Below are 72,089 nucleotides of genomic sequence, written 5' to 3'. Positions count from 1 at the left end.
TCTGATCGGGCCTAAGCCCAAGCCCAAGCCCAAGCCCAAGCCTCGGTCCTCAGTCTTATGATATATACTAGACTCACTCTTATATATATACCCTACCCCCTCAAGAGGGAATGAGAGCATGTGGGGCAAGTCCTCTACTCTCCTCCCTTCTCTTCCCACTTGCACCCTTAGACTTTCTAATTTGGGCCTAGTTCCTTACTAGAAATTGACGGTTTTAAGGATTCCGAGGGCATAAAGTGACCAAACGGAGGGCTGTAAAGCACGGCACGTCCCTCTGACCGAGACGCTCGTTTTGAGCTATCATACGTTCTATTCTATATCTGGGTCAGAAAAAAAGGACCAAAAAATCAAAAAATTAAAAAAAATTAAGAAAAGACTTGGGTTGCAAAACACCCAAAAAGACTAGGTGAGCAGCCTTCACGGGCACTCACTGACACTTCTAGGGGATCCAAGTCATATGAACCTATGCTCTGGACGAGTGTTAGAGCACGAGCATATTGGTAGTGTTTCCATTTACGCGGGCACCCATTATTCCTCCACCCTAGGTTCTGGACCTTCGGTCGGGACTCAAGGTAGCGCGACCCAAGATCCTCATATCGCGTCTAGTGATTCTTCCTCTGACTACGAAGTCATGGAGGGGTATCCTACACCAAACCCTGATAGTTCAAGTCAAGACATGCATGCCATGGGCCCACGGCCCGGGTCCAGCGTGTTTAGCCGCTTAAAAGAGACCCTTAGTAGAGCTACTCGCTTCGAACATGCGATTAATGAAATAAATGAAGGGAGTGGGGCAGTAAATTCGTCATTCCTGCCTAAAATGGACCCTATGCTTCTTGAGAGTGTGCATGTGAATGTTCCATCCACTGCACCTCCTGATCCTTTAGGACTATCTCCCTCTGAGATTTTACTACCCGATGGTAGGAGTCTTGCCGAAGTACAAGAGATCGAACGCTATATGCAAGCAACAAGGGACAGGGAAATTGAGAACCTACGAAGGCTAGAACAAAGTCGAGCCCTGAAAGCAAAGGCTCCTATGACAACAATCATGCCAGCCGAGCAACCGAGTGCTCCCAAGGTAGCAGTCACGGAGGGGCAAGCGATGGGGAGCAATAATGCTTCCACTTCGAGGGAAACCTCCAGCACGCCAGGCCTAGATGGGATATTCCTAAACGAAAATTGGGAGTATGACCTACAAGCAGAAGCTTTAACTGATCGGTACACAGGACACACCTATCGTGTGGGTTGGTTAGATGTTCTACAATCCACATCGGGTGCTACTAGCATAGATGAGCAACAACAGAAAGTCTGTGATGTCCTCCATAGGATTATCAAGTTAGAAAGACAGAACACAGGGATCAACAGGCCTTCAACAGGCCTAATGAGATTCTTGGATACGGGAAAGGCCAACCAACCAACCCTATCACAAATGGAGACTCCCTCAGTGAGCCCCGTTGATCCTCCATATGTTGTTTCTCCAGAGGCCTCAGTACAATCTGAGCCCACAAGTGGCAGCTTTACCTTCCCAGATCTAGCTCATCTTTCTCTTAATGACACTACGGCTACCATGCATATCCCGGTGGTGAGCATGACAAGAAGTACACCATGGAGTTCATTTGTTAACACTGCGCTGATGCCTAGTAGCACAGTGCCCCCAACTATACCTACATGTATGTATCAATCATGTGCACCTGTCGTACCTCAGCCTCATGTAGCTCCTACACCTCCGATTATTCCAAGAGCTTACAATCCACAATGGAATTATCCAAGCTCTTATACAAGTGGAGCCATGCCATTTAATAATAACATGCCATATCAGGCACCCCCTACGCCTAGGGCCACGCCTGTAAACTTTGGACCACCGTCTGGTACACCACCATACGAAATATGGGACCCAAGAGCCGCGCGTATGCCAAGGCCAAGGCCAACTCCCATCTCACATGTGGTTCCAGGAGCACATACACCCATTATACTTGCTCAAATAGGAGATTTGGCAGCATTTGCTCAAACTATCGGTCGCTCTATTGCGGAAAACATGCATAGTGCACCTGATAGAGAGCCTAGGAGCAAGGCAGTTCAAGTAGCTAAGCTCACACAGAAATTCAGTGGAGACGGAGATGCTAGAAAGCATATGGAAGTCTTTGAACATGTGTGCGATTCCTTGGAAGAGCACAATGAGCTACATAAGTGTAAGGCTTTGAGTTTGACCCTAAGCGGAAAGGCTGGAGATTGGTATAGAACCTTAAGAGTAGAAGAGAAAACGATCTACTCTACTCTTAGGAGACTGTTCTTAAAAGAATACATACGAGAGGGAGTACTTTGGGGTGTAGCCTCTCAGCTCCAGAAAGCCCAACGAGAAGAAGGTGAATCCGTGAGAGACTTCATTAGTCGCCTAAAGAATTTGAATTCTCGATGCAATCCAAACGAGCGATTCAACAACAACCAATTGCTCGATAGATTCATTAGGGGACTACGACATGAAAGTATCTATAATGGCCTAGTCATTAGAGGTATCACTACTTGGGAAGCAGTCACCATGAATGCAATCCAATTGGAGGATAATTTAATGATTGCAGGAGAAAGAGTGTCTGCCGAGCCGAAGTCTAGTAGCTCGCAAGCATCAGGGCATGACCCAATGAAGATAAAGCCAATCGTGAAAGAGCAAACGATATCTGAGATGACTTTGGCAGATCTCACCAAGGCCATCCAAGAAATCCTTGGGGGTAATCGTGCTCCACAAAACACTCATATGTATCCAAGAAGGGAGCAACAATGGTGCTCAATTTTCTTGGGCCCACATACTACGAGTGAATGCCCTACTTTCAGAGTAAAGTTTAACGGGACTTGTAACGCGTGTGGTAGGTATGGCCATCAAGCGAAGGATTGCCTAATGCTTAAACACATCATGGAAAATAGACCGCCTATAGCTTGGGCAGACTCACCTCGAGTTCCTGCATTGATGCCTACCCCACCCATGGAGCAACAGTTGCCATTACAGCACATGGTCCCTAGAACCCAAAATGTGGTCCAAACAACGCCATTGCCACCTCCAGTGCTAGGACCGCAACCCCCTCATCCAAGAGTTACACCCATGAACCAAATAGGTTGCGAGTCATCTAGTACTTATGTAGATTGTGAAGAGGACATAGACTCTAGTATCACCTATGGAGTCGACATGCTTGAGGAGTGTCCCATGTACTATATGGAAGACCATTGGGGACAAATCAAACCGGCATATCAAGCTACTGCGCTAGCAGCAAGAGGCCAAAACATTAATAGTTTTGCCAGGAGACCACCTCTTCAGTGCTACGAATGTGGTGGACCACATCGAGTAGCTGAGTGCCCCATTAGAATGAAAAAGAATGCTGCACTAATGCAAACAAGTCAAGGGAGTGCATTGGCAATGCCAATACTCACTTGTAATCGTTGTGGCATAGATCATTTGATCGCACAGTGTCCTAACAATCCAAACGCACCGAAAATCACACCATTGAACATAATAGAGATTGTTGATGGGACACCACCAACTATAAACATAGCACCAGTGAATGCACTCACACAGTCGATGCTCCAAAAGAAAAATTACATCCTCGAAGAGAGAGATGCTGCATCCATTGGCCGAGCGAGAAAGAAGAAAACACGAAGAAAGAAATCCCTTAATGCTTCTAGCTCAAAACCTAGTTCAAAGACTAACATAGGGACAGGAGAGGATCCCGTGTATATGAATGACCCTGAGGATGACTCAGATTCGATAGAGACCACAGAGACCAAAACTGTTACTACAAAGGAAAAATCCAGTGAGGAGGATCACGAGGGGGAATTACGACGAACACCAAAAGAGTATTCAAAGTTAAACCACCCAATTGCGAACTCCCAAGATAAGCCACGAGAGACAAAAAATGAGGATTGCAAGAGAAAGATTGGAACCTATCCAAACCCAACATTGGAAATTGAACGAGTCCAACAACTGAGGGGTTTGGTGGAAGAAACTCAACGAACATTAGAACCTGAACCCAAACATATCCAGATGTCGGACACAGTGTTTCCCACACAAGTTCAACCTCACAAGAACTACAGGCCGTTAGCTATACCTAGTATCATTCGGGAAGAGAGTGAGGGTAGGACATCTGAAAGTGGACACACACCTCTCCTACTAGAGAGAATGTTTGGTGAGGGAATGCCCGACCCCCTTGAGGAAGTGGAGATTCCATCTTCACCATTCTCTTGTCAGGGTCCTACGTTCCACAAGATGCCATTAAATGTTGCCAAATTGATGGATTTCATGTCTTCAGAAGTTAGAACCACCATCATGTCCAAACTATATAAAGACCCCAAGCTAGTCTCAGCTCTTCGAGCCTTCCTCAATGGAGAATTACAGGCCGGATTACCACAGTTTGCACATATGAACAAACCTGACTCGGTAATGAATGATGAGGAACATTTAGCACCACCATCTGACCTAGCGGGACATGAATCTGTAATTGAAGTACCCGTTAACAAGTTGGGGCAATACTTTGAAGGTGATGAATCTAATGCTACTCTACCAATCACTACTAAAGGATTAACTGTACAGGGGGTCCTTGACGGTGGTGCGGGAGTCAGCATGGTGACAAAGAGTTGTTGGGAGTCTATGGGGCGACCTCACCTTGAAGCCACAAGCGTAGTGGTAAAAATGGCTAATGGATCTATTGTTACGCCTATTGGAATGCTAAAGGATCTCAGAATCAAGGTCTTGGGACACAAGGTAAGGCAGACTTTCATTGTTATGGATTTTTCCAAGAATCCTATGTCATTTGAGATGATCTTAGGGCGTCCATTCATGAGGGAAGCAAAAATGGTGCATGACTGGTCCAAAAACCACGTCTACTTACAGTTCCAAGACTCTGTCATTCGAGTTGATCTTTTAAGTGGTCGAACGCATCCTCTAGGAAATAAATTCATCATTGATAATCGATCAGACACAACAATTCACTCAGTTCCGTTACAGTATTGTTACACGTGTAACGAAGACACGGATATTGGGGAGAACTCTCCTTATATGGATATCCTACCCGGAATGGCTGAGTCAGACAATGTCGATTGGGTGCACCTAGCGGCAACTATAGATACATGGGGAGCTAGAGGAACAACTTGGGTAACACCAAATGGGGAAGAGATACCACACATTGCACCAGTAAACATGTTAGGTGTAGCGCATGTAACATCCGATGATAAGAAAGAGGCACACCTACCTGAGAGTGAAACCGATGATTCCTCAAAGGCTTCAGGCCAATACACATCAGAAACGGAATCTCAAGGAGAAATGGATTCAGAACCTGAGGAAACATCGAGTGAGCCAAGTATAGAAACTGAACACTCAAGGCCTAGTACGACCATCTATGGTAATTTATATGAGAGTGAAGAAGATACAAGCGAAGACCTATCAAGCGAGTCGAGTTCAAACATTTACCAAAATCAAAACCTTAACAAGAAACAAAGGTCATATAAGAGACGACGATATTGAGCAAATGTGAGAGCTAGGATAAACAAGGAAAGATCTACTGCAGAATGGCTTAGCTATCTAGGGGCATGTGATGCTCATCAAAAGCTAGTAGACAATTGGGGTGAACATCTCCAGAGTGTCATGTGGTGCAGCCCGCGACCCATTGACCTCGCTCAATTGGAGGTTACAAAGCCGAAATTGAGTCGAACTATAAGAAGACGTCAAAACCGAGAGTTAGCACAACAACAAAAGGAGGTAGAACTAAAAGAAAGGTCTCCGTCAGGACAAGAGCCTGCTGACTTACATACGGCTCCTGAACATTTTAAATCTTATACCACGGGGGAGCGAAAGGTTGTGTATGCCAAAGCCCAACGAATACCTACCAATGGAAGCAGTGGAGTCTATGATGGTCTAGCGGTAGTTAAAGAGATAGAATTAGCAGAACCAGGTGAGGACTCTAAACCAGTCTTTATTCCTCAAGACCTTACCGAAACTGAAGAGGCTGTACTTAAGGAGCTCCTCAAGGAATACAAGGATATCTTTGCTTGGACATATCATGACATGAAGGGCGTTCCACCTTCTGTGGTGCAACATACAATTCCCATGATCAACACTGCTAAACCGTCCAGCAACGACCCTATCCAATGAATCCTAAGTACGCCAAAATTGTACAAGAGGAGATTGAAAAACTTATCCAATGTGGATTCATATACCCTATTGAGCACTCAGAATGGGTTTCTCCAATAGTCATTGTGCCAAAAAAGAATGGGAAACTAAGAATGTGCGTGGACCTCAAGAAAGTTAATGCAGCTACTAGGAGAGATCATTATCCTTGCCATATTCAGAACATGTGCTTGAAAGAGTTGCGGGCAAGGAAGCTTATAGCTTTTTAGATGGGTACTCTGGTTACAATCAAATCACAATTGCATTAGAGGACCAAGCTAAAACTGCTTTTATCACAGAGTTTGGAGTGTTTGCATTTCGTGTTATGGCTTTTGGCTTAACGAATGCCCCTGCTACATTCCAACGATTAATAAACACTGCGTTTAAAGAATTTCTAAGGGAGTTTTGTGAAGCTTTCCTAGACGACCTTTGTGTTTATTCTTCTTGGGAGAAGCATTTGTTATATCTACGAAAAATATTTGAAAGGTGCAGATTTTATCGCATCTCATTGAACCCTTTCAAATGCCAATTTTGGGTTAAGCATGGAGTCATTCTAGGGCATATAGTGTCCAAGAACGGGATATCCACAGATGAGAGTAAGATTAAAGCCATTGCCGATTTGCCACCACCTACCAACTATAAAGGAGTTCAAAGATTTATGGGCCATGTTGGTTATTATCGAAGGTTTATTTTAAACTTTGCCGAGATAGCGCGTCCATTGTACAAGCTTCTTATCGAGTTTCACTGGACGGAAGAATGTCATCAATCTTATGAGTTATTAAAGAAAGCCCTAACAAGTGCTCCAATCCTGCAAACACCTGATTGGAATGTACCTTTTCATGTGCATATTGATGCATCAAATTTTGCTATTGGGTGTGTTCTAACTCAACTAGGAGAACATAAATTGGACTACCCTATTAGCTTTGCAAGTCGCCAATTAAATGATGCCGAGATGAACTACACTACTACAGAGCGCGAAGGTCTAGCTATGATTTACGCAGTAAAGAAATTTTGCTATTACCTTCTTGCTACTAAGTTTGTGTTTTATGTTGATCATCAAGCATTGCTATATTTGGTAAACAAGCCGTGTTCCACAGGTCGAATTACACGATGGTTGTTAATTCTTCTTGAGTTTGACTTCACCGTTGTTGTGAGGCCTGGGAGGAAACATGTCATGGCGGATCATTTATCTCGTATCCCTAATGGCGAAGCTCCTACGGGGTTGATGATGAATTGCCTGATACTCCTTTGTTCATTGTTGAGACAATGCCTGAATGGAGTGAAAAGATTGTTAACTTCTTAGTTAATGGTTTTCCACCCAAAGAGCTACGAAAAGATATAGCTTGAAAATTAATCAAGGAATGCGAACCCTATTGCTTACTGGCTGGAACTCTCTATAAGAGAGGAAAAGATGATGTTCTTAGACGCTGTGCCCGCGAGGATGAGTATTTATATATTCTACAAGAGGCACACATGGGTGTAGCTGGTGGTCACTTTTCAGGAAAGTTGACTGCCCGAAAGATCTTACAGTCAGGCTATTGGTGGCCCACTCTGTTTAAGGATGCATCACTTTTTGCAAAGGGATGTGATGAATGCCAACGCTTCCAGAAGCCACAAAGAAGTGATAGGATGCCTCTACATCCCATCAAGGTAACCCAACCATTTGAAAAGTGGGGCTTAGACTTTGTAGGACCGATTAGTCCGGCTGCACGTAACACGCAATCACGATATATCATTGTGGCTACCGAATATGTAACCAAATGGGCTGAAGCAAAAGCAACACGAAAGGCAGATGCAAAAACAACAGCTAAGTTCCTCTTTGAGAACATTATCACACGTTTTGGATGCCCCTTTGAACTTGTGAGTGACAATGGAACTCATTTTATAAATGAAGTAATAAAAGAACTCACATCAAACTTCATGATATCTCACCACAAGTCTACACCCTATTATCCCCAAGCAAATGGCCAAGCTGAGAGTACCAACAAAACTCTCATCTCCATTTTGACAAAGACAGTCGAGGCTCATCGCACTGATTGGGACCTAAAGCTTACATCAGCTTTATGGGCTTATCGTACTGCGTATAAAGTTGCTATTAATTGCACACCGTTTAAGATGGTGTATGGCCAAGAAGCAGTTATACCATGGGAGTTTGTCATTCCTAGTCTTCGAGTAGCTTCTCAAGAAGGTTGGGATGGTAACCCCTTAGTGGAGCGATTATATATCCTGGAAAAGTTAGATGAAGAGAGGCAATTAGCTGTGCGAAATGCTCTAGTGGAGAAGGATAGGAGAAAGAAGTGGTTTGATAGCCATTTAAAGGATAAAGACATCAAGGTTGGTGATAAAGTTCTTACGTACGGGGTACGTAATGAAAAGAAGAAATTGAAATACGCTGGTAAGGGACCATATCGAGTGTGTGAAATTACCCCGCAAGGTACCATTCGTGTGGAGACTCTAGATGGAGTTGAAACCATTGGATTCCTTAATGGGATTAAATTCAAAAGATAATATGATCCTCTAAGCCAGGAAGAGTTGCAAGCCATCCATCAAAAGAAGGCTGCCAAGGAACAAGCAGAGCTTAAAAAAATCCAAGCAAGAGTTGAGGCTCGAGAACGAGCACAACGTCTTAGACGCCAACGAGAGGCTAATCTGGGAATCACCGAATCATTTTTTGAGGACACAGATGACGAATCATTAGAATCTGAGCCACCCCTACGATACCCAATTGAGCTAAATAGCCCCTATGGGCAAGTACTATACAATGCCTTATTAGATACGGGAGCTAAACACAATTTGTTATCCTATGGAGTTTGGTGTCAATTAGGGAAACCGACCCTATCCCTGAGTACGATGCAAGTCAAGGGCATTAATAAAAAGAAAACTGCTATTCTTGGAGTCCTTCAGACCCATGTTGTCTATGACAATGGAAGCATAGTGCAGAGGTTTCTAGTCATGCCCGCGGGAGCTATGGAAGGCAACGTAAACCTGGGACGCACGTGGATGTTGGCAACAAAATGCACTATTGATTGGGATACTGGTAGTGTCACGACGCGACCACCGACTCTTACCCCTATCATTCAAGCAAAGTCACCTACGTTGCAAACTCTAGCAAAGTTGAAGGATAGCCAACATTCACAAGCCAAGGTGGTTAACTCGTCTTTGCTAGCTACCCATGAACCTAGCACTTCAACACTTGTAGTTGCAGCAAGCAGTAATATTGCAAGTACTCAACCTGCACGACCTAAGAGTACATATCAATGGGTCCCCAAGGCCTTACTTCCAACTACCTCAACCCTCCCGTCCATTCCAAGAAAAAATTCCCCTGGAAAACCAAGAGCGCGCTCTAGGAGAGTCAAGACCAAATCACGATGGATTCCAAAACGATTATTAGAAGCCCAAGGCTACTATGATGGAAATGAGCAAATTTGGGTACCTAAACGTAAAATGTGTCCTTCCCTATCGACAACAAACCCATATGAGTCAAACAGTGTAACGCTAAAGCCAATAACAGACCGTGGGAAGGGAAAGATCACAGAATGCTACACACCTAGTCCAGAGCTAGTTTGGGCTCCAAGGCAAAACCAATTTATTTCACCTAGCTCAGGAAGGGGGAGTTCCATGAAGCTTCTAGCTCCTCATGTAATACATCCATAGAGGTAAAAGCTTCTACACAGCCTCCATCTATAGTAGTGGACCTCCATGAAGCTACAAAAGAATCCACACCTCCCAGTGTTCAAGAATCACCTGATGAACCACTTCAAGTTCGATCCTGGGAGAGTACCTTACCACCCTTGCAACTTGACAAGGCACCTAGGGTAATAGAAAACTACTAGCAAAAATCCTCACCTATTACCAACTGGAACAATTGGTTTCAAAGGGTGACGAGCTCATTTCAAACGGTATGATCTACCCAAGGAAGGGGGGAGTGTTTGCTGACAATCATCACTCACTCACTTTCCTCTCAACCTTTCCCCCTGACTTCTTAATCTCCAATCTTAGGGAATGTATATATAAAGCCTTATACTCACAAAAACAAGATAAAAAAGTAAAAGAGCAAGAGCCATAACACAAATCATAAAAACAAATTATGCACAAGAACACGACCCTTGTAATATTTGCACTCTAACCATCATCTATTTGCGTGTACAGATATGGCTAGTACGCTAGAGTCATCCACTCCTGCCTTGGGTGAGAGGTACCCTCGTTACTTTTCACAAATATTTCACATGGTCTTTCCAGTGCTTGCATGTGAATGGGATTTGATAGGTACGCTAGCATGTGAGAGGAATTTTGAGGAGTTAGAATGGCCGATACGTCTCTTGACCACGTCTGATCCATACTTAGTAGAGAGCGTTTCTCCCATTGCACAAGCCTACCCTTTTGACCAAGATGACTATGGGCGTCTAGTGACCTTCTTAGTAAACATGGGCACCTATGATGAAGAAGAAAATTTACACGACTACACGGATGGCACATATGGTCTCATGGATGATGACTTTGTTTATCTCGACGACGAGGATAGGGGTTTAGCCTTAGGGTTTCCCCCCAACCTCTACAATATCCTATTCCCTCGACTCTCTAGGGGGAGTGCAAATAATTAGGTTAGGATTCCTTATGTTTTTTGTTGTGTTCAATAAGTGTTGGTACCTTTTCCCACTAATGTGCCTCCTAGAGGTATTCGTTTTGTTTCCTCGTGTGTACAGGAGCGTGTTGCTATTGATAGGATTTGGACCTTCATGGAATCTTTATCTCGACTCACTCTTCAAATCAAGCGCGACCATCGACACAAATAGGTGTTTCTTGTCCATTAGGATTGCCCCTTATCTTTTTTGCATCTATGATTGTCTGCTTTAATTGTGATTGGTAGGATAATATCCAACACATTTGCTTAGTAACAAACATTTAATTCAATGTAATTTTTTGTCATAATCACTTGTTTAGGTTTAAAAATCAAGCAGTCCGACTAAGATAGTTTGACCAAGTTAGGTGTTAGAGATCTTCTCTTAATACCATGGGGAATGCCTTCCTAATAATGAATGGTTACTTAGGTTCTTAATCCGATTTAGGCAGCATTGTGTGAAATGTACTAGATCTTTCTAGTGGGCTTCACCCTATTGACCTTTAGCTTAAGTATTATAAAGGGAGTTTACTAGTGTGATGAGCCTGGGGAGGTGTATCAGTGTTATATGACCCCCCAAAGTTACAAAATTAAAATGCTGAAAATGAACAAACAAAAAATCAAAGTGCCAGACTGTAAAATCTTAAGCTGGAAGAGAAATCTTAGCTTGATTTGGTACTTCACTCACATGTATTACCTATGGTACTAGAGCCCTAGAGGTTCCCAGTGTGGGCGCTTTTCCTTGAAAAGCAAAAAACCCAAGGCATACAAAATAAGCACACACATCAAATTGAATCACTGTGAAAAGACTTTGGGGGGTCAAAGAAAAAGTAATCAGTCAGGCGATGATTTCATGAGAAATTCCTTTTATGGTAGCTTAACTACAAGGTCTTCTAGATATAGCCTCTAGTCATCCCTCGAACATGAATCCTTGGCTCTCGCGGTTAAACAACTTAATTGACCACAGAAAATTAAGAAGCTTACCCATGGTATTAATATTCGATCTCTAGTGCCTTTCAACCGTCAAATTAGCGACCCCAGACTTGTTTAATTTTTTACCTTTACATCTGTTTATGCATTTGATTACATTGCAATTGAATGTTCATTGCTGACAAATTGTTTGAAATTCTTTTACCAATCAATTTGTCTACCTAAAACTGCATATGCTTTTTAATCACTTATGAGAATGCAATTACTGTGCCAATGTTGTTTGATTTTGCAGTGACTGAAGAAGGCTAAGGACATTCATCTCAAATGCTCTTCCACCTCGACGAACGAGCTTCAACTCAATAGCTTCCGAGGATGGAATCTACATTAGGAAGGGGGGCATGTTAACCCTCACGGTTCACGGACACCCCATCACCTACGACGGACGTGTATTATGTATTTGGTAGAGTCAGGTACCGGGCTTGTCGGACCAATAGGAAAAGGGTAAGAGTGATCGCCGATGAGAGGCGCACTCTAACTGGGACATTCAAGGGATTAGTTGGCTAAGCATGGGCGCCCAAGTGTGAATGGGGTGAGCTCATATAAAAGCCAACTAAACCTAAAATTCACTCATTCTCTCATTTGTGCAATAGAAGAGTGCTCTTGCTCCATCTCCATCTCCATCTTCTTCTTCTTCACCTCCTTGTGTGTGTGTGTGTGTGTGTGTGTGTGTGTGTGTGTGTGTGTGTGTGAGAGAGAGAGAGAGAGAGAGAGAGAGAGAGAGAGAGAGAGAGAGAGAGAGAGAGAGCGATCGAGCATTGCAACGGCACGACGGCGGTGAAGCGGTTGAGCGCGACGTAGCGGCGTCTCCTTCTTCTTCGCAGCGAGGAATCCTCCACGGCAGGAGCATAGAGCAGTGAGTGACACACCATTGCCCTCTTTTGAGCTTACTAGTTAAGCTAGTTGTGTGCTTGGAGCCGTCTATGGCTCGCACACAGTGTTAGGCAAGGCCCTTGCTTCGACAGTGCGGCAAGGAGCGCACAGGCGGCGTGGTCGTACTCTCTCTCTCTTTTCTCTCTCTCTCTCTCTCTCTCTCTCTCTCTCTCTCTCTCCCCCGCTGCCAAGGCCGCTCTCTCTCTCTCTCTCTCTCTCTCTCTCTCTCTCTCTCTCTCTCTCTCTCACCATGCAGCCGAAGCGCAAAGTCCGGCTCTCTCTCTCTCTCTCTCTCTCTCTCTCTCTCTCTCTCTCTCTCTCTCTCTCTTGGAACGCAGGCGTCCAAGCCTTTAATATAACATTTCATTTCATTTTTCTCTCTCTGGGAACACAGGTGGCCAGGCCGTACTCTGCCGGCTCTCTCTCTCTCTGTCTCTCTCTCTCTCTCTCTCTCTCTCCACCTCTGCGTGTAGTCGTCTCATTGATCGCACGACTGTAGTGCACACCATCGAGATTGGTCGGACGAAGGAGGTAGCGCCACATGGCAACCGGAAACGCTTCCCCTTTTATCTATAGTTTAGATATATATTAGTACCACCCAAGGAGCCTCTCTCTGCCCCTCTCCCCCCTTTTATAGCGTGCAAAAGGGTTTTTTTTTTTTTTTTTTGGGACTTTAGGCTTCAAGTTACAGATTCCGACTCTTATTAAAGGGTTCTCTCTTTCCAGATATGATGTTAGTATATCGTTATAGAATATATATATAGAGACACACATCCCCTACCTCTACCTCAAATTTTGTACTTATTAAATAGAGTTGGCACATTCACTCTTACACTAAAACTTCCTCATTTCCTTTTCAATCAAGTTTTCTCCTTGACACTAAAATCATTTTTCCAAAAACTTGGCAAACCAACGTATGAGAAATAATAGTGACGAATAGATGAAAGTTGGGTGTGTTCAGGCCAAATTACACCCAACTTGCAACTGTCGTAGGTTTCCTCGCTTTCAAATATAAAAATTTTAGGTAAATATCAAGAAAGACTACCTCGAGCACTGCTTGACACCCTTCCCATTAAATTCATGTCAAAGTGCAAGTGCTCGATCTCAACTAGCTCAAGGATAAGCTCGTGGTCATTACCCTTGAAAATGAAACCTTTTCTATTGCCATATGCATATAACTAAGTGGGTATAATATCTCTTGGCCTCCATTCCCAACTATGCCAAAGAAGCCATGGTAGCCAACATTTATGGGGGGGGGGGGGGGGGGGGGGGGGGGGGGGGGGTTTGTTTCTCATGGTCTCCTATGGCTAGATACATGTATGGCGTGTTTAAAACCACTAGGTACCTGTCACAGACTCAACTTTGCAAAGGGAGAAATACGATTGTACTTTTTTCAATGTTGCACCATGACAGACTCTCTCTCTCTCTCTCTCTCTCTCTCTCTCTCTCTCTCTCTCTCTCTCTCTCTCTCGTGTTTTCTTAACCCTAGGCAAAAGGTTTTCTTGGCTCTCGACAATAGAAAATTAGAAATCACATTGCATATTGGCAACAGATATTTGTGCTACTTGAAACTAGAAAATTGTGCGCATTGTGAGTAAGATATGAGACGCGAGGATACTCCTACAAACTCTTGTGTCATCTTATGGATGCTACTGCTTCCACCATGCCTCCATTATCCAATCATGTAACATTCTAATGCTCTCTCTCTCTCTCTCTCTCTCTCTCTCTCTCTCTCTCTCACACACACACACACACACACACACACACACACACACACACACCGATCAGAAATAACCTCAAAAGCTCTCTCTCTCTCTCTCTCTCTCTCTCTCTCTCTCTCTCTCTCTCCCACCACCCCCTCCTCCCTATATGTACAAAAGTAGCTCCCACCTCTCCAATTATGCCCAATCATGGAGAATTTTTCATTTGACTTGAACAGCCTCTTGTTTGATATGGAGGATAACTAGCAAGGGGTAGATTTCTCATGATCGCCACTCCCACGTAATTGCACATAGCCATCTCTCTCGATTGCATTGTAGCCTCTCTCGATTGCATCTCAACTTTCGTCCCCTACTATAGTGACAACCTAAGTCGCTCATATATTGTCACCCTTAGAGCGTTTTCATCTGTCCATTCACAAAGTCATGCCAATTGAAGCTATTTGATGACCCTCCACCATGCACCACCTTTGCTAATGCCATTGGTTCCATCGGCACTAACAACAATATTGCAACACCTTCAACTAATAAGGACCTTATCGAGAGTACACCCTTCACCAAGAAGGGCTTTGAGTCATCTCGTGGTGAGTGGCAAGCTAGAAGAATTTGAAGAATGCAAACACAAAAGGCTACTCATAAGATGCCCACCACAATTGATTCAACCGTCAATCATGGCAATTGCAGTTTGGAAAAGCTCGTGTTTTGGTGAACATGTTAATTTTGTCTGCATGAGTTCTTGGCCAATGTACAAGGTAGATAGGAGGTCTTGGTCCTTGGATGATTGCCGACTCAATGTAGTCAAATGGTGTAAAAATGACAGAATAACATAAGGTCCCTTGCAATGCATGGACGAATGGCAGGATATTTTCCCAATTGTTAGGAAAATATGGCATTGGGATAGGCATGTACCTTTCGGAATGAACTCTTGGGGCCAAATGAACCCTAAAGAGTGGATAGCTAATAACTTCCCAAGGTGTTATGGAGAGAAGATCAGCTACCCAATCCTCGATCAAAGATTCTCAAAGTACTCATTAGTTGATCCAAGTAATAACTCTATTGATATCTCTTAGGTAAACTTTGGTAAGCTTCTCTATAAAATTTAATGCCAAATGTTTTGTTTGTTTTCTATGGCATAGTGTTATTTGTGTATAATCGAATGTGTACCTAGTTCTTCTAGTCTTAAAAGAATTGCAATTCACCACCTAACTGAGCAAGGTGAGGCCTCATCATCAATGCCAAGCGATGATCGTAGTTCGAATGGCAAAAAACGAGGGTAAAAAGAGGGGAGGGTTGTCGGGGTGAAGTGCGAAGTTTAGGGCATATCCAAAAACTTGGTAGAGAGAGTGAAGAAGACGGGTCAACAATGCTCAAAAGCAACCAATTGAGGAACTACTAGCTTTGCAAGAGTGTCAAACCAAGGCTGTAGAAGAGCAAATGGTGATGCTTCAAAACTCCATTTGCACACTCACCAATTTGGTGGGTGCTTTTTTAGCTAAGCAAGGGTAAATTGGTGGCAACCAATTACTTTTGTACTATCTCCTTCTAAAATGTATTGTGAATTTAATGTGCTTAACTCCTCTCTCTCTCTCTCTCTCTCTCTCTCTCACACACACACACACACACACACACATGCTCTTCATGATTCCTACATTGTATCAAAGCATGGTTGAAGGTTAAAATTGTTTAAGATTTGTTAGTCTTGTATTCATAAAAATGATCATAAATCCCTTCTTTACTATGGTTAAGTTTAAGTTTTTTTAATAATACCACTTAACCATAATATCCCCTCTCTCTCTCTCTCTCTCTCTCTCTCTCTCTCTCTCTCTCTCTCATGCTCGGCATGATTCCTACATTGTCTCAAAGCATGCACTATGAAAATCTTTAATTGTTTATCGTGGGTTTCTATTGCATTTTGTAGAGTCCAAAATCTGGAGAGGGAAGAGAGAGGGAGGGGGACTTTTTTTCATTTCAAATATTATCGTATATACTTTTGTGCTTATTATCGTGATACTTGTCTCTGTTATTTTCATGGAAATTATCGCGTTTATTTTCAAAACGCGGTGTAGTGCTTAAAACATTCAAATTTTGGTTTAAGCATTCTCTCCCTCTCAAATTTTGGTGTTTTTCTCTCTTTTAACAAAACTTAACGAACATTATATAAAATTTTCAAATTAAAAAAAAGAAAGATATGAAAACATGTAACAATAGTTAGTTGTGGGATTAAGTAGCTAAATTAATCACTATCATTTGATTAACATAATTTAGTATTGTTTCACAAAATTAAAGTGAAGAAGAGAGAGATGAATGGATAACATAATAAAAAACTTTTATAACTTTATACAAATGTTTATGAATCATCTTCCAAAAGATCATTTTCGTGAAAATTATCACGTTTATTCTCGAAACCCAATTTAACCTTTAAACATTTAAATTTTGGTTTAAAGATTCCCTCCTCAAATTTTGGTGTTTTCTTCTCCCTTAATAAAACTTAAAGAACATTAAATGAATTTTTTAAAAAATAAGACATGAAATCATGGAACAATAGTTAGCTATGTGGGTCACACTTGGTTATTAATTGAATTTTTTTTCTAAAAAATACATGAAATCATGGAACAGTAGTTAGCTATGTGGGTCACACTTGGTTACAACTAAATTAATCATTATCACTTGATTAACATAATTTAACATGCTTCACAAAATTAGAGAGAGGAAGAGAGGAAGAGAGGAGGGAGAGATGAGTGGATGACATGATCAAAACCTTTCATAACTTTATACAAAATGTTTATGAATCATCTTCCAAAAGATCCCTACAAGAAGCGGCATCCGATTCTAAGCACATGGCTTATAAATCAATAAAGAGAGAAATAGAATTGTCATGTGGATGCGTTGGCTTCATCATCTTTTAATTCCTCATCCTTCATCTCATCATCATCATGGCATTCATTTTCGCTAAGATTTGCTTCTATCGGATTTGAATCATCAATCTCCCTCTCCTACGTCTTCCTCTCATCCAAAGTAGGAGGTGGAAGAGAGTCTAAGATGGTCTCCACTTTATTAGTGACAAAAATGGTTCTTTCCCGAGGTGTTACGAAAATTACGAACCAAAGTTTTGGTTGGTGGATTATTGAGATATATATGACCTATAGAAGAGAACCTCAAAGTGAGTAACATTGGTATACTTAATGTTACAAGCAAATAAGAATAAAAAAGATAGTCACTCACCTGTTCACAATTGCATACCAAAACTAAATTGTCATACCTCTATGTGTGATGCACACTAGCGTTCACCATGTAGAGGCCATTCTCATGCCGTTTAGACACATTTGCAAACCACTTGCACTTGAAGATGAAGGTATGAAAGGTTCTAAAATTAACCTTTATTATCCTTTTAATAGTTTCACAGTACTTAGCTTCATCACCACCTGTGTCAAAGTTGCCCATGATTCCACAATCCATGGTGGTTCTATGCTCGTCAATGTGGCGCATACGAAAGTGACGACCCTTTGACCACATAGAGTTAAAACAAAGGCACTACAAAATAGGAAAATATCTTTTATCAATTATAAAGATAAAAGCAAGAAAAAACTATACAATATGGTTTAGGTATACGAGTACTCTACCTTTGGTACGCAGCCTCGTGTATACTCCCATTCTTTGCCAGTGATGTCTTCTCCACGCGCATTTGCTTCGGTCATTCTCTCATGAATCCACTCCGCACTAATGAGATATGGGAAACATGCAAAGTGTTTAGGCACTAGGAGTGTCCTCTTTCCTCCATGTACTTGTTTCCATGATTTTCTCTCTTGCAAACGCCTTGCCTTTTTCATTGTCCACAAGTCCACCCACTTGGTCATAACCTTTGCATTGAGAATACAATAGTTATTGATCACTTGGGATAGATTCGTATCCATGTTAATAATTTTCCCTTTCCACTTGGCAAGTGTGAAGTCATCCTTGCATTCTCTTCGTCTGACCATATGCGAGGCATTGAGGGATCAACTTGTGCCAAATACTCTGAGATGTAAAAAAATGTCTCTTACAAGATCCAGCTTTCGGCTATACACACCTCTGGTTGAGACCGTAGGCGCAAAAAATCTTTGAGATTTTTTAAAAACCTCTCTAAAAAGAACATCCATCGTGCGTGCACTACTCCGCATATTACGTGTTGGGGTGGTAAAGCCCAATGTGCTGCGTCTAAGTGTTGGGCGACCGGAGACTAACCGGGAACTAACACTGGCCATTTAGTCTACATAAAAGAATAAGGACTCATAACCCTAACACTATTGTGTTTGGAATCCATCCAAACCTATGTCTCCTCTCTTTTTCTATCTTCTCTATTGCTGCACAGACATGTTCTCGCACGCGCACTTCAACTGGTATCAGAGCTCAGGGATTGGGAGCACCATTGGAGCTCAGCAGGAAGTGTTGGGTATGCAAGCTCGGTAATGGGCGTCTAGCCTGTGGGAGAATCCCCTTTTATGAAGCATGCAAGTGGCTTCACTTGGAGTCCAAGTTATGCATGACAAGTTTGTCTTTTATATTGTAGGCTTTCAATACAATGAATAGAGTGTGTTTTGTCCTTGCTGTACCGAGTCTCTCTCTCTCTCTCTCTCTCTCTCTCTCTCTCTCTCTCTCTCTCTCTCTCTCTCTCTCTCTCTCTCTCTCTCTCTCTCTCTCATTCTCTGCAGCATGCTATCTCCAGAGCATGGCACCTCACCGCCAACACCTACCATAACTGCAACACCTAGCAATTGGTATCAGAGCTTGTACCCAGCCTCGGCTTGTGCTTGACTTGAAGACTGGGCGGGAGCAGCCGCTTAACAAGCAGAGAAAAGGCGCCGTCACCTGCAAAAATGGAGTAAAACCACCATCAACAGGTGCACCATATGCTAAGCTACGAGTGTCGACACTGAAGCGCCTTGCATATCTGCCTCTGTGCGCTGCTCTGAGGCAATCCGTCATCGGCGCTGTCTGCTACATGCCCCTCGCTGTTTGTGAAGTTTTTTTTTTGCATTAGAAATACCTAAGGCTTGTCCGCCCATTCTACTCTTGGACGCCCCCCATGCAAGAGGTGCTTCACACCTTCAAAGCCAACTTTGTGGGTGGTCTTCTTCCATCCGTAAACTGAAGGGGAATTCAAGAGCTACTTTTCACAGTTTGGCAAAGTTATCAAGAACCAAATCATGCTAGAGCATGGTACTGGGAGATCTTGAGGTTTCAGATTTATTACCTTTGATGATGAGCAAGTAGTTGATAATCTTTTGTCAGAAGGACAAACGCTTGAGCTGGAAAAGGTCATTTCCTATTTGATTCACATGTCCATTTATATGGAAAAAGGAAAAATCCACAATCAAAACTCGTCTGAAAAGACAACTAGTGAAGGCTATTTCGATTATTTGCTTCAAGCACTTGGCATATCAACAGATGCAGCACATAAAGAACTACTTCAAGATTGTGGTACCAGTTTCACAAACTACTTTTGCCAGTTTAGTGTCATATATCTTTTTGCTTTAGTCTATTGTCAAAACAATCATACTCTTTTTAGTCAAAGCCTTGTTGTCAGTTATTATCGTGCTTGTAAGTTGTCATCATGTCGAAATTGTACGAGTTATTGACACTGCCACATAAAAAAGTGGTAAGACCACCCTTTGTTGTTTGGTTGAGTTTTGGTATGTCTCACACTGATAGTTGTTTGAGGGAAGTACACACACACCTATGCTATAGTAAAGGCGGGGACTTCTACTCATGGTTTAAAGAGATTGGGCTCTGCCATGGTCTCTGTCTCGAGTCCATTGTCAGTGGTTTGGGCTTGGGGGGGGGGGGGGGGGGGGGGGGGGGGGGGGGGGGGTTGTTGGGTATGCGAGCCCGATAATGGCGTCTAGCCTGTGGAAAATCCCCTTTTATGAAGCATGCAAGTGGCTTCACTTGGAGTCCAAGTTATGCATGGCAAGTTTGCCTTTTATATTGTAGGCTTTCAATACAATAAATAGCATGTGTTTTTTCCTTGCTGTACTGAGTCTCTCTCTCTCTCTCTCTCTCTCTCTCTCTCTCTCTCTCTCTCTCTCTCTCTCTCTCTCTCTCTCTCTCTCTCTCTCTCTCTCTCTCTCTCTCTCTCTCTCTCTCTGTGCAGCATGCTATCTCCAAAGCATGGCACCTCACCGCCAACACCCGCCATAGCTGCGACACTAGCAGGGAGGCAGACGGAGAAGTAGCAAAACTACAACACGTTTTTGTAGATATGTTTTGGCCTACCAAAACGTCTTCATTCAAATCGATTTTCGTGACTTCTAAGTGGTCTTTTGTCCTCTTCAACTTTGCAGAAGAAAGTTTTCTCAAAATCTTCACCAATTTTGAGATACGTCACTGAGACTGCCTGAAGGTCGTGAAGTAGAAGCTGCAGATTTTTATAGATCTGTTTTGACTTATAAAAACAGCTTATTTCATGTCCATTCCCCCTATCCCCCACCGTTTTCGCGTGGTCTACAACTTTGCAGAAGGATGTTTCTCCAAATTTTGCACAGTTTGAGAGATATTCAGTTCAGACAACAGGGTGGTCTACCTTCGTCGGTTCTTCTGCGTACAGGTTTTCGTTGCAGACTCTTTCTGCAACCTTTGTCACATGCATATTTGATGTAAGGTGTTGAGGGTCTGTTAAATCAGACAAACCGCCACAGAGGTTACAGAAAAGGGTTTCTGTGGTTGACGTAAGATCTTATGCGGTTTATGTATTGTGATGGAAACATGCAAAGCCTATTGTTGAAGGTCGTGATAAGGTTTTATTGAGCTGGGGGATTCTCAAATGTGGAGATCCTTTCGGTGATACAGGTTTTGGAGCGAGTCCCTGACATCCCCATAGTTTCGGCATCGACATAGGATGTATGCTTATACGGTTAGTGCAATATTGATGTGCATCTGCTGACCCGTCATTGTTGGCATTGTTGTCATCTTTATGCGTATGCGTTTGACAATGTTTAGTTGGTCAGAGATACTCTTCTAGAGTTGTAGACATTGTGACAGTTCTTTGAGATTACATCTTTTTAGTTTAGCCACTTTGATCAACATTTTAGTCATTGTACACATTTGTTTTGTGTTCAGAAGTCAGTTTTACAGAGACCCTGTCGAAATTTTTCAGGTTTTCTATAATCTTCTTTAGTGCAGCGGATCTATCATTTTTTTTCCTTGTCGAGTGATGGTTTCATCATCAGAGAACTCTTTGTTCAACATTGAGAAGTTAGATGGCATTAACTTTCCATTTTGGAAGGAACAAATTTACAATGTCTTAGTACAGAAGAAGTAGGCCCGATTGATAAAGATGAAGGGGATAAAGCCTGAGGATATGGACGAGTATGATTGGCAAGAATTGGATGAGCTTGCAAGGTCCACCTTCATGCTGACTTTGTCAAAGAATGTGTACTTCAATGTGAACATGGAAAAGACTAGCTATGAGCTGTGGAAGAAATTATGTGACCTGTATGAGAAGCAAAGTGCAGCATCACAGGTTTATTAGCTGAAAAAGTTAAATGATCTAAAGAGGGATGGGGGCACACCCATGTGCAACCATCTCAATGAGTTCAACACAATTTTCAGTCAGCTTCTTGTGCAGGGAGTCAATTTCGACAATTCGGTCAAAGCAATGTTCTTGCTAGTTACGTTGCCAAAAAGTTGGCATACTTTTTGCACAGCCATAAGGAACTCAACACCTCCTGATGGTTTAACATGTGCTGATATTGAGGGAAGTTTGCTTACTGAAGAGGTTAACAGGAAGAATCTTGATACTTCTCGTGGTACTAGCAATGCTCTTGTTATTCATGGTCGATCACAAGAAAAGGGCAAGCAGAATCAGAGAGGAAAATCTCATAGCAAATCACGTGGCCGAAAAGACATTGAGTGTTATCATTGTCACAAAAAGGGTCATATGAAGAAAGACCGTCGAACGTAGAAACAAGAGAAAGGTAAAGACAAGAAGTCAGAAGAAGGCAAAACTAAGGAAAGCAGTATAAAGATTGAAGAGATCAACAATGTTTTTGTTGAAGATTTTGATGAAGACATTTATTTCACATCTGCCATGGATTCATCATTTTTGTTTGCCAATGATGACTATGCTTTACAAGATTGGGTTATTGACTAAGGTGCATCATTTCACGTGACTCCTCGCAGAGAGTGGTTGAGTGCATATGATGCAGCCCGTAAAGGTCGTGTTCATCTTGGCAATGATTTTGCTTGCAACATAGTTGGTGTCAGCGATGTGCAGCTAAAATTTCAGAATGGTTCTTCATTCATGCTCAAGAATGTGAGACATGTGCCAAAGCTTACCAAAAGCTTGATTAGTCCAGGACAATTAGATGACGCAAGATATTACTGCACATTTGGTGATAGTTCGTGGAAGATCATCAAAGGTTCTTTAGTGGTAGCATATGGTTCAAAGTCTGGGACTTTGTACATGCTACATGTATCCAATGTTAAAAACCATGTAATTTGTGTAACGGAGCAGCCAAGTGTTTCTTTGTGGCATCGCCGGTTAGGATATATGTCTCAAAAGGGAATGTGCCTGGATTTAATTTCTCAGACTTTTCAATTTGAGAGCATTGTCTTTATGGTAAACAAACACACTCACCACACAAAAGGGGAAGCACTTGGAAAAGTGATCCATTAGAGTTAGTACATATTGATATGTGTGGACCTATGCCTAACGTATCCATGGGAGGTTCATTGTACTTTGTTACATTCATTGATGACTTCTCAAGGAAAGTGTGGGTATATCCTCTCAGGAAGAAGGATGAAGTTCTTTCAAAATTTTAGAATTTTGTGGCATTAGTGGAGAATCAGTCTGGCAAGAAAGTCAAGTGCTTAAGGTTAGACAATGGTGGTGAGTATGTCACTAAAGCCTTTCAATTTTTTTGTGATTCCAAAGGTATCAAAAGAGAGTTGACTGCTCCATATAATCCTCCACAAAATGGTGTTGCTGAGAGGATGAACCGTACCATACAAGAGAAGTTACGTAGCATGTTGTCTAATGCAGAGTTGCCTAATGGATTGGGCGGAAGCGTTAGCAACTACTGTCCATCTTATTAATAGATCTCCTAGCAAGGCTTTAGATGAGAAGGTACCTGAAGAGCTTTGGTCTGGGAAGCCACCTTCTTACAAGCATCTTAGAGTCTTTGGCTGTGAAGCGTATTGCCATGTTTCAAAGGAGTTTCGAAGCAAGTTGGCTCCTAAGTCAAAGAAATGCATATTTCTTGGTTATGGCAATCCTAGCAAGATGGGATTTCGGTTATGGGATGCTGAAGCTAAAAAGATAGTCTGCAGTAATGACGTATAATTCAATGAAGAAATATGCATAAGAAGCATGTGCATACAGTGGAGGTCATGAGAGTTATCTTCCAAGAAGATGGTAATATCATCAATAGGATTGAAGTGCCTAATGTCAGACAACAAGTACAAAATCCTCCTGTAGTACAAGATGTTGCTGAGGGACAACCAACTCAAGCAGCTATTAGAAGGTCTACAAGAGTTTCAAGGCCTCCTGATAGATTTACTCCCTCATTGAACTACATTATGTTGACAAATTGCGGAGAGCCTTCCTGCTATAAGGAAGCCATGTCAATGGATGACAAGGCAAAGTGGGAGAAAGCTATACAATCAAAATGGACTCGTTGCATAAGAGTCAAACTTGGAAGTTGGTTCGGTTGCCTAAAGGTAAAAAGGCATTACCATGCAAATGGGTGTACAAGCAAAAAATTACACCTCATGATAATAAACCCAAGTACAAAGCATGACTTGTTGGTAAAGGATTTAAGTAGCAGCAGGGTATTGACTTTGATGAGATCTTTTCTCCGGTTGTCAAGATGACTACTCTACGGTATGTACTTGCGTTAATTGCTAAAGACGACATGGAACTTGACCAGATGGATGTCAAGACGACGTTCTTGCATGGTGATATTCAAGAATAAGTTTATATGCCGTAGTCAGAAGGTTTTGTTGGGAAGGGAAATGAAGACTTGGTGTGCCAGTTAGAAAAGACTCTTTACGGTCTAAAATAGTCATCAAGGGAGTGGTATCGTAAATTCTACTCGTTCATGCTCTCTCAAGGCTACAAACGTAGACATATGGACCATTGCCTCTACACTAAGCGAGCTAAAGATGATAGTTTGTTGATTTTGGTCCTATATGTGGATGATATGTTAATTGCCAGGAAATGCAAGGATGAGATTTCAGCCTTGAAGTTAGAGTTACATGCAAACTTTGAAATGAAAGACGTGGGTGAAGCAAGCCATATCCTTGGCATGCGCATTAAGCGAGACAAATGCAAGAAATTGGTCTATTTGTCTCAATCTGAGTACATTGTTAAAGTGCTCAAACGTTTCAATATGGAGAAGGGAATGACATTGAGTACTCCATTGGCTCCATATGCGAATCTTTCTAAAAATGATTGTCCTAAGTTTGAAGAGGAAAAGGCTGAAATGGTAGAAGTTCCTTATTCATCTGCAGTTGGGAGTTTGATGTATGTTATGATTGCTACACGTCCTGATATTGCTTTTGCAATGGGAGTTGTTAGCAGATATATGTCAAATCCAAGCAAGAAACATTGGGAGGCAGTGAAAGGGGTAATGCGATATTTGAATGGTACAAAAGGCGTGCATTTGCTTTGGAAGAAAGGAAGCATGTGTAATGGGTTATACACGGATGCAGATTATGCAGGAGACTTCGACAAGAAAAGGTCCATTTCACGTTATGTTTTTGAATTCACTAGAGGTGCAGTTTTATGGTGATCTCGTTTGCAAGATTGTGTTACCTTGTCTACTATAGAGGTTGAATATGTTGCAGCTTCAGAAGCTTGCAAGGAAGCTATATGGCTTGGTCGGCTGGTGGGAGACTTGAGAATCAATGTTGAGATGCCTGTGTTACATTGTGATAGCCAAAGGGCTATACAATTGGCAAAGAATCCGGTGTTTCATGCAAAGACAAAGCATGTGGATGTGAAGTATGTAACATTTAATGGCCTAGTAACTTGTGTGTAGCGGAAATGAGCATGAACATAGTTAGCATTTCATTAGAATAAATTCCTAATGAGAATAACAAGAGTGCTTGGGTGAAGAGAGCAACAAAAATCATAACACCTAGTTAGATAGCATGATCAATACTTCAAAAGAGAGAGAAATTAAGCTATTGACAACAGTTGAGGACCGGATTTTCATGGAGCCGGTCCCCCCTCCAAAAGGCTTTGTATTATAGGTTTTTCCCGTCAAGAGAGACATTTTACAGTACAATTCTTTGTGTTCCTTCAAAACTAGCTAGTGCAATGAAGATGGAATCTTCAAGCATTAAGCAAATTACTTATTAGACACAACATCAATCCCCTCACGGTCTCAGACCCAAGACCTCACACACCTTCGAAGATGGTGAGAGCTAGTGGGGTATGAGAGTAGATCGAGAGGAAGAGGGAGTAGTCGTACGAGAAAGATGTACATCTCCTCACATAATCACTCATATTAGCATATCATAGCTTAGTAATTAGCATGGTAGAGGAGATGAGCATGCATTGAAGCTTAGCTCTTAGTTGGATTTGCATCACAAAGCCAAGAGTTGTTGGTGTAGGCCTCCCTTCTCAGAAGCTTGGAGTAGGTGATAAGCTTTACATTAAAGCTTGAGAAGGAGAGAGGGAGTCTTCTTGATTCACACATGAGCTTGTGTGAGTGGGTGTGGAATAATGATGAGAAAATCAGCCCGCTCTCTCTCTTGGTCGACCGCTCATGCTATTTCCTCTTGCTGACACCCCATTGGACCTCTTCAAGATTAGCCAATAGGATTTCAGGAGCATAAGTGATAGCCTTCTGAGATGCGTCCCCCTTTTCCATTTTGTGAGAGCTTTAGCTAATTAAATAATGCAACTAAACTCTCATTGGACCCCTTTGTCTGCTGGCCAATAGGAATCAGGCGAGCCATTGGGCTAGTGAATGCTCATTGGACCCCTTGGGAGACTGTCCAATATCTTCTAGAGATCTTAATTCTTATTGGTTCTTTTATTAAGTGTTTTTAAATTAATTAAACTAGATTTACTCTAGCCTAATTCTCATTGGTCCACCTCCATGGCCATCCAATAGGATTTGAGTACACCTTGTGGGCATTTGGCCCAGGGAGCTGACATGTGTCCCTCATTCCCTTTGTGTAAAGGAGGCTTGTGAGTGTGTGTGTGTGTGTGTGTGTGTGTGTGTGTGTGTGTGTGTGTGTGTGTTTCTCTCTAATCCCCTACTTGCAAGGCTCGCCCCCTCCAATGTAGGAAGCATGAAGACTTTTGTACACACACACACACACACACACACACACACACACACACACACACACACACACACACACAAAGAATCCAATTTTTATATGCTTTGACCATTGGACACAACCTTTGATTTTTGGAACCTTAGCTTTTTGGAAGTCTTAATGGGCTGAAACTTAGGGTCTTTAAATCCCATTGTTGCACATTGCTCTTTTGCAGATGGCCCTCCCTTTGGATCCCTATTTTCCCTCCTTTGGATCCCTATTGTGGCCAGTCTACCAGCTTAAACAATATCTAGCTTTTTCTCCCCTGGCACTTTCCCATATTAAATGATCAGTTTAACATGAGAAAATCATTTAGGAGAATTAGATATTAGTTATTATCACATTACCTCTGTCTTGAAATCATAGTCGTCCTCGACTATGGGATAAAGAAGATAAAGTCTATTCATTAGTCCTTTTTCTAGCGGGTAGAGGATCCCTATGTTACTCTACGGCATCGTTCCAGAATGGATGACTAATCCATTTGGCGCTTAAGAGCCTAAGGCGCCGCAAGCATGTCTGCACATTAGTTCTATCAATCTTCCATAGTAGAGTGACAAGCTCTGGTGTTTGGGAGATGTCGTCTCCGTAAAGTTGATCTAAGCATGCATACTACTTTACATTTGTGCGCAATAAAGAAAAAGAGAGTCTTATAAGACAAAAACTTTTTTCATTTTAAACATTTGTACATTTGCTTACTCTACGGAAGCATTGTAAGCATTGACGAGCTTTAGGTTATCCTTTAATTGTATGCCTTGCATCCATCTAGCATCTTCAAAAGGATAATTCTTAAACTTAATAAGATATTGCCGGATAGTCTTACCGCCTCTTAATACCTTGTCTTTATGTCGGAGAGTGGACTCGGGCTGCAGCACCTTTTCTTGGTCCTTGATCTCCGGTGGGTCTTCAATAGTTGGTTCTTGAGGTGTCTCTCCTTTGTAAGGCTTTAGTAGGCTCACATGGAAAGCATTGTCTATGAGCCAATGGCTGGGCAACTTGAATTGATAGGCCATCTCATTAATTGGCCTAAGAACTGGAAGGGACCATAGTACCTTTTTTCTAACTTAGCATAGTACTTTTGGTGTCCCGTAAGATTCTTGCCCGTCGTGTGCCTTAATCAATCCTTTGGAAATTTAAGTAAAACCCAATCATTTTATTTAAAGGCTTGGGCTCTTCTGTGCTTATTAGCAACAACCTTTTGCCTTTGCTGTGAGATAGAGATAGCATCCTTAATCTTTTGGAAAGATTCTTGTAGGTCTCGGATATACTCATCTGCAACAAAGATCTTCCCGTGTACCTTAAGTATCATGGGACTTTTTTATCTTCCCTCAATTACCTCAAAAGGTGCTTTTTCCGTGGAAGTATGTACAGTGTTGTTGTAGGCATACTCCACTAAGGGTAAGTACTTTTCCTATTGGGATCTTTGATCTACTTCCATTACATAGGCTTTTAGTAGATCAAGAATTGTTAGATTAGCTATTTCACTTTGGCTATCCCCTACTTGCAAGGCTCACCCCCTCCTATGTAGGAAGCATGAAGACTTTTGTACACACACAAAGCATCCAATTTTTATAAGCTTTGACCATTGGACACAACCTTTGATTTTTGGAACCTTAGCATTTGGAAGTCTTACCTTAGGGTCTTTAAAGCCCATTTTTGCACATTGCTCTTTTGCAAATGGCCCTTTCTTTGGATCCCTATTTTCCCTCCTTTGGATCCCTACTATGGTCGGTCTGCCAGCTTAACCAATATTCTAGCTTTTTCTCCCCTGGCATTTACCCATATTAAATGATCAGTTTAACATGAGAAAATAATTTAGGAGAATTAGATATTAGCTATTATGACAAAGTGTCACTTCATTTGTGAGGTGCTTGAGGACAAGCGATTGCAGATTGCCAAGATTCATACCACTGAGAATCCTGTTGATTTTCTCACAAAGGGCTTACCTTCAGAGAGGTTTGCACAGTGTTGAACACTCATGGGCATTGGGTAAATGATCATCGTCAATGTCTACCTATATTGTATGTATATATACATTGTCACCCAACTTAAAGGCACATTGTCCTTTAAGTAGGAGGTTGTTGGGGTGGTAAAGCCCAATGTGTTGCGCCTAGGTGTTGGGCGGCCGGAGACTAACTATGAACTAACATTGACCATTCATTCTACATAAAAGAATAAGGACTCATAACCCTAACACTATTGTGTTTGGACTCCACCCAAACCTATGTCTCATCTCTTCTTCTATCTTCTCCATTGTTGCACACACACACACACACACACACACACACACACACACGCTCTCGCACATGCATTTCATAGCGATCTCCTCCACCATGTGAACCATTGGTGGGATTTGACTAAGAAGAACCGATCAAGGAAATGCATCCTCAATGGCACACACAGTTTTCGCTACAAGTGCTTGAGCAGCCTGGATAACATCTATTTCAATTTCCTTGGAGCTCACAAATCTGCAAGAAAACACACAACACTAAGTGTTAGTTGAGGTTATTGTGTATATAAGAAAGTGTAGTTGAGTGGAGTCTTGCGGTGTAACTTTCTAGCTTTCCAAGTTTAAAAATAGTGTCCTTCACTTTTTTGTCCCAGCATACGTACATATTTACTAGAAGGATGAACTACAATGTAAATTAGAGGGAGGGAAAGTGAGAGAAAGTTATACACACAAATCATATGTGTTCTAAAAAACAAACAATATAGAGAACAGAGAAAGGGACATTACCTGAAGCATCTTGTGCCAATCATGGGACTTCAACCCATACAATTGAATGCTTCCACCTTTCTTTGCTTTTGTGAAAGCTCCCTTTAGCAACCTCATGTATCTTATGATGTGCAAATAGACGCAATGATACCCTTCACTTGGTCCAATTCTTCTTTGGATTGCATCCATGGCGCTTTAGGAAGCACAATCTTCCCATTGGGGGCACGACATGGAGTAGCAGAGAGGCGGAGAGATGTTTCAAGATCCTCAAATCCTCCCTCGCCCCCAATGAGTCCTTCTTGACCATAATGTGGTCCCTCAGGGTCATAGGGTGGGCGCTACATTCTTGAATATGTGCATGGGATCCAAGAGGTGTTGTTTTTTTAAGTCCTTCCAATATGGAAGCCTTAAAAATATGAAATATCCTAGACATATCTTTTGGTGGAGTACTCGGAGCCAGATTGTTGTTGTAGTGATCTTCCCAAATAGTTGCTCAATTTGCCATCATGAGCTTTATAGGCATCTTTCCATTTGTTGGAGCCTTGTGCTTGCTATGACCTTGGGATAAGAAACAATGGTTGTTTGGATAGATTACCTTGTGCAAGGTATCCGGCCTCTCTGTTACCAATGATGGTCCGTAAGTAGGACATGCATTGTGGCCCAATGTGGACAACCCTGCATATATATCATATCGTTAAAGAGAAGCTTCAAACTAAAGGGAGAGAAATAGAGAGAGAAGGAAAAGAGAGATGCCAAAAATCTCTCTAAGCCCAGGATAGTCGTTCATAGTCCACATAAGGATTCCCCTCACAATGGCTTCTCTTCCCTTCTTTGCAAGTGAGACATCTACAATAGGGATGCCTCTTGATAAATCCTCCAACTCCTAGATGAGGAGCTCGAGCAATATTTGCCACTTTGTACTTCCTTGACATAAGCAAGGAAAGAAGTATGTCATTAAATCTAATATCTACCTTTACCCAAATGATTTTCTCATGTTAAATTGATCATTTAACATGGGAAGATAAAAGAGAAACAAGAGCTAGAATATAGATATGTTTCTTTAGACCAAGCTCAGTATGGAGCCAAAAGGAGATGGTTTCATCTCAGTCAGGGCTCGGTTTATTGAAGAACAATGTGTGCATAATGGAGCTTAAACGACCTTAGGTTTAGCTTCATTAAAGGCTTCCAAAGGTTAGTGTAAAAGTCCTTAGACCGTAGGTTAAGCTAGGTCTATGCTTGAGATGCTTGATGACTAAGGTGCTTGGTCAAGCTAGGTATGCTCTTGAAGTAAAAGAAAATCCCTACAAGGAGGGAGGAAGTCCTTGAAGCTAGGGGCATGAGAGAGAGAGAGAGAGAGAGAGAGAGAGAGAGAGAGAGAGAGAGAGAGAGAGAGAGAGAGAGAGAGAACCCAGGCTCTTGCTAAACCCATGCATGATGACTAAGATGCTTGAGGTACTTGAAAGTCAAATAGTGGTCTACAAAGATGGGGACAAGCCACAAGAGTAGGGGGGTGGTTTGAATGGCTACTTCTTCACCCAAAGGGCACCCCTTGCTCAAAGAGGCAAATGAGACACATGTCAAGCCCCTAGCTAGGTTGCCCTCATAGTGTGCCTAAAGCCTATTGGTTGATCCCTAGAGGGGTCCAATACTAATTTAGATAATTAAATTATTTTTTTATGCATTATTCAATCCCTCTCTCTCAAAGGGGAAAGGAGGACACTTGTCCAAAGGCTATCCCTATTGCTAGTTGTGACCAAGGCTTGTGTTTGGCTAGGCTTGAGAGAGACAATGAGTCACAAGCATGAGCTAGAAGAGGGGGTCAACCATGCAAGTAGAGGGCTAGCTTAAGGGATATACTCTCTCCCACACACTCATATACACTCTCATTGTGTGAAGTGATAAGTGCAAGAACTTCATCCCTTTCTCCAAGATTGTTGAGAAGTTGAGAGCCTACACCAACACTCTTGGCTATGGAATACAAATCCAACCAAGAGCCATGCTTCAATGCTTAATCTTGTCATCTTCTTTATCATCATTACTATGCTTTAATGCTATGCTAAGCAACAAGAGTGATGATAAATAAGGAACTATTTCTTTGTTGTAAGAATGCTTCTTCTTCCTCTTCCCTCCCCTCATTCCCTACTAGCTCTCTCCACCTTCAAAGGTGTTTGAGGCCTTGGGATTGAGGTCGGGGACAAGTTAAATCTTTCATTTAGCTAAGTTATGGACATAATTGTGGTGCATGAAGCCCTCTATGTTCATTATACCATCAAGGTTTCAAGGAACACAAAGCTTGTATCGTACCAAGTCTCTCTTTATGGGGGAAAATATAATACAAAAGCCTTTTGGAGGGGGATCGGTTCCACAATCCGGTCCTCAATTGTTGTCAAGTTCTCTAATTCTCTCTCTTGAAAAGTATTATTTGTACCAAATTAATTAAGTATATTGGTTATGTTGCTACCTCTAATCAAGTTCACCCTCTATTTCTAAAAGTAGTCTCATAAAAAGTATTTCTAAAAGTAGTCTCATAAAAATGCTCAATACAATTTTCTTAATTTCACTATTCTTAATGTTCATAGGCCATTTACATTACAAAGTATATTGCCCTTCTTGGTTGTCTCCCATGGTGGAATATTGTAGTTGACAAACACCACAGGCCAAGTGCTCCATGAAGTAGACTTAGTGCATTAGGGGTTGATACCATCACTTGCTAGCCCAAGCCTCAAGTGTCGCGGCTCCAAACGAAACTTTGGCCATTGAGTTTTGATGTGCCTCCATGCAGATGAATCGGCAAGGACACACATCATTCCATCATTTGAGTGGTGGTTGGCGTGCCATGTGAGAAGCTCCACGATAGACTTGTTTTTAAACATGTGTTGAATGCGAGGGATTAATAAAATATTTCTCAATACCTTGCGAGTTAGGTGCGTCCTTTTATGATTAAGAACTACAGTGATTGATGTGCTCTACTGGTCTGTCTTTATGGCTCGTCGATTGGAGCTACGATGAAGAAGTTATGACAGTTTGAAGTTTAAGTCGATAGCAGATCCGTACCGGATTGGGCAAGTGCAGTTGAGGGGACATAAATGAAGTGAATGCACGGGCCTAAAGTGCTTACTTTGTGGAGTGTTTTGGTCTTTTAGATCAATGATCGGACTTACGGTTGCCAAGTTATGGGCCATTAAAGATTCACAAGGGGCCGGTTTCGCGCCAGTCTAGTCCGCTCGGCCAGAGTGTCATCCGAGAATTTTTGACTTCGACCAAGTTTCGGAACGTCATACAGTAATTCTTGGTTGAAATGTTGCACGTGAAAAAAATCTCATATACTGAAGATTGCTGATAGCAGGAGATGCCCAACACGGCTATGGCTTAAGCAAATACAAAGTCGGGTCTCTCTCAAAATGCAATCACCTATACTACCATCTTGAAGGTTGTGTCACGGAAAATGGCAACAAAATTCACAATGATAATGTTAGTCAAGGACTGATGGAAGAGAATGTCGTGCTAGGCATTACTTTTGCCGGCATATGTATCAAATCTGGTGCCCAAAGCAATGGAATAAATCCGCCAAAGGGGATTCAGAGTTGATGAGCTTGGCAATGCCTGGGTCGATATGTATGCCAAATCTGGTGCCCTTATGACGGAAGCCCACCGCCCAAAGGCCAAGGGCCCAGAACTAATATCAAAGGCCGCCCAAAAGCAATCAGGCCAGTGGCCGTCCGCCTGCAAACAAAGGCTGCCCATTACGCAAATTAAGGAAGGAGGGTGTGAACAAAGAAAGGCATGGCGGAAAAAGCAGTGGCGAGCAGCGTAGTAGGAGAAGATGAGGCTCACGCCGGCTGGCTGAGGGCTCAAACGAACTCGCCTGTGAAGCAAAAAATGAAAGGAACGGCAAGGCGCTCCTATTTGGAGCCAGTTGCAGCAATTTTCAAGGAGGTCACCCAACGGCCCTGCCACGTCAGCTAGGTGCGCTACCAATTAGCGACATCCCTAATAGGTTGGCCATATTTAGCAAGGAAAGTCCATGCAATCTAAAAAAAGGGGAGCTATTATAAAGAGGGAAGCGACCCTTTTGGGGAAATCTCCTCGACATTCATTAGCCATCATAATCCTAAGTTCTTTAACCAAGCTTCCATAATCCGCTTGAGCAAAACCTCCTTGATTGATTCTCATTGATTCCTTCCCTCTCTCCCGAGGAGAGAGCCAGAGGCCTTAAGCTCTAAACCCAAGCTTCCATAGTTTGTTCTAATCTTATCTAATCCTAATCTAAGCCGTCTAAGCCCATTCAAATCCAAAATTAATCCGTCTAATAACCATTATAATCCTGGGGTGAAAGCATGTATAGGTGGCCTGGAAAGTAATGTCAAGGACATTGCTTTTTTGCGCTTAAAAGTGGGTGTTTTAAAAGTGCTTCAAATCTCAAAAAGAATATCACTCTCCTAAGGTACGTCAATTAAGTCTCCTAACGTACCACAATTAATGAGAGTAAATGTAATTTACTGCTGAACGCTGGATTATTGTCCGCCGCTTCTTTCCCGCTACAACCTGTCTAAGCTTTCTTTGTCTCTGAGATCTCTCTTGGAGCTCTATCTAGCTCCTCTCTGTCTCTCTCTCTCAGAGCTCTTGCTGAGCTTTTTGTATCGCTCAGCCCCCTCTCTTTCTCCCTTTCTCTCTCTAAGCATGGCTCCTCTTGTGTCTAAGCTCGCGCGGTGCTCATCTCTCTCTCTCTCAGCACTCTTTCTCTCTCTCTCTCTCTCTCTCTCTCTCTCTCTCTCTCTCTCATGAACTCTATCTCTATAGGTTCCTCTTCTACTTGATGATTCTTGAGGTATGTAAACACTTATTATGCTTTGTTAGTATCTTGCTAATTAGTGCAATAAGTGCCATGTATTAATTAAAAGTATAGCGTGTAGTTATGATTTGTATTGTATTTCTTGTAGAGCAATCCTTTGAAAGTACTGCAACAATGGAGCATAGTGAAGAACTGTCTATTAGCTCATCGTCATTGAGTAGAGAAGCTCAACTTCAGCGCAGAAAATTAATGAGGGAATATTGGGCTGCTAAAAAACGAAAGCAACGTAAGGCAACGGTCAACTTTGTGACGGAAAGCAATACAGGGGAGATGGATGAAAGAAAGAAACGAAGGATATGTCAATCTATGGTACAACACTTTGATACATTAACCGTGGGAATGGATGCAAGTGGTAGGAAGGAAATCTTTGATGAACTTCTTCAACATCCTTGCTTCCTTACTATGCATAGTAAATCCAAACAGTTGGAAGCAATTATGTTGAGAAACATCCGCAACACTTTGAATCATGTGAAGGTCCAAAGATCTTTAGACGAGTTTTTTGTGAAGAAATCAGCAATGATGATGTTGGTGAATGGTGGAAGCAAGGAGCAAAACACTGACATGAGCATACCGCAAGCTGCCAAGCTTATGGGGATCCACAAAAGAAACTTATATTCAGCCAAACATCACTTAATAGTGTCAAGTGAATCCGATGGTTTGTTCCCTGCATCTGCGTGTCATAGAGATGATGCACGGAGAACTCACATCACTCAAACTGTTAAAGACATAGTCTTTCAATTTTGGACGGATGAGACGAGGGTGTCCCCCAACAAGAAAGATGTTTGCAGTAAGAGACTAGCTAGATGTTCATATGTAAAGCATCCAATCCACCTTCTTGAGGAGCCTCAGGTAATTGATATATTTTTTTAGCACTTTTTATTGGTGCTACAACTCATATTCCTGCTACAACATTATGTTTCTATACCACTTTTTATTGGTGCTACAACTCATTACTGCCACAACATTATGTTTCTATACTTCTTTTTATTAGTGCTACAGCTTGTTTTGGTGTTTTGCACCACTTTCTAGTGGTGCTGCAACATTAAAAAGTGGTGAAACATTACTATACTGGTCTCTAATTGTATCTGAACCACTTCTAAAATTTGATCAATAGTTCTAAATGTTTTTGAAGCACTTTTACTTGTGTTTCCACACCATTTTTTAGTGTGTTTGAACTAGTTTTTAATGTTTTGCAACAGGTTTTAATGTTTAAGAAACAGTTTTTGCTAGAAATGCACCAACGCTTCACCGTAAACCCTACAAAGTGGTGTTCACCCACTAAAAAGTCTTGTTTACCCAATGCTAACAGACGTGTTTTACAAACTCGTAGGGGTGTTACAGGTGCAAACGTTTTTGGTGGTGCAGCTCACTTTTTCCAAGTGATGTAGCAGCTTTTAGTCATGGTGCAACAGTTATAGTAGTGCCATAGACTTTTTACTGCTGCTGCACAAATGGTGCCCACCACCTTATGATGGTAACCAAAACCATATTAGTGGAGTTTGAACACATTTTCCAAGTGATGTAGCAGCTTTTAGTCATGGTGCAACAGTTATAGTAGTGCCATAGACTTTTTACTGCTGCTGCACAAATGGTGCCCACCACCTTATGATGGTAACCAAAACCATATTAGTGGAGTTTGAACACATTTTGTTAGTAAACACTTACAAGTGCTATCACACCACAAGCCACTTTCATGTGCTAAGTCACTACGTCAGTCCATCACTCCATGCAAGTGGTGAGGCACCACTCCCAAGTAGTAACTAAAACCTTATCACTGCAATCAAGCGGAAATTTCCCGCTTTCAAGTGGCCAGACACCGCATTCAAGTGACAAGAAAACGCGTTAAAGTGGTGACTGCCCACTTTGAACTAGTTTCTCACCACTCTCAAGTGGTCATCAAGTGGCGAGACACCACTTTCATGTGCACAGTACTACGTTAGTCATCACTCCATGCAAGTGGTGAGACACCACTCCCAAGTGGTGAGACACCACTTTCAAGTGGCCGAACACCGCATTCCAATGACTTGAATCCGCGTTCAAGTGGTGACCGCCCACTTTGAACTAGTTGCTCACCATTCTCAAGTGGTCAAGTGGTGAGATACCACTTTCAAGTGATAGCTTAAACCTGGTCACTGCAATCAAGCGGCAAGCTCCCGCTTTCAAGTGGCCAGACATCGCATTTAAGTGACCAGAATCAGCGTTCAAGTGGTGACTGCCCACTTTGATACTTTGAAGTAGTTTCTCACTAATTTCAAGTGGTCATCAAGTGGTGAGACACCACTTTCATGTGCTAAGTCACTACGTCATTCATCACTCCATGCAAGTGATGAGGCACCACTCCCAAGTGGCAAGACACCACTTTCAAGTGATGAGGCACCACTCCCAAGTGGCAAGACACCACTTTCAAGTGGTAGCTAAAACCTTGTCACTGTAATCAAGCGGCAAGTTGCCGCTTTCAAGTGGCCAGAAACCGCATTCAAGTGACCAGAATCCGCGTTCAAGTGGTGACTGCCCACTTAGAAGTAGTTGCTCACCACTCTCAAGTGGTCATGAAGCACTTTTCACAAGAGCTCCTCCACTTCCAAGTTGTGTTGGACCACTATCTAGTTCTGATGCTGGTCTGTCACCTAGTATTTTGTCCCTCCTAGCTACTTTTTAAGTGCTAGATTTTAATTGGTGACTGGCCACTTTGAACTAGTCGCTCACCACTCTAAAGTGGTCATCAAACACTTTTCACAAGAGCTCCTCCACTTTCAAGTTGTGTTGGACTACTATCTAGTGCTAATGCTGGTCTGTCGCCTAGTATTTTGTCCCTCCCAGCTACTTTTTGAGTGCTAGTTATGAACTTCCCCATAACTTTCATGTCCTTACTCACCACTTTCAATCGTTGCCCACCATATTCAAGCAGTGTACACCATTTTTTATTGGCGGTTCATCATCGTCAAGTGGTGTGAATTCACTTTTAAGTCGTGCCAAACCACTTTTTAGTTACGCTGAATGCGGTTTCTCACCACTAATAAGTTGTCCTCACACAACTTAATATTCTACCTTTTTGTATGGTTACTAGTTTCTATACTAATTTGTATTTGTGGTGCATTATTTTCACAGCAGGTAAAACAATACTACTAAATGTATCATCACTAGTTTTTAGTGGTGCACACCAGTTTTTAGTGATATAGAATCACTTGTTAATGTTTTGAAACAATTTAACCAGTTTTGAATGCTAAGTTTATTTTTAACATTTGTATACATGTATATTGCAGGTGGAGCTTTATTTAAGATTCAAGACAAAGTATGCAGATATTCAGATTTCGCAACGTTGCTTCGAGTCTATGAAACCGTTCTTTGTCCGAAAAATTGAGGGATCGCTACACCTGCTGTTGTATTGTGCATGTACAAATGATTTTCCTTAAAGAGGCAATAAATCACATGCGAACTCGAAGTTTTGATCTTCATGGTTCTTGCTGCATGTGCAGCTGCCCTATATGCCTTCATCATGATGAAGTTGTCAACCATGGATGTCTTGCATACAAAAATGCAAGTATGAGTACCACTTCACTGTTGGAGTCTATACTCTGCCCTATACTTGCAGAACATAGCTACCAATGCTTAATGGGAACATGAAATGCATGCGGTGTAGGTAATATTCAGATCTGTCCAAGAGAAGAAGTTGAGCAGAGTAAGCAAGTATCTGTGAATTTTTTTGAAAATATAGTGGGTGCTACTTGATTAAACAATGAAGCTAGAAAGAGCACTGTGAAAGACATTGTCCACAAGAAAATGTTGCCTAGAGAACTTTTGCGAGTGTACCAAGACCACTTAAAGAAGTATGTCACTCAAAATTTTATATTTAGGTGGCAAGCACAACATTTCAAGGACTGCATTTCTTTGTTTCCAGATAATGTGGTTGTCTCCGTCGTTGACTTTGCAGAGAACTACTCCTTCAAGGAGAAAAATGAGATCCAGTCAATGCATTGGTACACTAAGCAGGTCACTATCTTTGTCCTGATTACTTATTTCCGCATCGCATCAGGTGCAATAAAGAAGACCATGCACTTTTTTGTCTCAGATGATAAACAACATGACACCTTATTTGTGCAACATGCTTTTCTCTTACATGCTCAATGGTTGAGAGATCAAGGGCTAAGCTTTAAAAAACATTGGGTTTGGTCAGATGGCGCAGCTTCACAATTTAAAGCAAAGCGACCGTTTTACTTTGTTGCTAGATATTGGAGCCTTACTGGCATGGAAATGAATTGGAATTTTTTTTTCTCAGGACATGGAAAGGGGGAACATGATGGGGCGGGGGCTATCATTAAAAGGGCTCTAACTCATAAGCAATTGAAGCAAAATAGCGTGCGGTTGACTTGTGCAGTTGAAGTTGTCTCTTTTTTGAGAATGCATCTCAGTACTGGAGAAACTGCTATGTATGACAAGCAAAAGAGGGAGGTCAGTAGGGTGTTCTGGGAGGTCAAGCTAGGTGATGTTCAGCGATCCCATCAATGGGACTGCAAACCATTGAAGGGCTCAAGAGCAATGCACTGTGTGAATGGGTATTCTGAGAACAACACTTGTGCATTGCGATCAAAACGGTTGTCATGCTTTTGTTTTCCTTGCAGGCTTGGCCATTGGAGAAAGTGTATGAACATATCACATGTGGAGACGTAGCAATATCACACTTTGGAGCCACTTGCTAATGATTCCCAGTCATACAGATACTCAGACGATGAGGAGTTCCATGGTGCCACTTATGCATGTCATCATGACTCCTTAAGCGATGCTCTCACACCTGGAGACAATTTTGTTGTCACTTATGAAGAGAATAATGAGGAGGCTGTTGACTTCTACATTTTGAAGTGTGTAGTAGCTAAGGGCCTAACAACTAACGAGCAAATTGATGCATGGGGCAACAAGATAGAGAAGCATACTTATATGGTCACGGGCCATTGATATAAATCCCTACAAGCAAACTTGTATGAGATGTGGGATAACAAGCCAGTAGTTTTCATATATTCCCACTTGATAAGGGCAATAAAGTTCCCTATGGAGCTTGTAGTGCTCGATGGCATAGGAGAAGTGTTCGAACTTTCCAATGAAAACCATGAGTTTAGCACCACTAAAAAGTGGTTCTGAGACATTCAAAAGTGTAGAGACATGTATAGTGCAGAGAGAGTAAAGTGCCAGAACTTCTGTATATTACAAAAACTATATTACAACAATTATCCATAAACGTCTACATATCCACCAAGAATGTACAATATATAACGTTTCTGGCACTTCCGGATGTACAATCTCATTCATCTCCATTTATAACAAAGTGCTCAAAGACTAGACTCGAAAGTTCATCTTTGGGATTGCTGATGGGGTTTGCCTTTGTATACTCCAAGGTATTGGGGGTTAGTGCCCATCTGCACAGCCATGGCAATAGTGTGCGCGTGAGGTAATCAGGGTCTTGTTCTTCATCAAGAGGATCAAAGGTCGGTGGACATATACAGTTGTCCCAGACATTGCGTATATTTTTATATCTGGAGTCATCTACTAGCAATGTCCGAGAGGAGTCGTATTCTGGAAACTTGTTCCAGACATGGTAAAGGGGCTTGAAAGACACAGGTTCACCTGCAAGGTCTCTTGGAGCTCCAGCAATCTCTTCAAAATACGACCACTTTTCACATTGCCAGTTTGAGAAGAGATCCCTAAAGTAATAAGTCCTATGTTCCCATATGTCTGGCCAACATGTACTGAGGATATGCTCAATGTTAGCAGCAGTACAAGTGCTCCAAATCATTGCATCTGCTATTTGCCTTAAATCCCAAACAAATTGCTCAACATCTCTACGGTAGTAGATCCACAACTTCTCGTCCACTCTTTTTAGTTTAACTCTGTCGGAAGCTGGACGTGGAGGGTGTTTAAGTTGTCCAGTCTTTGGATCACGTTTGGTTACATCTCGTTTCACCAATAGTCCATCGAGATCAAGGATGATGAGCTTTTTGATCTTGTAGAAATTCGAAACAAGATATCCCCATCCAGGGCAGTTTGGCAAAATCTCCTCAATTTCGGGGCAAACTGCTGGTTCCCGGTCTTCCTCTACTTTATCTGGTGTTACATCTGCATCCTACTCTACATCCTGCTTAGCTGCTATGTCTTCAACCTTCTCATATGGTTCTTGAACATCTCCAATCCAGCTAAGTTCTGCCATAGACAAGTACCATGCCTTAAAAACCTCAATCACATTGACATATTAACCTTTTCAAAATACACTTGAAAAGTATACCTTCCAGGCTATTGATTTCCATTTCATTAATTTCCTGAACTTCTATGGCAACAGTCCACTTGGCAGAAGATACTGGAGAAAAAATAAGCTCTACTTGAAGATGCTCATGATGATGTCGGAAAGAACAATACGAGTACAATAAATAGACAGTCAATGAACAATATGAGTACAATAAATAGACAATCAATGAGCAATAAACAACTAGTGAACGAAAAATAAATCCTTTGTTTCATTATCATCAAAATGAGGGTACAAAGACAAAATTACAAAGAGGCTACAAAGCACAAAAGGTTAATAGGGGCTACAGAAGTTTCTTGCGGGACTTTGGTTTGGGAGGTTTAAGGTTGGGTGCTTGGAGGTTAGTCTTTTTCCGAGCAGATGAAGGCTCCTTGGATTTTTTACCTCCTGGAGTAGGCTCTGGAGGCTCGGATGCAACCTTAGCTTTTTTCTTTGGTGTGGTGCGCTCTTCAATGTTTCTCCTCTTTTTCCTACGCCCCAAAATCTCTGCACAAACCTCTGAAATAAGAAGCTCTCAGTCCTCATCAGACAATTTCACTGTTGTATCCTTTTCAATTGGCTTCTCAAATGATTTTTCAGAGTCCTCTACGTCCTTGTTCATTGCAGGTTCTGGCTTCAGAGGCACCTCGGCTGACTCCTTGGATGCGTCACCTTGAGCTCCCACTACATCTGCTCTTTTTTCAGCCCTTTTTTCAGCCTTTTGTTGGTCCGGAGTGTCTTCACCTGCTTGTTTCTAGGATGCATTCTTATCTCCGCACCCACCACACATGCTATCAATATTGGGCTTGCGTGATGACCCAGCTTGGGAGTGTGCTACATAAAAGACAATGTAATAATACTCAATATTAAGTTATGTGAACATTCAAAGAGAAGAACGTTCCACAGAATATTACCAATTCCATCAACAGGAGATCCAAAGATGCCTTCTATTGGATCTTTCTCTGCAATTACATGGAGAAAAGAAACAAAATGGTCAAGAAATGAATCTACAATCAGCTTCATATCATAAGGTATAAAAACATCAATTACCTGTACCAACATGCTCATCCATGTTTTCCTCTCCAGGTGCCAGCAGCTTCGAAGCATCTTTTAAAGGTTCCTCCCATCCATGAAATAGACACTGGCCGGCAGACTTACATGCAGCTACAAAACAAAGTGGGTGATACGGATGTTGACACCGGAGCATGTAGACACCGGTAACAGCAGTCTGCATGATAGACATCCCACAAGCAACACAATCACCTAACTGCACACAGCTATTGTCCGATCCCAAATGAACAGGCGGCCTGAGAGGAAGGATAGGCATTCTTGACTTGAACAAATTAATAATCATTTCCACAAATCGAAGATGCCCTGTCGCCACTTCTACTTCCCATAACAAAGTGTCATGCTGACCCTGTAAAAAAATAGCACTACGTACTTTATAAAACAGTATAAGTGTTTGTGCATTACTTTCAAGAGCCTTCATCACTTTATGTGGTACCACTTAAGAGTGTTATATAAACACATTTAAGTGGTCTTTTACCATATAAAATGGTCTCTAACCATTTTTTTCTAATTAAAGTTTAACCACTTTTAAGTAATATCAACTACTACTAGGTGAATCAATCAAGCTTACATACTTGTAACTGTGCTGCCTCTTCACCTAGGTTATCGAGATTGTGCACTTCAATATCAAGTCCCATGTCTTTGAGAGCCTCCTTTCTGATTTGAATCAAGGTCTCAAGCTTTGCCATTGCTTCCTCGTTTGGTACAAGCCCAGCCTTATGCAACTTGAGTTCCTCCATATCCTTGTTCAGTCTCTCTACGATCTTGGTGGCGCCTCGCATCAAACCAACCTTCTCATCTCTCTTTGTCTTTGATTGATCTAAAGAAATTTTTATTGCTTTGAGACATTTCTGCTTCTCTTTTAACTTTTCAGCAGCATTAGCCTTCATGTTAGAAATAGCTGCTACATCAGCCGTTGACGCAGAAAATGTAGTCGAGGAAACATTTGACATTCCAAATGTTCCCATCGAGCCAAATGCCCGCTTCTTTAGAAATTCCTCCTTAGCCTGCCCTGAAAATCGATGTCCACCTGAGTATGTCTGCCAGTACTGTCAGTGTAATTAGGCATATTTTTTGCATTAAATTTCCACTCGCTTCCAAGACATGGACCGTTTGTGGACCTCCATTTCTCCAATTTCCTATTTAAAGTTTTCTGTTGGCGTAACATTTTGATAACGCCTTCAGCATACATAGCCCATGCAACTAAACCTTTAGAATCTTCAGCGGCCTTGCACTTCTGCCAAGTAAATCCATGTGCAAAATGCACGCCTACCTCGTTGTTTGGGGGAGCTCCCTGATATACTTTGTGGTATAGCACGAGACATTCTTCATACATTTCAGGCCTCAGCCCCTTTAAATGCATCTTCTCCTTTTGGTGGCGCTTGTAAAGCCATACACTAAGCCACTCCTCATCTGAGAAATCATCATCACATAGGAGCTTCGGATCCTGGCCAACCAAGCATAGCCCATATTCGGTATGAAAATCTTCCTTGGTGAAGCAAAATTTTGTTTGAGTGGGTAGGGCCACTCGTGGTACTGTCCACCTCCTTGTAAAAACATATAAGAATGCATGTTAGTATGTAATGAGCCATAATTAAACTTGTTTTATCAACAATAAGAAGTGGTTGAAATGATTTCTGCACCATTCTCAGTGGTACTGCAAAATTTTTAAGTGGTGGTGTACCACTAAATGGTTCTCAACCACTTAAAACTGGTTAGGTAACACTATATAGTCCTACTACACCACTATTTTCTAGTGATACATCCCCTTTTGGTGTTTCTTCACCACTTTAAAGTGGTGCTCCAACACATAAAAGTGGGCTGAACCACTATTCAGTTGTGCTACACCGATGTGAATTGTTGTACACAACTTAAAACTAGTGCTACACTCCTAAAAAGTGGTGCTACACCAATAGAATCTGGTATCTCCTTGTAAAGTTTCATCACTTAAAAGCACTTAACCACCACTTTTAGCAAAGATGCAGAACTAACGATTATTGCACTTTTGTAAAGCATCACTAAAAAGTGGTTCTACAGCACTGAAAGTGGTTGACCATCACGCACCACCGCTTAAATGTGATTTGAACCACAAGTGATCAAAGTTACAGTTGCCAGGTTATGGGCCGTTAAAGACTCAACGGGGGCCGGTTCCGTGCTAGTCTAGTCTGCTCGGCCGGAGTGCCATCCGGGAATTTTTGACTTCGACCAAGTTTCGGAACGTCATGAAGTAATTCTTGGTTGAAATGTTGCCCCTGACAAAAATATAATATAATGAAGATTGCTGATAGTAGGAAATGACCAACACGGCTATGGCTTAAGAAAATACAAAGTCGGGTCTCTCTCAAAATGCCATCACCTATACTACCATCTTGAAGGTTGTGTTGCGGAAAATGGCAGCAAAATTCACGATGATAATATTAGTCAAGGACTAATGGAAGAGAATGTCGTTCTTGGCATTGCTTTGGCCAGCATATATATCAAATGTGGTGCCCAAAGCAATGGAATAAAGCCGCCAAAGGGGATTCGGAGTTGATGAGCTTGGCAATGCCTTGGTCGATATGTATGCCAAATGTGGTGCTCTTATGAGGGAAGCCGACCGCCCAAAGGCCAAGGGCCCATAGCCCAAAGGCCCAAGGACCCATAACTAATATCAAGGGCCACTCAAAAGCAATCAGGGTAGTGGCTTCCGCCTGCAAACAAAGGCCGCCCATTATGCAAATTAAGGAAGGAGGGTGTGAACAAAGAAAGGCATGGTGGAAAAAGTAGTAGCGAGCAGCGCCGCAAGAGAAGACTATTGGGATCGGAGAGCACACACACAGAGAGCCAACACGAAGAAGGAGATAGACACAATGTGTGGCGGGGCGGTACTCACACTACAATGTGTAGTAGTGAGTATAGTTATTATGAATGAGTAAATGAATGGCTGTACATGGGCGGCTGAACAACGGGCAGCCGGGCACACGGGCCTTTAACCCAACAATCTCCCACTTAAAGGCAGTGTGCCTTTAAAGTGGCCAAAGTACAGTAAAAGAAGTCAAGCCATACCCATCAGCGATCTACAGTGTGCAAACCGCTGTGAGACTAACGACTTCGTGAGTAGATCAGCAAGGTTATCGTCAGTGTGTACCTTGACAAGCTCTATGCGCTTGTCCTCTAGCACCTCTCGTATGAAGTGATACCTCACCTCAATGTGCTTTGTCTTCGCATGGAAGACAGGATTCCGTGCCAACGCTATGGCACTCTGGCTATCACAATGTAGAATCGGAGCATCACCAACCATACCAAGATCTCCCACTAGTCGTGAGAGCCATACGGCCTCCTTGGCAGCTTCAGTGGCAGCCATATATTCAGCCTCTGTAGTGCTCAAAGCAACGCATGGCTGTAAACGTGATGCCCATGAAACCGGTCCACCTGCAACTGTGAACACATAGCCGCTAGTAGACTTCCTCGAGTCCACTGACCCTGCATAGTCTGAATCTGTATATCCGCAAACATACATATCCTTCTCACCATAACATAGGGACAACTCTGAAGTCCCTCTCAAGTATCTGAGAATACCTCTCACTGCATCCCAATGACGCTTGCCCGAGTTAGACATGTACCTGCTAACCACACCAACTGCATGAGCAAGATCTGGACGCGTAGCCACCATGGCATACATCAAGGAACCAACAGCTGACGCATAGGGAATCTGAGACATCTCTGTAGTCTCCAAATCTGTCTGAGGGCAGTCATCATGGCTGAGTTTTACATATGGAGGCAACGGGGTACTAATGGCCTTCCCCCCTTCCATATGAAAACGCTCAAGCACCCTGTCAATGTACTCTTTCTGACTAAGAAAGAGCATCTTGCGAGAACGATCACGAGTGATCCGCATACCCAAAATATGACTGGCATCCACAAGATCCTTCATGGAAAAGGTCTCATGTAGCCTATGTTTCAAGGCATCCACATCAGAAATACACTTCCCTGCGATCAGCATGTCATCCACATACAAAACCAAAACAATAAGACTACCATCTGCAGTCTTGCGAGTATAGAGGCATGGGTCCTCATAACTGCGTACATAGCCCAATGAACTCATGAATGCATCAAACTTACGATACCATTCACAAGATGATTGCTTCAGCCCATACAAGGTCTTAAGAAGCCGGCATACCATCTTCTTTGAACCATGAATAACAAACCCACTTGGTTGCTCCATGTACAAATCCTCGTGCAAGTCCGGATGTAAGAAAGCTGTCTTTACATCCATTTTCTTCAACTCCATGTCTTCTGTAGCTACCAAGGCAAACAACATACGCAAAGTAGACATCTTCACCACTGGGGAGAAGATCTCGTCAAAATCAATGCCCTTCTGTTGCTTGAATCCTTTAGCCACAAGCCTTGCTTTGTACCTAGGCTTTGCATCCATTGAACACAATTTTATCTTGTAAACCCACTTGCATGGTAGTGCCTTCTTACCCTTTGGCAAAGGTGTAAGCTCCCACGTTTCATTTTGGATCAACGAATCCATCTCTGACTGCATAGCCTGCTCCCACTTGAGCTTGTCAACACTAGACATGGCCTCATCATAACATGATGGCTCCCCGCAATCAGTCAACAATACATAATCCATAGAAGGCACAAAACGCTGAGGCTGTCTTGCACGCCACTCTGAACGCCTCAAAGACTGTGCAGGAGGTGCATCTGGCTGTCCCACATCTACATGATCTCCCAACAAGGGCTGATCTCCCACTTGAGGGTCAATCGGCTGCCCACGAGCAACCATGGGACCATCATACCGATGACCATCCTCCTCAAATATCACACGCCGAACTTCAACCGTTCGCGGTGATGCTCTATACATAGAGTCCTCATGAAAAACAACATCATGGCTGCGCACAATCTTCCTGTCAATAGGATCCCACAATCGATAACCCATCTCACCAGAGCTACCATAACCCAAGAAGATACATCTCTTGCTCTTTGGATCCAATTTGCTGCGTTTTGCCTTAGGTACATGTACATAAGCTTCACAGCCAAAAACACGAAGGTGACCATACGAAGGTGGCAAACCTGTCCATACCTCTTCAGGCACTTTGAAGCCCAAAGGAACACTAGGTGAACGATTTATCAAATGCACAGAAGTGGCAACAGCTTCAGCCCAAAATCCATTTGACAAACCAGCCATAGAAAGCATACTACGGACTTTTTCCTGTATAGTCCTGTTCATGCGCTCTGCCACACCATTTTGAGGAGGTGTATAGGGAGCACTAAGCTCGCGCCGTATACCCTTCTCAACACATAATGTTGTGAAAGCATGAGACATAAATTCACCCCCATTGTCCGTACGTAAGCACTTCAACTTACAACCTGATTGGTTCTCAACAAGAGCCAACCATTGCTTAAATATATCAAACACCATATCCTTCTTACGAATGGGGTATGCCCATACCTTCCTGCTAGCATCATCAATGAACGTAACAAAGTACATAGCACCTCCAAGAGAAGCATTGGGCATTGGCCCACATACATCACTATGCACCAAAGCTAGCTTTTCCAAAGATCTATGTGGAACACTTTTGTTATGAGAAGACCGAGCATGTCGACCATAAAGGCAATGCTCACAAAACTCAAAACCACCAAAAATCTGAAACGGGAATGTAATCCGCACGTGTCAACAACTTCAAACCTTTCAGTGACATATGCCCCAAACGCTGATGCCATAAAGAAGCAGGAGGTTGCTCAGTGATCCCCACAATGTGATCAGCCACACTAGCTACACAAAGGGAATACAACGTATTCCTCTTAGCACCTTTAACCAAAACAAGGCTGCCCTTAGTGATCTTCCAACCTCCATCACCAAAAGATACATTGAAACCAAGTGAATCCAACTGACCCACACTAATCAAGCTTTTTGCAAGAGCCGGCACATGACGCACACGCTGCAAGACAAACGTAGTAGAGTTTGGCATAGCCAAATGAATATCCCCAATGCCATGAATCTGCATAGAACGCCCATCGGCAATCCTGACAGTACCTGTGCTCGAAGCGTCATAGTCATGAAACCACGACCTATGAGGCGTAACGTGAAAAGAAGCACCACTGTCAATGACCCAATCCATAGGCATACTACGCTCATGAGTGAGAAGAAAAGCGTCATCAAAATAGGATGCAAGCAACACATCACCAAGCTCTTCACTAGTAGCACTAGTCGGAGCACATACATGGTCATCTTGAGAGCTACACTCTCCCTGTGTTGCATTTAACTCCTCAATCTTGACATTGGATTTAGGCTTGTCCTTAGCATCATGGTCTTTCTTCTTACCATCTCCATTTTCCCTTTTCCACTTGTAGCAATCCTTTTTGAAATGGCCTTTTCTACCACAATGAAAACATTCCACATCCTTTTTACTTGTGCCTGCACGGGACTTGCTTCTAGATTTACCCCTGTTGGACTTATACTTGTCCATAGTCCTGCCTCTGACAACCATTGCACTAGAAGACTTACTACCTGCATTATTCTTTCGATTAATCTCTTCCGTGAGAAGACTAGACTCCACATTAGTACTTGTCAACTCATCCGCAGGAATCGAGTTACTTATGGCTGTCCTAAATGTGTCCCATGACTCAGGCAACGTGACAAGTAAAAACATAGCTTTTACATTGTCCTCAAACGTAATTTTCTGTGTAGCAAGTTGGCTGAAAATTGTATTGAACTCATTCAAATGTGCATTCATGGAAGCACCTTCCTCCATTCGCAAATCAATAATCTTTTTAATCCAATACACCATAGAAGCAGCCGAATGCTTATCATACATATCGCAAATCCGCTGCCATAGCTCATAAGCTCCACCCTGTGCATCTTTCACATTGTAATAAACAGACTTTGAAAGGGAAAGCCTAATGGTAGACCTGCACATCTCATCCAACTCCTCCCAATCATCCCTCTCCATGTTCTCTGGCTTAACTCCCTGCAACTTTAGAGGTCGAATCTGTTTCTTCTGCACCAAGACATCCCAAATCTGATCTTTCCAATATGAGAAGTTAGCACCATCCAACTTCTCAATATTGAAAACTGTGTCCTCTTTAGTGCCCATTACAACAAGAATGCAACAATGAGAAACCTGTAACCAACCAACAAACTGCCACAACAAAGTAGTGTTGCAAATCTGACAACACCTGCTGCTCAATCAAAGAGCAAACGCATAGAGTATAAATCAGCCCATAATATGGTCAAAAAACGTACGTAGAAATCCACAAACAAATGCATAAACCCGTGACACCTGTAACTCAACCGGCCTACGCAAACTGTGCCACAAAATGCATCAACAATGAGCTGTCATAGAGGCATAAACATACTCCATGTCTGAATAACCACAATAGAGACATAAGCTGACCAAGCTTACACAAATCCGTGAGCATAAATGGATCCAAGTGAGCATATAACCAATGCACAAGCTCAACGAAGTCCAATCTCTACTGTCAACCAAGTACCTGTCCGTACTCAAACCGCAACACTGCAAGCAAGAGAAAACCCGCTCTATAAGTGAACCAAATCTCCACAATATCATGCATAAAGAGTGTCTGTCAAACTGCCATATCCACATCCATCAACATACATAGATGATGTCAACCTGTAGCTCAAGAACACGCATAAACAGACTGCCCAGAAGAGTAGAAGCTCCCACTGAAACCACAACCATATGCATGGCTGTCCCACAGTCAAAATACATGTTTTGTAGCCACAGAAGAAACCTGTATCCAAAGCTCCCTGTAACCTGTAACCTATACCCGTACCTGTACCTGTACCTGTAGTCGAAGAAGACAATGTTGCCAAACTCCCACTCTATCTGTGTGTATGAGGCCACTCCAAGAAGAGGCTACACACTCTCAAATGAGATGTGGGCTAACGTAAGTGGAAGACACTACAACAATGGCACCTGTAATGGCTATGGAAGCTCTGGCAGCAGAAAACTACCAAAGAGAGCTGAAAAACGCAGCTCCTAGTCTGTAGCTCGGATGGGATTTCTAATGGCACGAATGGCTCCGAAAGGGGGGTTAAACCAGAGGACACCTGATGAAAATACTCGCGGAGTGTTGAACCTTCCAATGCCAAGCTCAGCAAAACCTTCTGCTCTTTAGAAATACGCGCGTGCGCGAAACCGAAAAACGGCAATGAAACACCAGCAAGTTTCAACACACTCAACAATGATGATGAAGCTCTCAATGCTCTCACTACCAAGCTCTGATACCACTTGTTGGGATCGGAGAGCACACACACAGAGAGCCAACACAAAGAAGGAGATAGACACAGTGTGTGGCGGGGCGGTACTCACACTACAATGTGTAGTAGTGAGTATAGTTATTATGAATGAGTAAATGAATGGTTGTACATGGGCGGCTGAACAACGGGCAGCCGGGCACACGGGCCTTTAACCCAACAAAGACAAGGCTCGCGCCGGTTGGCTAAGGGCTCAACGAACTTGCCCGTGAAGCGAAAAATGAAGGGAACAGCAAGGCGCTCTTGTTTGGAGCCAATTGCAGCACGTCAGCTAGGGGTGCTACCCATTAGCGATGTCGCTAATGGGTTGGCCATATTTAGCAAGGCAAGTCCATGCAATCTAAAAAAGGAGGGCTATTATAAAGAGGGGAAGTGGCTCTTTTGGGGAACTCTCCTCGACACTCATTAGCCATCATAATCCTAAGTTCTTTAACCAAGCTTCCATAATCCGCTTAAGCAAAACCTCCTTGATCGACTCTCATTGATTCCTTCTCCTCTCTCCCGAGAAGAGAGCCAGAGGCCTTAAGCTCTAAACCCAAGCTTCCATAGTTTGTTCTAATCTTATTTAATCCTAATCTAAGACGCCTAAGCCCATTACAATCCGAAATTAATCCATCCAATAACCATTATAATCCTGAGCTTTTTTTAACCAAGCTCGAGAATCCGCTTATTCCAAGTCCTTGATCCACTCAAATTCTCTCTTCTTCTCATTCATCTAAGCCATAATCCTAAGCCGAACATCTTAAGCCATAAATCTAAGCCGTAATCTTAAGTCGACAATCTTAAGCCAAATCGGTACTCCTAAGGCCATTTGAAGCCGAAGCTCCCATAACCATAGCGGAAGGAAAATCAACTCTCTCTCAACCTTGAAGCAGCAGAAGGAAAAATGAAGAAGATGAAGGAAAATTTGGTAGACCGATTAAGGCAAAGATCTTGTTGGTACTGTTATCATTGGACCAGACTTTATCATCATTACTGAAGCTTGATATTCTTAATTAGCACCTCGATTAAGGCAGGTTAAACCTTGTAAGGAGCATAAAACTCCTCCATTAACATTTGATTAAATAGGGATGCTATTATGTATTTGATTTGAGTTATCAGGCTTCAGAATCTAAATCAAACTGTATGTTTAAAGCTCTATCCCCATTGATTGTGTCTTCTGCAAATCTTTTCCTTGCACCTCTCATAGCCAGGGGCCCCGCGCCTTCCCGGCTCACATTTCGAACACAAATCCCCTGACATTCCTAGTGAACCCGACGCGAAACCAGCCGGGGTGAGAAGTGTTTCTGGAGAAAGATGTCAACACCGCAACAGGTAGCCATGCAACAAATGATGCAGGAGTTTGCTACGTACATGCAACAACAACATGCTACCCAACAATAGTATAATTTGCAAGAGAGGATTCGTAAAGCTTGGCACACAGTTATTGAGAAATTACAACGATTTGAAGGCCGGGATATTAGCAACATTTGCAATATCTACGACTAGGCAATGGAAGATAATGGAATCAATGATCAGAATGTAGTGGTGCCAAAACTTAGGGACCGAATAAAAGAGATTCAGGCGGTTCAAGGCCCGAAATGGCAAGACTTCAAGAAGGCGCTACAAGAGGAATACTTTCTTGAGAATTCACAAAGGGTAACCAGACAAAGCTTTATGAAGTGGGTGCAGAAGAAAAATAAAAATTTATCTACACAAGAATTATTACGGGATTTTGAAAAGAAATTCGAGAAACTAACCTCGACAGAGCAACGTTTAATGAAGGATTAGAAGGTTGAACTATTCATTCAGGCGGCTGATCCACGACTTTAGAAGATTCTAGTGCAGTTGTTGGAGGATTCAACATGTGAATTGGAATTAACATCCGACTGGAAGATGGTCACTGAAGGAGTAAATATGATAGTAAAACGGCATATGAGAGTCGATAAGCTGATCGTGGCTGATATCATGGATGTTATGGAAGAGGAACCTAAGGAGAAAACAACCTCGGCAATACCCAGAGTGGAGGAGCCAGATCTATGTATAAAATTACATCTATCTAAGGGTAGAGGGGGGTGGTTTGTATCCCCCCCCCCCCCCCCCCCCTCTAAATGCAGGTGATAATATCCGCGATAATCACTGGCACGGTAATCTTCTCCGCCATCGCACGTGCACCTTGTCCAAGCTTCCCTACTCTATCTCCCACACCCTCTACCTCTCTCTCCCTTGTCCATCTCTCCTCTCCTTCTCCCTCACACACACACACACACGCACATACAAACACACACACATTTTCAGGTCATTTTTGAAGGAGTCTTTGAAGGGGGGATTACAGCGATTGACATAGGACGCTCAACCTAACGGTCAACCATCTCTACAACTTAAGGTAATCACATAACCTCCCCTCCCTCCATTAGAGATTTTCGGAGGTCATTTGGAGGGCCTTCTAATAAATTCTATTTCTCTCTCTAAAAAAATCTTCTTAAAATGACTTTGCCCTTCTTGAGTACGTCCAAAAGGACACCTAGGTACTTTGAAAAGTAAACGTATTTTTTTGGCGTTTTTAAAAAACGGTCACCTTTTCAATAAATGTGATTGTCTTTTTCACGAGGTCGGCACCGCTCATTCAATACGGCTTTCGACATCTTTGAATTTTTTTTTAAAATCACAAAAAACTATCAGGTAGTGTCAAAATTTGATGATTTTGACAATTTTGACACTGCCAATGCGCCTGTTACGTCCAAAAACTTAAAAATAGATTGTCTACTTGCCCCGTTCTGACACCCAGAGAGGGAGAAAATGTCAAAAAATCTCAGAAAACGGGTTTTAGTCTAACTGCACGTGAGGGGCACTCTAACTTCTTGCGGAATGGTCTTTGCGCACCGTTCGGCTAAAACCTCCTTTTAGGGGTTTATGCATATATATAGTGAGAAGTTCTTTATATACATAAACCCCTAAAAGGAGGTTTTAGCCGAACGACAGGCAGAGACTATTTCATAAGAAGTTATAGTGCCCCTCGCGCGCCGTTCGGTTTATGTTTATATAAAGAACTTCTCACTATATTAAGTTAAAGTGTCCCTCGTGTGTCGTTCGGCTAAAACCCTTTTTTAGGGGTTTCTGGACATTTTCTCCCTCTCCAGGTGTTAGAACAGGGCAAGTACATAGTCGATCTTTATGTTTTTGGGCACTCCAAACGCATTGGTGGTGTCAAAATCATCAATTTTTTACATTAGTAAATAATTTTATGATGTTTTTAAAATTTCAATAATGTCAAAATATATATTGAATGAGTGGCCGGACCTTGTGAAAAAGAAAATTGCATTTAATGAAAAGGTGACTGTTTTTGAGGATCGTTGTCTCATTCAATGAGTAGGTGATACTTTTTTCATATTTTTTTTATATCAGTCTATTTTTCTACGTAACGTTGGCCCTTCTCTCATTGGAGGAGCTCTTTTTTCTCTCTCTACTAAAAGGCCCTCCAAAATTTTCTAATGTTCCCTATTGTATTCTACTCCACCCACCCACATGACCCACACACACACACACACACACACACACACACACATGCGTACACACACACACACACACACACTTACATGCATAAAGATAGAAATAATAGGAGATAAAGAAGTGCACATACCTCATTCATTTGACTGATTGATGCAATAGGGATTTGATTTTTTAAAAGTAGGTTGCTTAGTGAAGTAGATAAATCTTCTCGTGTGTCGTTGTAAACTTGTTTGCTTTGTTTGCAAATGGATACTCGAGTAGCTTTGTTTGCAAATGGATGAAAGAGTAAATCTGTCCGCAAATGAATTGTGATTAGAATAGAAAAAGAAAAAGATTAAAGTAAGTAAAAGAGGAAAAAACTTGAGAAATGAAAGAGGGGGAGTAGAGGAAAAAAAATAGAGGAAAAAAATGAAAGAGATAGAAGGAACGGAGAGAGAAAGAGACATGGATAGAGAGAGAGAGAGGGGGGGGGGAACTAAGAGAGAAAGATAGAGGTAGAGATAGAGAGAGAGAGAGAGAGAGAGAGAGAGAGAGAGATAAAGAGAGGGAGAGAGAGAGATAGATATATCTCTATATATACACATATACTTTTCACTACATCTCTTTTTTTCCTCAACAAGGAAAGTTTCTCTAACTGGACTTAGTGCCTATTGCCTCCCTCAACCAAGAGGAGTTTTCTACACTAACTAACAGGATAAAAAATCTCAAAAAAAAAGAAAACCCCAAGATCACCCGACAGCCGAATAAACCAATACATGGAAAAGATTACTCGTAGGAAAGATTTACCAAAAATGGATATCTGGCTAGGCACAATTTGTATTACTCTTCTCTTTTGGTGGTCAGCGTGGGTATGACACCCTATTTAGAGGAGAGAGGTTCCCTTCAATAACAATATGGTAATCTTAATTGTAATACCATTTTTAGCATAATATGGTGCGCATTCACCTAACCTTCATGTACAGACCTCGCAGACGATTATTCTTGATTGAATTCCGCCGAATGGCGTGTGCGACTTGGAATGCAGAAAACGGCAATGCTATATGTGCACAAAGGCTGCCTAGCGCCCACTACATAAGGAGGAGGTGAGTACTTTTGAAAGTACTCACTTTTAGTGCTTCGAGGTATTGTGAGATAGAGAACTTGCTGATTGAGTGAGGGTAACGTTGCACTTTGCATCATGGAAAAAAGCAATGCCATTGTCGAGTTCGGCTCTACTGAGGTTGGTGTCCATTAGTTTGTTTTGATTCTTAAAGTGTTAAGATCTACTGTGCTGTGTTGGGTAGCAATGTAGATATGCCTTATTGATTGTGTAACACCTTTGAAAAGTATTACTGGTTGTACTGGGTGTTGTTCGGCCGCTATGTAAAGACTTGCATGAACATCAAAATGATGGAGGGATATTATCCCATACTAATATACACTATCTCATGGACTTGCTTCTGTAATTTTACTCCGAGAATGTGTACATTGGTACCAAGATAGAGGGGATGATACCCAGATTCGGTGGTACTATGTAGATGGTGGAGTTTCTCTTTACTCATGTACTGGCATGTGTATGTCTACATAATATATTGGGCCTTTTTATTCTGTAGTATGCATCGCTTTGAACACGAGCTGGGAACATGTAGATTGTGTAGATTTAAGTACTAGCAGAACAATTAGTGATATTATTTATACTCAAAAAAGTCTCTTGTGCTATCATTAATAAAGTAACCTAAATATATATATAATTATCACTTGGGAGGGTGAGAGAAATATCTTTCTCCAAGATCGTTGTGCCAGTATTTTAGTAGTTTAGATTGGTCTTGCTGGGATTAGCTGGGTTCTGATCGTATTATGCATTGTTAATTTGGCTATGGGGTAATTCTAAAAAGCAATTATGATGGATATCTTATTGATTGAAGGATGGATATTACTACTTGTTTTCTTTCTCACATGTATTTCTTTCGACTTTTGCTTCACTATTACAATGTTTGGCTGACATAGCCAATTTACTTATACTCGATAATAACGTTCGGTCTCTGCTTCCTGATACATTAGTGGGAGTATTTAAATAAAGATTCTCTCTTCTACCAACCTCCTGGCTTAAGGAGAAAACCACTTGGATCAGTTCAGAGATAACGACACGATTTAATGAGATAAAAGACCATTGGTTTGTTGTGGGGTTCGACAAAGCATCCAACATACCCACACCGATTTGTAAACATTTGGCTAAGATTGTATTTGAACGGAGGCTTGATGGTAATGAATTCGAGCCTAACAATATGTCTATCTTTGAAACCATTAGCTTTATCAAGGAATGCCTTAATACATTTGGATACATAGCAACTACAGATAAAATACCCATTCCCTTCCCCACATAGAAAAGGCACAAGCACAAATTTAGGTGGATTTTTGATGCTTCAAACTGTATATTTACGCCTGTTTACAGATACCATTACGGGATGTCTAAATTTAATTGTGCAAGACTTTGAAAGGATTTGTGCAATTAAAAAAGAAACGTATAGAAACTTTCTTGGTAAAGAGGTTTCTACTTTTTGGCTTGTCAAAAATTCTACGGAGGTTTTCCTCAATCTACCTAACAAGATTACGCATCTCTATACTGCTAACATCACACAATGCTATGAGAACATTCCCCTTACCAGTCCAGCAGGACTTATTGATATACTAAACAAACTTATTAAAATGGCTTTTGATGATAGAAGAAAGGAACGCTATCTCTGTATCTCTATGGTTGATTACCTTGTTGGATAAAAGAATCAACTAAAAGAATACCAGCCCACTATGGATTGGTAGAGTTGGTTGATCTCATTGAATCTCTGTATCTCTATGGTTGATTACCTTGTTGGATAAAACAATCAACCAAAAGAATACCAGCCCACTATGGATTGGTAGAGTTGGTTGATCTCATTGAATGGCTACTCTTAAATTGTTATGATAGGTTGGGTAACTCATGTTACCAATAGGTACATGGAATCCCTATGGGTTTTTCTTGTTCTCCTATCATGTGTAATCTGTACCTCGCCTATTTTAAATTTAAATGGACTTCCAAAATGATGGAGCAACTTGTAACCTCCGAACTCCTTCAATCCTTTGACAATACATTTTGATACATGGATGACATCTTCAGCATAAATAATCCAGGATTTGATACCTTTGTCAAAGATATCTACCCAAATGTATTTAAGATTGACGCAACTCTCTTAGAAGAGATTTCCATAGCAGAATATAGAAAGGTCACAAAAGCATCATTTCTTGATTTAGAAATAATACTGATACCGCCATATACGAGCGAATTCACTACTAAATACTCATGGAAGAGAGACCAACTGATGCTTATGTCTATAGAATTTGTAAAAAGGAAAAGTAATTGACCTTGTAATAACTATTAAAATATGTTTGGGCATGGTATTCTTATATTGTATTCCTCAAGAAATATCTTTGTAGCTTTTCAAGACATACTAAAGCTTCTTTCCAAATTTATGTCCAATGGGTTTAACTGAAGAAAGTTCTCATTTACACCATTTGTAAGTTTTTGAAAAAAAGACTTTGTCGTGGAATAAAGGCAGACATTGATATTCTCATCACACTGATGAGGCAGTAGGCTCATGCTCTATGAGCCTACTGTCTTATATATATATATATATATTTACTTACATATAGTTTTCACTACATCTCTTTTTTTCCTCGACAAGGGGAGTTTCTCTAATTGGACTTAGTGCCTATTGCCTCCTTCAACAGGGGGAGTTTTCTACACTAACTGGACTTAGTATTTACATGATCAAAAATCCCAAAAAAAAACTAAAACTCGGGGATCACTGATATTCGATTCAACCAATCATTAGGAAAAGTTTGGACTCAAAAATGGGCCTTGTAAGAATTGTTGATATGGCATAGCTTTCAAAAAGTGGGGATCGGTAAATTTTTTGCAAATAAGATCCAAACTTGTCGGAGGTTGGATATTTAGAATCTACTCTTCAAATGCTATCTATTGATATATAGCATGCATGTATCGGACATTGCCTTCATGTAGATCTAGAAAAAGGTGATTTTAGATTACCGTAACGGTAACAAAACCTGGCTGATTGAAAAAAAATGGCATAAATTTCATAGAAGTCATCCAAACTTTTCGGACCTTGGCTCTTAAGAATCCATTTTTCAAGAACTTTCCAATGATAGGTCATATCATTGGGTTCTAAGCAATATTTAGAGGGGTCTACCGAGTTGCTTTCTTTTGTACAACTTTGATGATGTGGCACTCTTAAAAGGCCCAAAAATGAGTTCAAAATTTTCCTAATGACATGGAAAACATTACTTGTAGGAAATATTTACCAAAAATGGATATCTGGCTAGGCACAGTTTGTATTCCTCTTCTCTTTCTATGGTGGTCGGCGTGGGTATGACACCCTATTTGGAGGAAAGAGCTTCCCTTCGATAAAAATATGGCAATCTTAACTGTAATACCATTTTAGCATAATATGGTGCACATTCACCTAACTTGCATGTGCATACCTCGCAGATGATTATTCTGGAATGAATGCCACCGAATGGCATGTGGGACCTAGATTACAGCAAACGACAATGCTAGTTGTGCGCGCAGGCCACACAACGCCCTCTACTTAAGGAGGAGGTGAGTACTTTTGAAAGTACTCACTTAGTGCCTAGAGGTATTGTGAGAGAGCGCACTTTCTGATTGACTGAGGGTAACGTTGCACTTTGCATCATGGAAAAAAGCAATGCCATTGTCGAGTTCACCTCTGCTAAGGTTGGTATCCATTAGTTTGTTTTGATTCTTAAAGTGTTAAGATCTACTTGCTGCGTTGGGTAGCAATGCAGATATGCCTTATTGATTGTGTAACACCTTTGAAAAGTATTGCTGGCTGTACTGAGTGTTGTTGGGCCGCTGTGTATGGACCTGCATGAACATCAAAATGATAGAGGGATATTATCCCGTACACTATCTCATGGCCTTGCTTCTGTAATTTCATTCCGGGAATGTGTACATTGGTGCCAGTATAGAGGTGATGATACCTAGATTTGGTGGTACTATGTAGATGGTGGAGATTTTCTTTACTCGTGTACTGGCATGTGTATGTCTGCATAATATATTGGGCCTTTTTCTTCTGTAGTATGCATCGGTTTGAACACAAGCTGGGAACATGTAGCACTGTGTAGATTTAAGTACTCGCACAAAGATTAGTGATATTGCTTATACTCAAAAAATGTGGTTTTTCTAAATACTATGGGACTTCATGTGACGAATGGCTATAAATAGTAGGTTCTAAACATTAATTAAGCGGGAAATATACCTCGTGTTTGGTAAATTGAAGTTTTTCTATACTTGTGCACTGGCATGTGTAGGTTTGCAGAATATATTGGGGAATTTTTTTGTAATATGCATCAGTAATGAACACAAGCTGGGAACATGTTGCATCATGATACTGGCAGTAAGAGATGTGATCTTGTGCTTACTCAAAAAACCTGGTTTTTCTATAATTGTAACGGACATGTGTAGGCTTGCGTAATATATTGGGGTATTTTTTTGTAATATGCATCAGTAATGAACACAAGCTGGGAACATGTTGCATCATGATATTGGCAGTAAGAGTTGTGATACTGCTTTTACTCAAAAAAAATCGAGAGGATACAAGATTTCTCATTTTGTTTTCTAAAAATAGTATGTTGGTTTCTATCGGCAGGAATTATGTGTTTTACTTTCAGCAGTTATGTCCTCTTTTATTGAGGGATGTACATGGATAACAACTGGTAGGCCCATTTACGTACAATGTTGTTCAGGCACTTAACGAGCGATTGTTTGTCTTTAGTGTGGATGCAGGTATGTAAAGGTCTATCTTGTCTTCTCAGTGATTGGGTATATGCTACTTATGACTTGGACTTTGCATCATTCCTAACTTTTGTATTTATTGGGAGGAAGATTACTACTAACTCCTACTCACTTTGGGATCTATTATTGTTCAGATACTTGAATAATAATATGTCTAATGGATTTAATTGGTTCTCTTTTGGTCCTTGTACTTTTTTCTAAAAGTCTCTTGTGCTATCAGCAATAAAGTAACCTAAATATATATATAATAATCACTTGGGAGGGTGAGAGAAATATCTTTCTCCAAGATCATTGTGCCAGTATTTTCGTAGGTTAGATTGGTCTTGCTGGATTAGTTGGGTTTTGATCGATTATGCATTGCTAATCTGGCTATGGGGTAATTCTACACATTATGATGGAAATCTTATTGGTTGAAGGATGGATATTACTACCTGTTTTTCTTTCTCACATGTATTTCTTTCGGCTTTTGCTTCACTGTTACAATGTTTGGCTGACATAGCCAATTTACTTATACTCGATAATAACGTTCGGTCTCTGCTTCTTGATACATTAGTGGGAGTATTTAAAATAAAGATTCTCTCTTCTACCAGCCTCCTAGCTTAAGGAGAAAACCACCTGGATCAGTCCAGAGATAACGGCATGATTTAATGAGATAAAAGACCATTGGTTTGTTGTGGGGTTAGAGAAAGCACCCAACATACCCACACTGACTTGTAAACATTTGGCTAAGATTGTATTTGAACGGAGGCTTGATGGTAATGAATTCGAGTCTAACAATATGTCTATCTTTGAAACCATTCGCTTTATCAAGGAATGCCTCAATACATTTGGATACATAGCAACTACAGATAAAATACCCATTCTCTTCCCCACATAGAAAAGCCACAAGCACAAATTTAGGTGGATTTTTGATACTTCAAATTGTATATTTACGCCCGTTACAGATACCATTACGGGATGTCTAAATTTAATCGTGCAAGACTTTGAAAGGATTTGTGCAATTAAAAAAGAAACGTATAGAAACTTTCTTGGTAAAGAGGTTTCTACATTTTGGCTTGTCAAAAATTCTACGAAGGTTTTCCTCAATCTACCTAACAAGATTACGCATCTCTATACTACTCACATCACACAATGCTATGAGAACATTCCCCTTACCGGTCTAGCAGGACTTATTGATATACTAAACAAACTTATTAAAATGGCTTTTGACGATAGAAGAAAGGAAGGCTATTCCTGTATCTCTATGGTTAGATTACCTCATTGGATAAAACAATCAACTAAGAGAATACCATCCCAATATGGATTGGTAGAGTTGGTTGATCAGATTGAATGGCTACTCTTAAATTGTTATGTTGGGTTGGGTAACTCATGTTACCAATAGGTACATGGAATCCCTATGGGTTTTTCTTGTTCTCCTATCATGTGTAATCTGTACCTCGCCTATTTTGTATTTAAATGGACTTCCAAAATGATGGAGCAACCTGTAACCTCCGAAATCCTTCAATCCTCTGACAATACATTTTGATACATGGATGACAACATCTTTAGCATAAATTTGATACCTTTGTCAAAGATATCTACCCAGATATACTTAAGATTGACTCAACTCTCTTAGAAGAGATTTCCAAAGCAGAATATAGAAAGGTCACAAAAAAATCATTTCTTAATTTAGAAATAACATTGATACAGCCATTTACGGGTGAATTCACTACTAAATACTCATGGAAGAGAGACCAACTATTGCTTATGTCTACGAAATTGTAAAAAGGAAAAGTAATTGACCTTATAATAACTATTAAAACATGTTTGGGCATGGTATATCTTATATTGTATTCCTCAAGCAATACCTTTGTAACTTTTCAAGACATACTAAAGCTTCTTTGCAAATTTATGTCCAATAGGTTTAATAGGAAAGTTCTCATTTACACTATTTGTAAGTTTTTGAAAAAAATACTTTGTCATGGAGTAAAGGCAGACATTTGTTACCATATACATGTGGTAGTGATGTGTGTGAACACAGTAGTACCGCCGGGGCATTTTTTCCCTCTTTAGGAGATTTTTTCCCTCGAGCATTGTATATATGCCCATCACTCTAGGGCTATCTATCTTTCCATTGCACACTAAGTAATACACTCTCTATTGTGTGCCTTGAGATTCCTTCATCTTCTCCAAGTTGTTTGTGTCTCTCTGCAACCCTAATTCCAACACTTGTTATCAGAGTAGGTTGCGTCCTCCCGGGCTTAGTCGTCAACTGCTCCAGTACACGCCTGCTCACTTTCTTCGATTTCACTGAGCTTTGGTGAGCGTTCGCAGGTCGACAAATATTTCAGGACAACTCATAGAGCTTGGTCTGCTCAGATTTTTCATTTGGGCTCATTTCGGCCCTTGTTTCCACTACAGGCTATTTTGTCATTTTGTGCAAAATTTTTGTCAGTGCCGTTTTTTGCATAACAGGTGCCTTATATTCTTCTACGGTTTGTGCTATATAGCACGTGTTGTTCCCACTCCGTTTCTTGTAAAAGGGCGTCTGGAACATTGTGCAGGGCATTGATGTAGGTCCTGGTTCTGAGGATGTAGGCGATGTTGAGGATGTTGCAGGTCTTGCCAAAAGGATTGCTGTTAGAGTTGTTTTGCCTTTGGTAGAACAAGCCTGTTGGGATGTAAAGGATGCGTAGGCTCATGCATTGATTGTGTTGTCTATGAAGTGCACCATTGTTCCTCACATCCGTTCAGCAAAATCTGCAAACATGCTTGGGATATTTTGGTTGGTCTTTATGCAAGTCGTAATGAGGCTAAAATTGCTTTGCTGCGTAAAGAGTTGGAGTCGAAGATTATGCATGAGGAAGATGAATATGGACACTTTACTTGCTAGTGTCAAGGATATCAAGGATCAACTTATTTCTGCAGGTGAAGTCATTTCAGACAGTTCCCTTGTGCAGACTGTTCTTGATGCCTTACCAGATTCTTACCAGACTTTTGCTAGTACTTGGAGACTTATGACCCAAGAAAATCGAGAAGTTGTCAAGTTTGATGCATTATGCACATTGCTGTTGCAAGAGTCACTTTCCAGAAAAAACAGGACTAGACAGCGTGCAGTTGAGCAGGCCTTTATTGCTTCTCAAAGAAAGGGTGGTAACAGCAATGCAGCCACTTCTTATGGTTCTGCTGCGAGTGGCAAAACTTATGTTCCTAATGCTTCTGCTGGCAGCACTTCGTCTAGCAATTCTGGTGATAAGGTAAAAAAGAAGATGCATTGCCATTATTGTAAAGCTAATGATCACTTGATCAAGCAGTGTCCTAAGTTGAAGGCCAAAGAGGCTAAGAAGAAAGAGGGTGGTTCCGCTACAAATGCTGGTTCCACTACAAATGCATCCATTGTTAAGTCTTCTGTGAAAGGAGACTGTGTTGTTGATGTTGATGCAAAATGGGCTTTTAGCGTAGAGTGCATTTACAATCCTACTGTCCATGATGCATGCTTGTCAGTTGCTGCAGATTCCCATGTGTGGTATTTTGACAGTGGTGCTACAAAGAACATTACCTCACATCATGAATTGTTTACCTCTCTTGAGTCTGTCCCTCATGGGAATTCAGTCACTTGTGTCATCAATGCCTCTTATCCAGTTCAGGGAGTTGGAAAGATTGTGCTTACTGTTGCTAATGGCAGTTCTTCACACTTGTTGATGCACTTTATGTACCTATGATCAAGAAGAATCTCTTGTCTGTATCCGCACTTGCTAGACTTGTACTTGTAGTCAAATTTGTGGATGACAGATGTACAGTTCATGATCTCAGTTTTAGTGATGAAATTGTTGCATCTGGCCTTTTGTGCCGTGGGCTGTATAAGATCACTTTGTATGACAAGTGTGGACAAAATTTTGCAAATGCTGTTGCAGATTCAAGGCCTATTTCAGATGCAAAACTTTGGCATGCACGTTTTGGTCATCTGAATTTTGCCAGTTTGTTGCGTTTGCAGAAATCTGATATGGTTGCTTCTTTACGCCTTTTGAAGAATCTGTCAAACATGTTTGTGAAGGCTGTATGTTGGGTAAGATGTAGCATTCTAAGTTTCCAAAGGATGGTTCAGTTCGGGCCACATGCAGGTTGCAGCTTGTGCATAGTGCTGTTTGTGGGCCCATGCAAACTCGGTCCTTGGGCAATTACCTGTACTTCATGACTTTCATTGATGATTACTCTAGGCATGCATGGGTGTTTCTGCTTAAAGCAAAGTACAAAGTTTTTATGTGCTTCAAACAATTTCTGGCTATGGCTGAAAATGTCTCAAAATGTACTATGGGCACCCTCCGTTCCGATCAAGGGAGGGAGTATATGTCTCATGAATTTAATGCATTTCTGGCTAGTCGTGGGATAAGACACCAATATACAGTGCCTTATACACCTCAGCAAAATGGTGTTGCTAAGAGGAAAAACAGGTCACTTACGGAAATGGCACGATGTATGGTCAAAAGTCAAACTTTGCGGCATTCTTTTTGGCTTGAGGCCATCATGTGTGCCACTTATGTACTTAACAGGTGTCCTACGAAAGCTTTGCAGTCTATTACTCCATATGAAGCATGGCATGGTAGAAAGCCTTCTATTGAGCACATGTGTGTTTTTGGTTGTTTGGCATATGCTTTGGTGCCACAAACACAACGCAGGAAATCGGATGATAAGGTCGTCAAATGTATTTTTGTTGGTTATAGTGCTGAAAGCAAAGGTTACATGTTGTATCATCTGTAAAAAAAATGTATTCTGGTTTCATGGGATGTAGTGTTTGTGGAAGATTCTGTTCATCCCTTGCTATCATGTACTAGAGACAGTAATGTAAGCTCACAGGACATTTATGACACTTTGTTGCCTCTTTTCAGTGGTGGAAATACGAATGTAATTTCCACTAAGGAAAATGTACAGCCTATGGGGGTTTCCGAAAATGTTACATATCAGCCTATTATTGATGCAGATGTACATGATGTACTTGATGAGGAAAGGGCTGAAAATGAGCAGGCTAGAGGTATGCCAAAATGTTGGTGCACACTTTGCGTGACAGTAAATTGGATGCACCTTTGTTTAGTCGTACTCATTCAGGCTCTCGCCATGCATCTTATGCATCAGATTGTTATGCTTTGGCTGTGTCTAGTTTACATGATGTTTGTAAAGAAAGAGGATGCAAGAGAGCTACACAAAGACAAGCACAAAGCACACAGAGATGGAAAGCTTCTTCTTCTTCGTACAGAAAAGAGAGTACAAAATGACTAAGTGCTAAAACTGAAAAGTAGCACATATGTACATGCGGTCACTAAGTGTGAACTCGCTAGAAGCGTACTAGGCTGGCACTATAAGTGTAGACCAGCTGTAGAATCACTGGCAGAGATCCTCCGTGTCGGTCACCTAAAGCGCTAGTGAGTAAATTCAGTAAGCGGCCAAGACCCGTAGTGGATGCCAGCTCAAGATGTAGAGCTCGACATCTCAACACTCCCCCTCGAGCTCTGCATGTCGCAGAGTCCAAGCATAGTCCGGAAACGTCGAAGCTTCTCAACTCCGATGGCCTTGGTAAAGATATCCGCTATCTTCTCCTCTGTGCTGACGTAGACCAAGTCGATGTCGCCCACAAACACTCGCTCTCGAACGTAGTGGTAATGGACCTCTATGTGCTTGGTCCTGGCATGGAACACTGGGTTCCTAGCCAACTGCATGCTGCTAAGGTTGTCACAATGCATGACAATCTGCTGGTCTACCTGCACTCCCAAGTCCTCAAGTAATGTGCGTAGCCAAGCTACCTCGCACGCTGCAACTGTTGCACCTCTGTACTCGGCCTCTGTGCTCGATAAAGCAATCGTAGGCTGGTTTTTGCTGCTCCAAGTAATAGCAGCACTCCCAAAAGAGAACATGAAGCCACTCGTAGATCTCCTATCAACAATGCTACCTGCCTAATCGGCATCTATATACCCATACAATGCTAATGGCGCATCTGCTGCGTAGAACAATGCGTAGTCAAGAGTCCCTTGCACATATCGAAGTGTGTGTCGTACTCCATCCAAATGTGGCTTCCTTGGAAGCTGCATGAACTGAATCTCCAAGCCTACTGTGTAGCTCAAGTCTGGCCTCGTGATAGTCAAGTAGATTAGACTACCCACAATCTTCCTGTACATCTTGACATCCTCAACAACATCACCCTTCTCTGCACTCAGCTTTGCATTCACATCCAAGGGGATAGAAATTGGCTTACAATCAGCTATGCCATACTTTGACAACATGTCCAAAGCATACTGTCTTTGTGACAGCCATACACCCTCTGGAGTCCTTATCCCCTCAATGCCAAGAAAGTAGCGTAACTCGCCCAAATCTTTCATTTCAAACTCCTGTTTGAGAAGACCCTTCACATGGTCAATCTCCATAGCATTGTCACCCACAATAATAAGGTCATCTACATATATGGTAATGAACACAATCCCCGCATCTCACTCTCATGTACATAGAGTGAATGATTAGCATGAGCTCTCCTAAAACCAATACTGACAAGATACTTGGCAATCTTGTCATACCATGCTCTAGAGCCCTGCTTCAAACCATACAAACTTTGAGAAGCCTGCATACATAATCTGGGTAACCTGGATCGACATAACCAGGTGGCTGATCCATATACACTTCCTCTTGCAACTCACCATTCAAGAAGGCATTCTTTACATCCATTTGATGCATAATCCATACTCTAGATGCAGCCACTGCTATGACAGCTCTCACAGTTGTCATCTTTGCCACTGGAGCAAAGGTCTCCTCATAGTCTATGCCATACGTCTGTGCATAACCCTTTGCGACCAGCCTTGCCTTGTGACGCTCAATGTTACCATCAGCCTTATGCTTGGTTTTATACACCCATTTACAACCAATAGCTTTCTTGCCACTTGGCAATGGTACCAACTCCCATGTGTCATTTGCTTCCAATACATCCATCTCTTCATTCATTGCATCATCCCAATGCACATTTCCAACTGCATCCTCAAAACATGTGGGCTCCACATCCTGTATCACCTTAGCCATGTAGGCTTGGTGATGCGCTAGATACCCATCATAAGTCAATTTGTGAACTGGATTTCTGACTTTGTTATATCTGCGCGGTCCTAAGTCACTCCTTTGCCCTCTAGCATCTTCTTGTACTTTCCTTACACCAAGTGTCCTGACAGCCGGAATTCCAAATTCCTCATCAAGACTTTGTTCAGAACCATCTGAATCCATGTCTACATGTGAAAAACCTGATGATGCATCAGCCATAAAGGGAGGTTCATCAACCTTTTCCTTTCCTTTTCATGATACGTTCCTTGTACCTACTGGTGGAGTAACCTGCGTACGTAGTCTACCATTCCATGGCTTCTCAACAAAGCCACGAGAAGAGGACTCTTGTGGTCCACTCAAAACCTGTGACTATGGCCTCACATTTTGTACAACCACATCATCTTTTACATCAGCCCCAATAGTGCCATGTGCATTACTGTACCAGCTGCTCATCTCATCAAAGACTACATCTCTGCTCACTCGTAATTCTCGTGTAGTAGGATTGTAGCACCTGTACCCCTTTTGTTCAAGGGAATATCCCACAAAAATACATTTCTCTGTTTTAGGATCCAATTTCCTACGCAACTCATCTGGTACATGCACGTAAGCTATGCAGCCAAACACTTTCAAGTGTGCCAAATCAAGCTTTGTACCTGTAAACTTTTCCTCAGGTGTTACATCATGCACCGCAGCTGTAGGTGTCCTGTTCATAATGTACACAGCTGTATTTACAGCTTCAGCCCAGAAATGATGAGGCATGTTCTTCTCATTCATCAATGCACGTGCAACCTCTACAATGTGCCTGTTTTTCCTTTTTGCGACCCCATTCTGCTGTGGAGTATATCTGCATGTAAACTTCCTGCGTATACCATGCATTCACAGAAAATCTAAAAAATCGTTGGAGAAGTACTCTCCCCCTCCATCTGACCTCAATGTCTTGATTTGCATATCTGTCTCCTTCTCAATCATGACTTTGAAGTCCTAAAAGTGACCAAACACTTCACTTTTGTTACGCATGAAGTAGACCCATACTTTCCTTGTATGGTCATCAATGAAAGAGACATAATACCTGCAACCATGTATACTTGCAGTATCGGTTGGACCCCAAACATCTATGTGCACCACCTCAAGTGGCTTTTTACATACATTGCGCTCATGTGGAAATGAGCCCTTTGACTTTTTTCCAAACTGGCATGCTGCACACACTTTATGCATACCATCCACCTTGAATTTGGGCAAACCTTTAACAATCTATTTTGATTGCATGCTGCGCAATCTCTGCTCATTGACATGGCCAATGTGTTTGTGCCAAATGTCAACATCAACCACAACACCTGTGCCCTGTGCAAATAATGGAGCTTTTACCTCAAGCATGTCTACATTCAACGTAAACATTCTGCCCATACATTTGCCCTCTGTGATCAGCTTACAGCCATTCTAGAAATCTTCTACATAACAGCCATTTGGATTGAAGCGAACCTGCAAACCTTGCTCAACCATTTGTCCAACAGAAACAAGATTCTTTGTAATGTTTGGGACATGAAGTACATCTGCTAAGTACTTTGATTTCCCACTCTTCGTATTTAGAGGTATGCCCCCTACATGAGCAATGGGGTGAGCTTTGTCATCTCCTGTCTGCACATAGCCTGACACATCTGGTTTGCGCATATCTCTAAACCACTCTCCATGAGACGTCATGTGATTAGAGGCACCTGAATCCACATACCAAACATCATCTTGGGTGGAATTATCTGCAGTCATTGTATTCATTACATGCTGCATAACAAACATGCGCTCGTTTTTGCTGTCATCTGCATCTCTGCTAGTAGATGCATAGTTGCCCTGTTCTCTCTTTCCACTTGCTTTTCCCTTTGGACAGTCACGTGACATGTGACCTCTTTCACCACAAGTCCAACATTCTCTGCTATCTACAGTATGTTGCTGCCTGCTTGATCCTGCACCACGACCTCTTTGACTCCCCCTGCCTTGAGACTGGTTTCCCCTGCCGCCTGTATTGTTTTGATTTGATTGACCTTCTTGAAATTGGCCCTTGCAACCCCTTGGGCCTCGACCACGACCTCTACCTCTACCTCTGTTGGAGTTAGAATAGAAGGCCTATTCAGAATTATTTCTGCCATGAGAAGAAGATGTGTCAAGGTTCTTCTCCTCAAGAATAAGCATAGAAATCAAATCTTGGAACACGGGGATGTTGTCTCTTGTATTCATGGAAGACCTGAAATGTACATACTCATCTCCTAGACCATCGAAGCATGCACGGACAATGTCATCGTCTTCCACTGAGACTTTAATAGATCCAAGAGCCTCAATGATACCCTTGATCTTCAAGGCATAATCATCGATGGAGAGGTTGTTCCTCTTAACCTGATTTAGCTCCGACTTTAGTTGAAGCTTCCTAGCCTTGGTGTTCACCTCGAACACCCTGCCTAAGTTTTTCCATGCAATGGCGGGGGTTTCAGCATCTTGTAGATAGCCCATCATTCCATCTGTGATGCTCATAGAAAGCCAATACATCACTTTGCTCTGGCCTTGTTGCCAGTCCCTCAAAGCTTTTCTTTGTTCTGCTGTGCCTCGGGAATCTCTGGTTCCTTTTCATTGTCTCCTTCTACATAGTCCCAATAACCTTTTCCTTTTAGGAAATTTGTTATTATGAACTTCCATGCAGGGTAGTTATTTTTCTCAAGCTTCTCAATAACAATCTGACTGAAACCGTCAGACATCTTGAAGCACTAAGACAAAATAGCTGCAATCTACAAAAACCTGAAAATCTGTTGAACCTGCTATCGTGGTACCTGTAACACTTTCTACACTCAACGAGTGTCCACAATCAAGCGTACATACAACCACTGTACTTGTACAGTAAATCTCTGTGTACTGCACTTTGGAGACCTGTTCAGAAACTTGTACGAAAAACCCCTAAAATTGGTCGTGGATTACGAACAAAGGGATTGTGATGCTCTTGCTCTCTTAGCCTCTCTTGCCTGCACCACGCTCTGATACCATGTAAAGAAAGAGGATGCAAGAGAGCTACACAAAGACAAGCACAAAGCACACAGAGATGGAAAGCTTCTTCTTCTTCGTACAGAAAAGAGAGTACAAAATGACTAAGTGCTAAAACTGAAAAGTAGCACATATGTACATGCGGTCACTAAGTGTGAACTCGCTAGAAGCGTACTAGGCTGGCACTCTAAGTGTAGTCCAGCTGTAGAATCACTGGCAGATATCCTCCGTGTCGGTCACCTAACGCGCCAATGAGTAAATTCCGTAAGCGGCCAAGACCCGTAGTGGATGCCAGCTCAAGATGTAGAGCTCGACATCTCAACAATGTTGAGGAACCTCTGTCTTTTGATGAAGCACAGAATTCAAAAAATTGGATGGCTGCCATGCAATCAAAATATGATGCACTTATAGAAAATGACACATGGAATTTATGTGATTTGCCTCCTGGAAAAAAGGCCATTGGTACAAAGTGGGTTTACAAGTTGAAACGCAAGCCGGATGGTGAGCTCGATCGCCATAAGGCTCGACTTGTTGGAAAGGGTTATGCACAGCAAAAAGGCATAGATTATGAAGAGACCTTTTCTCCCATTTGTCGTACGACTACTGTGCGTTTTCTATGTGCATTGGCATCTCATTTTGGTTGGGATGTACATCAATCAGACATTGTTACTGCTTTCTTGAATGGTGACATATTTAAGGAAGTTTATGTAAAGCAGCCTCGTGGTTTTGTCATAAAAGGACAAGAGGACAAAGTGTGCAAATGTAAGAAATCTTTGTATGGGTTGAAGCAATCTCCACGTGCTTGGTATGAGAAATCTGACACTCATTTGGTTAAATGAGGTTACAGTCCAATAGAAAGCACATTGTATGTAAAGCGTGAGGGTGATGTACTTCTCATTGTGGTTCTTTATGTCGATGATTTGCTAATCACTGGACCAAATGAGAAACATATTGCTGAATTTAAGGCTGATTTGAATGCTACTTTCAAGATGAAAGATTTGGGGTTGTTGCATCATTACTTGGGTATACAGTTTAAGCAGTGTGATGGTGGTATTGCCTTGTGTCAAAAAAGTTACATAGAGACATTGCTATGTAAGTTTGGACTTGAGGATTGCAAACCTATTGCCACTCCCATGGAAGTAGGCTTGAAGTTGAGTCTACATGATGTTGGCGATCGTGCTGATGTCACTCTTTATCAAACTGTTGTTGGCTGCCTCATTTATGTATGCAACACGAGACCGGATATTCAGTTTGCAGTCTCACAGGTCAGCAGATTTATGCATAGCCCAGGGTCTAAGCATTGGCAGGCTGTCAAGACAATTTTCCGCTACATTAGTGGCACTTTACATCTTGGCTTGTTTTATCCCAAGGGGGGATCATTGCCGCCAGACTTACATGCTTTTTCAGACTCGGAGTGGGCTGGTTGTTTTGACATGCGAGTGTCCACAAGTGGTTTTTGTTTCATGCTTGGCAGTTCATGTATATCATGTTTGAGCAAGAAGCAACCTATTGTGGCCACTTTGAGTTGTGAGGCTGAGTACAGGGCAATCTTCACATCTACGGTTGAGTGTGTATGGCTCAGACGCCTTATGGCTGATTTGGGTGGACAGGACACTGCCAACACTATCTACACTGATAGTCAGAGCGCATTGGCAGTTGCGAGGAACCCAGTTTTTCATGCTCGCACAAAGCACATTGAGGTGCATTACCACTATGTCAGGGAGAGGCTCTCAGTAGGAGAGATCAGCTTGGCTTATGTGCCAACACAGCACAACCTTGCAGATCTTTTCACAAAGGCATTGTCTCGTGAGAAGCTTGAAGCTTTCCGCAAAGCTTTGGGCTTACTCCCCTTTGTGGATTGATCATGTCCTCAGGGCATGGCACTTCCCTTTACTCATGTGCCAGCTCTCGTTTATCGCATCACTCTAGGGGGGATTTGTTACCATATACATGTGGTAGTGATGTGTGTGAACACACTAGGACCGCCAGGGCATTTTTTCCCTCTTTAGGAGGTTTTTTCCCCCGAGCATTGTATATATGCCCATCACTCTAGGGCTATCTATCTTTCCATTGCACACTAAGTTATACACTCTCTATTGTGTGCCTTGAGCTTCCTTCGTCTTCTCCAAGATGTGTGTGTCTCTCGGCAACCCTAATTCCAACAACATTGATATTCTAATCACACTAATGAGGTAGTAGGCTCATTCTATGAGCCTACTGTCTTATCTATATATATATATATATATACACACACACACACACACACACACACACACACTTACATATACGTTTCACTACATCTCTTTTTTTTCCTCAAAAAGGGAAGTTCTTTAATTGGATTTAGTGCCTATTGCCTCCCTCAACGGGGGGAGTTTTATACACTAGCTGGACTTAGTATTTACAGTATCCAAAATCTCAGAAAAAAAATAAAACCCGGGGATGACTGATAGCCGACTCAACCAATACATGGAAAAGATTAGTTGTAGGAAATATTAATCAGAAATGGATATGTGGCTAGGCACAATTTGTATTCGTCTTCTTTTTCTGTGGTCGTGTGGCTATTACACCCTATTTGGACGAAAGAGGTTCCCTTCAATAAAAATATGGCAATCTTAACTATAATACCATTTTTAGCATAATATGGTGCACATTCACCTAACTTGCATGTGCATACCTCGCATACGATTATTCTGGATTGAATGCCGCCAAATGGTGTGTGGGACCATGAATGCAGCAATGCTAGCTGTGTACACAGGGCGCTCAACGCCCACTACTTAAGGAGGAGGTGAGAACTTTTGAAAGTACTCACAAAGTGCCTATAGGTATTGTGAGAGAGAACACTTGTTGATTGAGTGAGGGTAACGTTGCACTTT

Source organism: Adiantum capillus-veneris, chromosome 26 (assembly GCF_014529385.1).
Source record: "Adiantum capillus-veneris isolate H3 chromosome 26, ASM1452938v2, whole genome shotgun sequence".
Classification (NCBI taxonomy): Eukaryota; Viridiplantae; Streptophyta; class Polypodiopsida; order Polypodiales; family Pteridaceae; genus Adiantum; species Adiantum capillus-veneris.
This window is presented reverse-complemented; position numbering follows the sequence as displayed.